At 50.4% G+C, this 60,948-nt stretch overlaps 8 protein-coding genes and 1 pseudogene across 17 annotated transcripts in view; 5 read left to right on the top strand and 4 right to left on the bottom strand.

The window, feature by feature from the left end:
* The window catches only part of TAF6L (TATA-box binding protein associated factor 6 like), an 11,019-nt gene extending 9,792 nt beyond the window's left edge, over positions 1-1,227 (bottom strand). Inside the window, exons 1-3 of one of the 3 annotated variants that reach the window (XM_045855254.1) lie at positions 1,093-1,192; positions 892-946; positions 311-373 (exon numbers count right to left, since the gene is read on the bottom strand). In XM_045855254.1, the coding sequence (XP_045711210.1) occupies positions 311-318 (8 nt within the window). In that variant the 5' untranslated portion in view covers positions 319-373; positions 892-946; positions 1,093-1,192. The other 2 variants (XM_045855255.1, XM_045855253.1) reach the window with 2 other exon arrangements.
* A 4,008-nt stretch (positions 1,228-5,235) lies between these two features.
* POLR2G (RNA polymerase II subunit G) lies at positions 5,236-8,454 on the bottom strand. The gene is made up of 8 exons (XM_045855222.1): positions 8,363-8,454; positions 8,122-8,231; positions 7,076-7,235; positions 6,258-6,308; positions 6,089-6,154; positions 5,912-5,983; positions 5,677-5,710; positions 5,236-5,459 (listed from the first exon to the last, which is right to left on the bottom strand). Exons 1-8 carry the CDS (start codon positions 8,372-8,374, stop codon positions 5,446-5,448), a joined length of 519 nt encoding a protein of 172 aa, XP_045711178.1. The 5' UTR covers positions 8,375-8,454; the 3' UTR covers positions 5,236-5,445.
* A 3,040-nt stretch (positions 8,455-11,494) lies between these two features.
* Positions 11,495-13,824, top strand: ZBTB3 (zinc finger and BTB domain containing 3). Of its 2 annotated transcripts, none has more exons than XM_045855136.1 (2): positions 11,495-11,511; positions 11,966-13,824. In XM_045855136.1, the coding sequence occupies exon 2, from the start codon at positions 12,015-12,017 to the stop codon at positions 13,560-13,562; it is 1,548 nt and encodes a 515-aa protein (XP_045711092.1). In that variant the 5' UTR covers positions 11,495-11,511; positions 11,966-12,014; the 3' UTR covers positions 13,563-13,824. The 2 variants fall into 2 exon arrangements, with proteins under 2 accessions (XP_045711092.1, XP_045711091.1); XM_045855135.1 differs by having other exon boundaries at positions 11,498-11,624.
* Positions 13,825-18,954: 5,130 nt separating this feature from the next.
* Positions 18,955-24,926, bottom strand: TTC9C (tetratricopeptide repeat domain 9C). The gene is made up of 3 exons (XM_045855438.1): positions 24,283-24,926; positions 20,778-20,960; positions 18,955-19,738 (listed from the first exon to the last, which is right to left on the bottom strand). The coding sequence occupies exons 1-3, from the start codon at positions 24,518-24,520 to the stop codon at positions 19,644-19,646; spliced, it is 516 nt and encodes a 171-aa protein (XP_045711394.1). The 5' UTR covers positions 24,521-24,926; the 3' UTR covers positions 18,955-19,643.
* A 999-nt stretch (positions 24,927-25,925) lies between these two features.
* Positions 25,926-36,006, top strand: HNRNPUL2 (heterogeneous nuclear ribonucleoprotein U like 2). 2 transcript variants are annotated; one of them, XM_045854964.1, is made up of 14 exons: positions 25,926-26,828; positions 28,679-28,814; positions 29,119-29,195; positions 29,396-29,535; positions 30,069-30,159; positions 30,257-30,369; positions 30,608-30,871; positions 31,046-31,168; positions 31,773-31,901; positions 32,446-32,614; positions 34,011-34,211; positions 35,241-35,314; positions 35,580-35,687; positions 35,804-36,006. In XM_045854964.1, exons 1-14 carry the CDS (start codon positions 26,246-26,248, stop codon positions 35,882-35,884), a joined length of 2,289 nt encoding a protein of 762 aa, XP_045710920.1. In that variant the 5' UTR covers positions 25,926-26,245; the 3' UTR covers positions 35,885-36,006. The 2 variants fall into 2 exon arrangements, with proteins under 2 accessions (XP_045710920.1, XP_045710921.1); XM_045854965.1 differs by having other exon boundaries at positions 25,927-26,789.
* A 5,127-nt stretch (positions 36,007-41,133) lies between these two features.
* BSCL2 (BSCL2 lipid droplet biogenesis associated, seipin) lies at positions 41,134-55,117 on the top strand. 6 transcript variants are annotated; one of them, XM_045855152.1, is made up of 13 exons: positions 41,169-41,259; positions 41,531-41,610; positions 43,347-43,562; positions 45,311-45,627; positions 47,491-47,572; positions 51,517-51,660; positions 52,753-52,887; positions 53,069-53,166; positions 54,013-54,154; positions 54,308-54,374; positions 54,476-54,547; positions 54,652-54,732; positions 54,874-55,117. In XM_045855152.1, exons 3-13 carry the CDS (start codon positions 43,488-43,490, stop codon positions 55,014-55,016), a joined length of 1,356 nt encoding a protein of 451 aa, XP_045711108.1. In that variant the 5' UTR covers positions 41,169-41,259; positions 41,531-41,610; positions 43,347-43,487; the 3' UTR covers positions 55,017-55,117. The 6 variants fall into 6 exon arrangements, with proteins under 6 accessions (XP_045711113.1, XP_045711108.1, XP_045711109.1 ...); XM_045855157.1 differs by lacking the exons at positions 41,169-41,259; positions 41,531-41,610 and adding an exon at positions 41,134-41,150; XM_045855153.1 differs by lacking the exon at positions 41,169-41,259 and having other exon boundaries at positions 41,277-41,610.
* GNG3 (G protein subunit gamma 3) lies at positions 41,556-43,017 on the bottom strand. Its single transcript, XM_045855159.1, has 3 exons — positions 42,746-43,017; positions 42,299-42,398; positions 41,556-42,048 (listed from the first exon to the last, which is right to left on the bottom strand). The coding sequence occupies exons 2-3, from the start codon at positions 42,395-42,397 to the stop codon at positions 41,920-41,922; spliced, it is 228 nt and encodes a 75-aa protein (XP_045711115.1). The 5' UTR covers position 42,398; positions 42,746-43,017; the 3' UTR covers positions 41,556-41,919.
* Positions 55,118-55,558: 441 nt separating the features above from the next.
* On the top strand, positions 55,559-59,349 carry LRRN4CL (LRRN4 C-terminal like). Its single transcript, XM_045855086.1, has 2 exons — positions 55,559-55,934; positions 56,434-59,349. The coding sequence occupies exon 2, from the start codon at positions 56,439-56,441 to the stop codon at positions 57,153-57,155; it is 717 nt and encodes a 238-aa protein (XP_045711042.1). The 5' UTR covers positions 55,559-55,934; positions 56,434-56,438; the 3' UTR covers positions 57,156-59,349.
* A 184-nt stretch (positions 59,350-59,533) lies between these two features.
* LOC123829235 lies at positions 59,534-60,126 on the top strand (annotated as a pseudogene).
* Positions 60,127-60,948: the final 822 nt, after the last annotated feature.

The raw sequence follows: 60,948 nt of genomic DNA on the forward strand, positions 1-60,948 counted from the left end.
GGCCATGACCCCCAGCAACCGCACATTGATGTTTCTCACTCTCTCTCTATCTCCCTACCTTCCCTCTCCAAAAATAAATAAATAAAATCTTAAAAAAAAAGAGAGGAAGGGAGAGAAAGAGGGGGGAAGAGAAACATAGATGTGCCAGAGAAACATCAATCAGTTGCCTCTCACGCCCCCTAGGGAATGGAACCTGCGACCTTTCCGTTTGCAGAATGACCCATTAGGGCAGTGTAACTTTCTGATTAGCGCCCACCTCCCCACTAGATTGTCAGCTCCAAGCCAGCAAGGATCAGGCCTGTTTGCTCACCTTTGCATCCCTAGCAGCGTCAGCCACAGTGTCAGCACATCATACGCCCTCAAGAAACACTTGCTGAAAAAAGGAATAAAGAAAAGCTATTTTTCCAAGCACATGCCATGCCTGAGGCACTGACCTAAGTGCGCATACCGCATTTTACCCTTGTTAACAAAGAGATGGGTATTATGTAAGCATTGTGTCTGTTTCACAGCCAAGAAAATTATATCTCCGAGAGAGAAAATGTTAAAAGGACTTGTCCAAGATCATCCAGCGATCAAATAAGGAGGAGGGACTCAAACCCTTGTTCTTAATCGTCAGGAGTGGCGGGCTGTGTGGGGAACAAGGCCTGAATTCCCAGTGCGAAATATCTGGCGCTGGGGGACCCGCCAGTACAGAACTGTTAAGTCTCTGTCTCCCCATCTGTGAAATGGGAGCACGGGTCCTGCGCCGCGAGGGCGTGGAGGGAGTTTCCCTATTTTGCACCCACATTAAGACCCACAAAGTCCGGCCTCGGACCAAGATCTCCCACCCCTCAACCTCTCCTCGGCATCCTCGGTCACTAGCGACATTGGTAAGGAAGCGTGGGAACTGACCTCTACCAGCCGCGGTGCTGCGCATCCTCCCACCCAGCTTCACTCATCCTAGATCCTGCGGTGGTGGGGTGCAGGAGGTCAAGGGTTACCGAACTTGGGTCACGTGGTCAGCGAAAGGGGCGGGCACCCGGCGCTGCGGGATCTAAGGCGGGTCGGAGTGCACAGTGCGCAGCAGGACGGGGAGTTCTTGGGCCTGCTCACCTGAAGGCTCCGGCAGCCGAAGGTGGCTACCGAGGCAGCGAGGCAGCGGCGACAGCGGCAGCAGCTGCTCCCCCACAGCCGGTTCACACTAATTCCCTCTCTCAGCCCTCAGGCGCCGCACTCCACAAGCACATCCAATCCGCTAGCACCTTGCGAAGTTCCCGCCCCCCAGGGGGCTCCCAGCCCTGCGATTGGTCACTGTGAAGGTGCCGTGAAAGATCTAGGCGCCTGGGGGGTCACGTGATCCTAAAGAGTCGTACTTCTTAAAGCAACAGTTCTTGGGAGTTCGGGGAGTAGATGTGTATGGTTTGGTGTACGTTTTAGTAACCGTGTCCTCAAGGAAGGCGTCCCCATTCCCATGGTCTTGTCTGCACCTGAGTTTCCGAGCACTTGCATTTATGCAACTGTAGCAAAACTTTAGACTTTGGTGTGTGGCTTAGTTTTTCCTGCCCGCTTAGTGGAGCTCAATTTACCTCTTCCATATCACCTGCTGCTTACCCTTCCCAAGGAATGGATGAGGCTCCTGGTAGGCGTTCTCTGGGGCAGAAGGGTCTTCAGACTTGACCAAACCCACGTGCAAGCTCCAGACTCCAGGGCTCTGCTCATCCGGATACCCCACCTTGTATCTCTGTCCAAGAAGCCATATATAAGCCCGCACCTACCTCGCAGACTTCTTTGGTGGTTTTACACGCACACGTTTCCCCAAATTTGGGCAATTCTCAATTGAGAAACAAGCGGTCTTATTAAGTAAAGGATGATATTTGGAGTCAGACCAAGCCGGGTTCAAATTCTAATACCGCTTTGGGGCAAATTACCTAACCACGTTTCCCTCCCCCATCTCCAAGCCGGGTAATAATGCCCATCACAGTTACTGCAGACTGAGATGTCTGTGAAAGCACTTTGCAGGGTTGGTGCTTGAACGTTCACTCATGCATCATGAGGCAGACAGTAAATTAATTCCTTTATGTCCATCCAAGGTGGGATAGTTCACACGGGCCATTCTTTATAGAACGGAGCTTTCTGCAGGGGAGTGGGCACGGATGCAATAACCTCACTCTTCCTCCTTCTCAGGGCAGATGCTGCTGCCTCTAGAAAACATCCTCGGAGACCAGAGTTGGAAAGCCAGATGGATACGATTGGAGTTGCCATGGTAACACAACCCAAGGAGCCTGTGACCCTGCTGAGTATTTTCCAATCACGTTCAGAATGGCGTTTGGTAGTTTTAGTATCGTGCTTGAACGCTGGGGTGTCCGTGCACCTCTGCACGAGGGGAAGGACTGAGGTCCTGGGTCTGAGATCAGCTCAGTGGAACCTGGGCTGCTGGTAGATCTCCTTGCTAAAATGTCATTGATATGGATGGCCTTTGGCAACCTTGGAGGCCTGAGACAATCAAAGGAGTAAGGCCGAGAGGCCTGTGGAATGTTGTGAAACTATCCAAACTGTCTGGGGCTCATTTGCCCCCAACCTGAGTGGAGGCAGGGGCCAGGGAAAAGCAGTAGTTACAGGAAGCACGCTACAAAGAGGAGAAAGGTGGCTCCCCCTCACTTCCCAGCCACTCAGTGTCTGACGGGAGCTATGATGGCTTTGGAGTGGGACAAGACAGGTAAGTAAATGAATAAATAACGATCAAAGCCCCACTACCCACTAGCTATGTGACCTTAGCCATGTTAGTTCACTTCCCTGACCTGTCTGCATCAACCACAAGATGGGATAACGAAACCTACTTCATGGCTTGCAAAAATTTGGTAATGTGTGCAAAGATGTATGAAGGATTCAGCATGCTGCCCGGCAGACACTCCTGTTACTGCTGACCTGTGATCTAACACCTGTTTAACTGCCCAGTATCCAACTGTAAAGGCGCAGAAGGGTCCTGGAGACCATCTCCAGGCCAGGCCCCACCCCAGGCCCTCCCCCACACAGGACCAGCCTTCTTGGTGGGGGCTGCACGCCATGTCCTTAGCAGCACCCTCCTGCTCCTGTGCCATGAGCTGCTTCTCTGTCCGTCGGCCTCTCACTTCTAGGCCTGACGTTACTTCCAGGTTAACCCTGATGCAAATTATGGGTGGGTGGACCCATTTGCAAACTTGGGAAGAATTTTATTCTCAGTGAGACATAGGGTATCTAGGGTCTAGAGAAAATCCCTGCAACCTGTGTAACCAACTCACAGTATGTGGCACCACAACTTTAACAGTTTCCACTAGCAAATTCATTCCAAATGCAGCACAGTAACTTTCCTGGCTCTTAACAAACTTGGAAAGCTGGCACAGTGCTGAGAGCTGGGGGTACAAAAATGAAAGGGAAGCATGTGAATCTATAATTATCTCAACAAAATAATTGAAATTTTTTAAAAATTTTACTTATTTATTTTTAGAGAGGGAAGGGAGGGAGAAAGAGAGAGAGAGAAACATCAATGAGCGGTTGCTGGGGGTCATGGCCTGCAACCCAGGCATATGCCCTGATTGGGAATCGAACCTGTGACACTTTGGTTCGCAGCCTGTGCTCAATCCACTGAGCTACGCCAGCCAGGGCTCTAAACTTTTTAAAAAAGATGTTATTTATTTATTTATTTTTATAGAGGGAAGGGAGGGAGAAAGAGAGAGAGAGAGAGACACCAATGTGCGGTTGCTGGGGGCCGTGGCCTGCAACCCAGGCAAGTGTCCTGACTGGGAATCGAACCTGCGATGCTTTGGTTCGCAGCCCGCACTCAATCCACTGAGCTACACCAGCCAGGGTGAAACTTTAATAATTAAAAAACAAAAAGGGAGACAGTAACAAAAGAATGTTTCCTGACCCACTCCAGAGGTATGACTGGAACAGCTTCTAGTGGGCCGGGAGTTGAGAAGGCAAGGTGAACAGAACCACATTCTCACCGTGTCCCGGGCCCTGTTCTAGATGCTTCCTATCAGGGTCTCTGGAACTTGGCACAACTCACATCAGAGGCCAAATAATTCTTTACTGTGGAGGACTGCACTATACACTATGCGATGTTCAGCAGCGTCCTTGGCCTAGACGCACTAGAAGGCAGTAACACCCCTACCCACTTGCTACATCCAAAAATGTCACCACCAAACATCCCCTGGGGGCCAAAATCACCTTGGATGATTGCCATTGCTTTACAGGCATTGTCTAATAGTAATTATGACCGAGTTGAATGCTCATCCTGGACCAGGCTCTGTGCCAGCCACTTGCATTATATTAAGTCCTCATTGAATGTGGTTGGTAGGTTCTTTAAGTAAAATGACATCTAAGGAAACCAATGTTAGGACAGACTGACATGAAAGTACGTTGCTAAGGAACCTCATCAATGTTATAGTGAAACAATGCTGAACAGAACAATGTTGAAAGAAACGACATGACTCAAGGACCTGCTGTATGATCTCTGCCGGGAGCGGCAACCACCCAAAGAAGGTGGTAAGCCCATTACACAATGAAAAAACTTAAGCCACCTGGCTGGGGCCAAAGCCAGGTGTTCTGTGTCAGTCCAAATACAGGGCTTCCCACTGCACAGCGCTGCTTCCCAAGCAAGTCAAGGAAAGCTGCAAATGAAAAGAAGGGACCGACCAAGATGTGCCAGATCAGGCAGTGAGCGGGCAGGCTGGGAAAAGGCACGCCAAGGTAGACGAACAGCATTGCAAAGGCAGAGTGTGAGGGAGGGTGGTGTTTAATATTTTGTAGTCATTTCACGTATTTTTCTAGTGTTCCCCGAAGGAGATTATGAGCCATTTCACACCTTTGGCTGAGTTTAGTACAGTGATTGCTCAGCACAGAAAGGCCTCTGGTGTTTATGTACCCATCCTAGGAAGGGCGGTGTTGGGACCCTGCAGCCTGTGTTATTACTATCCTCTCATTCACCTCTCTCCAGCTGTACTCTCGGTTATTTTTAAGGGCGAGGGAAGGGAAAATACTAGGAAACTGGACTGGCGCTCAGAGTGGCTCTAATGATAATATCACTTGCTGGAAGCCAGAGATGCAACATCAGTGCCTTCTTGTCAATGAGGTCGACTTTAGACCCTCGCATAAGGGTTAGTCATATCCTCTGCGGGGCCGAGGCATCAGACCAAGCAAAGAGGGTTTAGTGAGCAGCTGCACCCCCGCCTTTTGAAAAAGAGCCGTTCTTACCAAAGAAAGAAGATAACACTCCCATGAGAACCAAGAGCTTTTTATTGTTAGAATGCACAGTCAACATCTGCGAGTGGTGGCTAAACTATAAGAGCCAATGCCTTCTGGGACAAGGAACCTTCCTTGTCCCACCCCCTGCCCCAACAGCAGCCAGACCGGGCCTCTGGACAACGTGGGAAATGCGACAATCACACCTCCTAGACAAGGACCAAACAAGGTAGGAGGCCCTGGTGTTCAGCTCACGAGCCCTAGGAGAAGAGGAAATGCACATGAGTTACACACAGAGCTCAGAGCAGCCGAAACAGTGCACCTCCCACCCCAAAGGGCACGTGTCCTGGATCTGCCAGGCAGACGGCTCGACAGTTTCCTTCATCGGTGACTCAAGCATTAAATCCCATCTCCACCCCTGGACCCACACAGCCCTTCCCCAGGCAAACACCCTGGCGTGCACAGTCAGGCACTCACCCAAGTAATCATCCATCAGGGAGCCGATAGCAAACTGTAGGAGGGAAGGCAAAAAAGGGAATGAAGCCTAAGTGAGCACAGAGCTACCCCCTAACCTTCCCAGGCCCAGGCCCTCCGCCCACCCATCCCCTCTTCATGGCAGAGGAGCACAAAAACCTCATGATGTCTAGGTGGCAAGAAACCAATAGCTCCAGGCTCTGCCTAGTACTGGGAGGGAGGCAGGCAAAAGACTCACGATGTCATTCTTATCCACACGGGTCCCCACAATCTTCAAACGGATCTCATCATCCTGCTGGATCACAATGTCCTGGAGGAGAAGGGAACGGTATCTCAGGTGGCCCCCCAGCCAGTACTCCCCCTCAGAGTGGCTCATTCCCTGCTTTCTCGCACCGACTTCTCCCTACCCACTCACCTCATCCATTGTCTTGTAACACGGCGGGTTGGAGTTAGGGTCAAACTCCATCTCTGATGGGATGGACTGAAAAGGAAGCGGGATGGGGTCAGCACTTTAAATGGATGCTCCGCTAGGTGGTCATGAACCCATGTCTCTCCTTCGCCCCACTGAGCATGCCCAGACTTACATGCCGAGAGATAAAGCAGGACATAGGTCCGATCTCTGTGAAGAGTCCAACCTAGAAGGAAAACGAGTGATCCTGGCTTTTTCTCTTGTCGCCAAAGCCTTCTAAGCTTCCCATGTTTACCTAATTCCTAATCAATTCTCCATGTTTTGAAACCAATCAGAATTGTAGCATTTGTTCTCATCTTTTTTTCAAGGCTTCATTTTAAGTTAAGCAGATATAGTACAGTAGTGAAGAGCTGAGGCCTGGAACTTGTCTGTCCAGGGCCTGAACCCTTGTTGGTCACATGGCCTTGGCCACTAGACTTCAATTCTCTAAGCTTAAGCTTCTATAAAGAGATAAAAGAGCCCTGGCTGGTGTAGCTCAGTGGATTGAGGGCGGGCTGCAAACCAAAGCATCGCAGGTTTGATTCCCAGTCAAGGCATATGCCTGGGTTGCAGGCCACGGCCCCCAGCAACCGCACATTGATGTTTCTCTCTCTCTCTCTTTCTCCCTTGCTTCCCTCTCTAAAAATAAATAAATAAAATCTTAAAAAAAAAAAAAAGAGAAAAGCACCCACCTCCCAGAGTCACTGTGAGGCTTTTCACATTACCTGGCCCACAGTAACTACTCAATTGGTGGAGGCTACCATTATTATGAGTCTTCATACTAACATATATGCCCCCGAGTGAGGTAGGGTGAGGCCACACCATCTGACAGGTGAGAACTCTGAAGCACAGGGAGGTGGCTTGGCCAAGGACACACCATCAGCAAATGAAGCTGGGACCCATACCACATCTTCTGAGGGACCACCCCACTGCCTCCCCTACGTTTGGTCTCACCTTGTTGACCTGAGTGACAACAGCATCCACGACTTCCCCTTTAAAGGGCCGGAAAACAATGGCCTTGTACTTAACTGGATAAAGGACAAAGCCTCGGCCTGGCTGGATCACACCAGCACCAATATTGTCGATGGTGGTGACAGCAATTACAAAGCCATACCTGCGAGGAGGATGACAAAGAGAAAGGCACTGGGTGTGAAAAGAGCCTCTAGACTCTGCAGCAAGAGTCAGTGAGCCTGGGGGCAGGGGGACAGCACAAACAGGAGACGGTACCCCTGCTCCCAGAAAGCTTAATGACCAAGAAAGAAGACAGGACACTGATCAGCATCTGTCATGCCAAACACTGCTCTCATAATTTCACAATAAATGTCCAAGAACGCTGCAGTCCTTGAGCCAAGAGACCCTCAGAATCACGTGGGATGTATTAAAATGCAGATTCCCAGGCATGCTCCCAGAGAGTCAAGATTATGTAGTGATAGGACGAGGCTCAGGAACCTGCATGTTCAAGAAACACCCCAGGTTATCCTAATGATGGAGGGCAAGTACTCCACAGCCCTCTGCTCATCCCAGCTCATGGACGTCACCATGTGCGAGTCCGCTCCGTGCAGAGCCCAGAGATGGGCCACCGCAGGTCCCTGGGCATGGGGGATAGAGAAAACCAGCAGAATCACAGACGGAGAGCAGACACTCGCACAGTGATCAGACTGTGAGCCCCACAAGGGCTGGCCTCATTCTGTCTCTCACTGTATCGTTCCCAGCGACCGACACAGGAGCGGACGCACAACTGGAGCTTTAGAAACGTTTGCGGAGCAAATGATGACCAATCTCAGCTGATGGGACAGAGTCTTGTGATTCAGCTTTGCAGAGGGCGCCATGGGAACCCAAAGCAGGAAGCAACGGACTGCATGGGGCGCCTAGGAGTGTGTGAGAGGGTTCCCCAGAATAGGTGTCAGGACTTGGCATAATGAGTAGGAGTTGGGAAGGGGCTGTAACATAGGGTGCCGTATGCTTATTATTGATCAGGCGGCACAGAGTGCGGCACTCACTTGCCAGTGCAGGTCCCCTCCACCTCGGTGAACAGCTTCTGCTTCACCGTGTTGAGCAGGTTGGGGCCGAAGTAGCGCGGGTGCAGCAGGATCTCGTGCTCCAGGGAGATCTGCGGAGAAAGTGGGATGGAGACCAGGCGAGGCACAGCAGGAAGACGGGGCAAGAAGCGGCCCCTGGTCCAGGCACCCCACCTCTCTTCTCCTCTTGACCTAGCCCTCCGCCACCCGGTGCCCTGCTCACGTGGTAGAACATCTTCCCAAACGAGTTAGGAAAGCCGCTAAACCTACACCTCTCCAGGCAGGAACGCCTCCCGCGCGACCGGAAACACACGCGCCGCCCCAAACCAGTTTCCGGATGGAACGGCGTCGTAGGCGGAGACTCCGTGAAGCCCCGCCCATCCCCGCAGACCTGCTGTCCAACTGCCGGTTCTCTTAAATTAACCGTGCCCGGAATAGATGCTCAATTAGTACTTTTAAACGGAATTGATGAAAGGTGGCATAAATAACGCGCCTTAGCAGAGTGCATTCATGTAAACTCCCAGGTAGATAATATCAGAATTCAGTTAAATTGAAGGACCCCCAGATAGTGTATGAGAATTGTTTGGATGTGTGCGCGGGGGAGCGGGGAAAACATTATAATTGGAGTCAAAACCATTAGTGATAAATACTTGAAGCTAATCACTCCCTAATCATATAACTGTATGTGTAGGTATAAGCGTTCCATTGCTGTGATATCCTCTGCATCACTTGGTATTTTCAGCAGGGTTTTCTTGTTGGTTTTGTTTAGCCATTTTAATACCTGTGTAGTAGTATCTCATTATGGTTATAATAATTTTCATTTCCGCAATGACTAATGACGTTGAACACCTTTTCATGTGCATATTTGCCAAGAGTGATCTTTTCAAAACTCGTCACACCACGTCACTCCCTACTTTAGAATCCAATGGCTTCCCTAGGCACTAGAATGAAATCATCACCATGGCCCACCAGGCAGAGGCCAGATCCAGCCAACTCCATTTTCTGCCTCTCTCCCTCTGGCTTTCTCCACTCCGGTCACATTGGCCTCCTCTCTCACCTCAGGACCCATGCTGTTGCTATTTTCCCTGCTTCAAATGCTCTAAGCTCTGATCTTCAACTGGTAGGGCGGGGGCGGGTGGGAGAGGGTGCTTCTCAACCTTCAGGCATATAAATTCAATATCCTCGCTGTCAAGAGGGCTTCTATGACTGCCCTGGCTCAAGTAGCCCCATCCTAGTCATCCCTCTGTTGTTAATACCTCTATTTCCTAAATAAAAGCTTTTATACAAAAGAAAAAGATCTAACTGACTGAATGATACTCTAGAAAGATGTGCCTCCTGGCATCCTGTAGCTCTGGATGACCCAGCTTTGAGAGGCAAAGCCACCAAGTTGTGCCTTGCTGAATGGTGCTCCTGGGGGTGAGACAGGTCTAAACCAGGGCACACTTGTTTTATTAAGATGTGGTGGCCACTAGGGTGCATTGACCAGAGAGGGAATACCTTTCTCAGATTTGCACAGAGGTTAAAAGAACTGTAATTTTAAATATCTAGATCCAGCCCTGGCTGGTGTGGCTCAGTGGATAGAGTGCCGGCCTGTAAACCAAAGGGTCACAGTTCCTTCCCAGTCAGGGCACATACCTGGGTTGTAGGCCAGGTCCCCAGTAGGTGGTGCATGAGTGGCAACCACACATTGATGTTTCCCTCCCTCTCTTTCTCCCTCCCCCTCTCTCTAAATAAATAAAATCTTTAAAAAAAAATAAAAATAAAAGCGATCATATTAGAACACTTTCTTCCTTAAAACCCACTAATGACTTCCAATACACTAAGAATAAAATACAAACTCCTCACTGTGGCCAATAAATCCCATGCTTACCCACCAGTGTGAGGCCAGATTTTGCTTATGTAATCAAAACAGTATCTCATAATGGCTTGAAAACAGAAGCTCACTCTCTTCTATTAAGCCAGACATTAAAGAAATTTGGAAAAATATAAAACAATGTCATATTTTCACTACATTTAAAAAATAATTTTTCAAGCCCTGGCTGGCGTTGCTCAGTGTATTGAGCTCAGGCTGTGAACCAAAGTGTCGCAGGTTCGATTCCCAGTCAGGGTACATGCTTGGGTTGCAGGCCATGGCCCCCAGCAACCATACATTGATGTTTCTCTCTCTCTCCCTCCCTTCCCTCTCTAAAAATAAATAAAATCTTTAAAAAATAATTTTTCATAAAAATGTTACTTATATTAGTTTTAATTCCTACACAATAAATATTGTATGGCTTGGAAAAACATCTTGGAGAGCTGGGGTCTCAAGCCGAGGCCAGTGTATCCGGCATGTCTCTAGTACAAGGGTGGACGGTGGATGAACTGCCCCTGATTCTGGTTAGGTCTGATTGGAAGGTTTGGCTGCAGACAAAGTGGAGGTTGCTTAGTGCTTAGTGTGGTGGGTGAAGGGGTCAATAGCGGGTTATAGGCACTGAATCAAATCCCCTGGTAACCCTGTCAACACATTGCTCTGGTCAGAGAAGACGCAGGTTTCATTAACTCTCAATTTACAGCCCTTTTCTTCGATTGTCTAGGGACTCCCAAAGATTTCTTCGAAAGTATACATGCTCTTTATTCTCCCATCCTGGGGTATTTTAGGGCCTTGAGCCCGCTCTCTCCCTTCCTATCAGCTCCTGCTCAGTATGCTCCAAGACAGAGGAGGGTACTGGAATCTCTTTATTGTACGTTGACTATAGAGTTCAGGCTAGGGACTATGACAGCATTCACGCAGCTGCTAGTTCTCTGACACCACCATTACTGAGTCACGAGCCCGAACCGTCAGACTGAGGGGAACGAAGCAGTAACGAACATTAAAGAGGCAGTCACAGTTTGAGAGTGAGAGAGGGACAGAGAGAGACCATTACAGTTCAAAGAGGTGTTGCTATTGCTCCCGGTTACGGCAGAGCAGGGTCTAAAAATAGGGGACTCCTGAGTGCCACACGAGCTTGTTGGCTCTTTTGCTCCCCGCCACCCTGCAGCTGACGCAACACAATAGTCTGCAAAGTGGAGGTCCGGGCGCTGGCTCGAAAGCTCGCCGCGCCCTGGTCCCTAAAGCCGAGTCCCTGCTTCAGGTAGATGGACAAGCTCAGCCAATCCAGAGGCCTCTGAAGCAAAGAAGGAGGGACGAGGAATTAAAGTTTAAGACAGGAATGCCAACCAATCCAGAGCCTAGCTGCCTGAGCGACGGACACCAGCACCCACTTGGAAACGCCGCTCAAAGAGGGAGGATGGTTAGTGGACAGTGAACCAATCCGTGACAAGAGAAGGCAAACTTGCTCCTGTTACATCTAAGAAGGTGGGAAGGGGCGGAGTCCGCCCAGTGGCTGCTCGGTGGTGGGTGAAGGATCAGCTCTCTCTTCTAGTTTCCACCCTAGGACTCCTTAACCCCTGGAATGCGAGAGAGAGAGAGAGAGAGGCTCAGGGAGTTCCCGGAGTGGGGCGTAGAGGTACCACCCGGGAAGGCCTGGGAGCGAAAGAGATTCCTAGTTGGAGGAGCAGCTGGAAGCCACTGGGTGGGCTTCCAGGAAGCGGAGGCTGGCTAGGGGGCGGGACTTCCGGGGCGGGTTTATCGTTAACTGGGCGGGGCCTGCTGCTAAGGTTAAGTGTGGGGGCGGGGCTAAAGGAAACCACTGGTTGTGACCTGGGAGAAAACGATAGTAATTTAAGCGAGCGTCTTGGGGTCAGGGCAGTGTTTTCAGACATTTGGGGATGGCCCGTCAGAGCTCAGGGCTATCGTTAAGGTTTCTGGGGAGGTTATGTGCCCTAACCCACTGTCCTTTCTTCCCAGGGAACCACTGGTGGGGATCTTTGTGGGGGATTTCCCTCTGTGGGGTGCTATGGAGTTCCCAGAACACAGCCAGCAGCTGCTGCAGAGCCTTCGCGAACAGCGGTCCCAGGGTTTTCTTTGTGACTGCACCGTGATGGTGGGTAGCACCCAATTCTTGGCCCATCGGGCTGTGCTGGCCTCCTGCAGCCCGTTCTTCCAGCTTTTCTACAAAGAGCGGGAGCTGGACAAGAGAGATCTGGTGTGCATCCACAACGAGATTGTCACGGCCCCGGCCTTTGGGCTGCTTCTGGACTTTATGTACGCTGGCCAGCTGGTCCTGAGAGGGGATACCCCTGTGGAAGACGTGCTGGCAGCAGCCAGCTACTTGCACATGAATGATATCGTCAAGGTGTGTAAGCGGCGGCTGCAGGCGCGGGCCCTGGCAGAGGCAGACAGTACCAAGAAGGAGGAGGAAACCAGCTCACAGGCCCCTAGTGTGGAGTTTTTGTCCAACACTTCCCGGGGCCCTCAGCCTTCTGTGGCATCTGCTGAGACATCAGGCCACTGGGCCAAAGGGGAATGGAAAGGACCTGCGGCTCCCTCACCTACTGTATGTCCTCCAGATGAGCCACCAGTGCCTGGTGGGGCTGACACTACCCAGCCTGGAGTGGAGGTTGACTCACTGCACCTGCGGGCACCTCCTCCACCAGTGGCTGACATCTCCCTTGCCAGCCCCAGTAGCTCCACAGAGAACATTCCTGCAAACTACTTCTCTTCTGGCCTCCCAGCAGTTTCAGTGGAGCCACTGGCTCCCCTTGATGGGGGTTCTGAGAGTGTGAGGGTGACGGAGCCAAGGGGCACTGGAGCACCATCGCAAGGCTTTTATCCCCCAGCTTCGGCTGCAGCCCCAGTCCCAGTTCCGTCCCAGGCTCCAGCCCCAGCGGAAGCTGAACTGGTCCAGGTGAAAGTAGAAGCTATTGTGATTTCTGATGAGGAGCCGGATGTGTCAGAGGAACAGCCTCAGGGGCCTGAGGGACTGTTCCCACCTGGAGGGGCAATGTATGGCGGACAGCCCCCCCAGCAAGAGGCTTTTGAGGAGTCAAGGGCAGCAGGATTAGAGGAGGTGGGGCCAAGTGACCACTTTCTGCCCCCAGACTCTCACCTACCCTACCATTTGGTGCCAGGTGCAGCACAGTATCAGCGAGGAATGGTGACCCCACCCCTGCCTGCACCCACAACCCTGCATGAGCCACTTTACCTGCCTTCTGAGTATGAACCAGCCCCAGGAAGCTTCGGTGTTTTTACTGAGGATGTTCCCACTTGCAAGACATGTGGGAAGACCTTCTCTTGCTCTTACACACTACGGCGCCATGCCACAGTGCACACACGTGAGCGACCCTATGAGTGCCGGTACTGCCTGCGCAGCTACACGCAGTCAGGGGACCTGTACCGCCACATCCGCAAGGCTCACAATGAGGACCTGGCCAAACGCAGCAAACCGGATCCGGAGGCCGGCCCCCTCCTAGGAGTGCAGCCCCTCCCTGGCTCCCCTACAGCAGACAGACAGAACTCTGGCGGAGGGCCACCCAAAGATTTTGTACTTGGCCCCAAAAACTAACGTGAGCTGATGCTAGGCCGGCTCTTGCTATCGATGGGGCAGCAGCACAGAAGGTTGGAAGTATCTCATTTCCCCTACTTGATGACAGAATGGATCTGCCCAGGCTGAAGGTTCCTGCTGTCCTTTCGTTTACCCAGCCAACTAGCAGGACCTTGACGGGCAGAGCATCTCAGCCAGCTCCTCTCCAAGGGCACTGGGAGTTTTCCTGGGGTGTAATTGTTATCACTCCGAGTTCTGGACCATAAAGCTAGCAGTGAAAGTATCTCATTGCACTGGTGTTGGCTGGTTTCTTCTCCAGACCTGCATGACTCCTGACTCTTTCATACCTCTCCTCTAGATCTTATGAGAATTTGCCATCTGTACTTGAGTAGGGGTGGGGATCAGGTCGCTTATGAGGAAAGAAATGAGAGAGACAGAAGGCAATGTAGACTTTGCTTAGGAATATATGCAAATTAGAGGATCTTACACAATTATGGGTTATTGTTGTAGTGAGCTCCTGTGTACTGGGCTGTATTAGGGACTTCATATAAATACTCATTTAATCCTCAACAACTTGAAGAGGTGTTGGCTCCCCTCTTTTTTCCCTACCGACAAGAAAACTTGAAATTCGAAAATCAAAGTTCCCTTGTTCAAGGTCACAGAGCTAGGTAAGGGGCAAGCCAGAATTTGAACCATGGCTTGTGACTTAAAATACCATTGAAAATAGTTCATTGAGAACTACAAGTTGTTTTCTGTCTTTTCGGCTGTTTGGCTTTGAGTCCTCACCCCTTTCCCTCTGTTTTCCACGTAGAAAGACCTTGAAGCGGCTGGCTGTTCCCAAAACAGATCCTGTATTGACGACTTGAAATTTTTGCCTACCTGTCGTAAATGGGAACTGAGGTCTCGAAACATGAGAAACGGAGAGACAGAAAGCACTAAGTCCTGCCCTAAACCCGGCAGGTTCACGGGGGTGGGGGGGGGGGGGAGGCTGAGAGCCTTTTATGTGAAAACGATGGGTGCTTGGGACAACTAAAGCAAGGAATTCCAGATGAGAGACTCGTCCTTAGAAAGTGTGACGACAGCCACGAGAGGTGGGATTACTGACCTGCGGTCACACAGGCGACTGCTGACAGTAGAGGCCGCAGAGAAATGGGAGTTCGGGCGTTGAGGGGGGATGGGGAAGAGTTCCAGGAATGTAAGGGAAGGGCCGGCCGGCCCCAGTCTGAGGAAGACTGCTGCTGGAGGGGGCGGTCTAGAGGCGGCCTACAGACCCTTCTCTCTGGCATACGAGGAACTGAGTCTGAAAAAAGGGAGGAAAATTTAGAAAAAAGTGAAAATAGGAGTAACTTTCCTGAATTTTTCTCTTTTTTTAAATGATTTTATTTACTTACTTTTTAGAAAGAGGGTAAGGGAGGGAGAAAGGAGGAAGAGAGGGAGAAAAACATCGATTGGTTGCCTCTTAGACACTCCCAACTGGCCCACAACCCAGGCCTGTGCCCTGACTGGGAATTGAACTGGCAACCCTTTGGTTCGCAGGCCAGCATTCCATCCATTGAGCCACACCAGCCAGGGAAGGCTACATAAAACTTAAAAAAGACCTGTTCTGGCTGAGTGGCGCGTCATTTCCAGTCTTTCCTAGAGTAAATAAAAAATCAGAATGCCAGTGGTTTGAGCACAGGCTATGAACCAAAGTGTGGTCAGTTTGATCCCCTGTCAGGACACATGCCTGGGTTGCAGCCCAGGTCCCTAGTAGGGGGTGCGTGAGAGGCAACCACACATTTATATTTTTCTCCCTCTCTTCCTCCTTCACTTCCCCCCAATAAATAAATAAGTAAATAAATAAATAAATAAAATCTTTAAAAAATAAAAATAAACGTAAAAATTTTGTAAATAAAAAAATAAATTAAAAATCAGAATGCCTAAAAAAGAATCAGTGGCTTTCAAAAGGGTGAATTTTATGGTATGTGATACATACATACCATGTATTTATGGAAAAAGAAGAAACTGATTGCCTTAGAACATGAGTTCCTAAAAGCAAGACATAATGGGTCCACATGTGTACATAATGTACATAATTTCTCTGGACAGCCTGGGGAACTCCTGGCTTAACCGGAACCACTGTGACTGTCTCAGCCGCTCGTAATACCTAGCTCAGCAGGATCTGCTACTTGGTGAAATTCTCCTGAAAAGCAATCATTTGCTTTCAGTTCCCAGCATGAGATGCATTTTTTTTTAAGATTTTATGTATTTATTTTCAGAGAGGGAAGGGAGGGAGAAAGAGAAAGAGAAACATCAATGTGCAGTTGCTGGGGGTCACGGCCTGCAACCCAGGCATGTACCCTGATTGGGAATCAAACCTGCGACACTTTGATTCGCAGCCCGCGCTCAATCCACTGAGCTACGCCAGCCAGGGCTATAAGATGCATTCTTTTCTTTAATTTTTAAATTGTAGTCAGCGTACAATATTATATTAGTTTTAGATGTGAGATGCATTCTTTATTGGAGGTGGCCGTTAGGAACTTTCAAGATGTTTCAAGCAGCAGCCAACACAAATAAGGCCACAGTCGCCTCACTTTATCTATCTGCTGGGTGCTAGGAACATTTTGTTGTCTGTGAAAGTGTGGTCAAGAGAATTATCTAGAGCTTTCACTGCTTTTGATGGGCTGTCCCATCCACGGATTCAAGGAACCACAGGTCAGCTCACGTAACCTCTAGTCCAACACTGTTGTTATTCCTGTTTGAGACACTGTCCCCAAAGGAACTCTATTGCTGGAGAGTGCTAATCGTTGGATGATGCTTCCTTCTACTGAACCAGCCTCCTTTCACAGGAGGGGACAGGCCAGGCCCCAGCCTAGGAAGAGTTCCACGCAGAGGAGGAGTTACTTGCTTTGCTTTTGAGTTATACTCTGACTTAATTTTCAGACAACCACTCGTTTCCCTCCAGCATTAAAGACTTATTTCTAGTTTAGGATTTCATTTTTTTTTAAGATTTTATTTATTTTTAGAGAGGGAAAGGAGAGAGAGAGAAACATCAATGTGTGGTTGCTGGGGGTCATGGCCTGCAACCCAGGCATGTGCCCTGGCTGGGAATTGAACCTGTGATGCTTTGGTTCGCAGCCCGTGCTCAATCCACTGAGCTACGCCAGCCAGGGCTCATTTCTTTTTTTTTAACTGGCTACTTTGTAAGCATGCCTTCACTTAGTGCTAATGCCCCTTCAATCCCAGGCACTTGGCAAAGCTCAGCTTCACAAAACTCACCAGTTCAGCCCATTTCACGTTGGATTTGATTTTGATTTTTCCAAAGCCAATGTTGACAAAGATGTTTTACTTCCACATATACTTTTTATTGTAAAGTATTTTCTTTATTTATGACAAATGATATGATATGCTCTAAGGTCCCCTTCCCAGCTTTATTAGTAAGCAATTTCAGTATGCACTTCTAACAGAACTCTTGGAATACATTATCATACTCAACAAAATTGACAATAATTCTTGTTCAAATTTCCCTGATTGTCTCAAACTTTTTTTAAATCCTCACCCGAAGATACATTTATTAATTTGAGAAAGAGAGAGAGATGTAGGAGAAATGTCAACTGGTTGCCTCCCAAATGCATCCAGACCTAGGATCAAACTTGCAACCAAGGCATGTGCCCTGACTGGGAATTGAACCCATAACCCTTGGTGTACAGGATGATGCTCCAACCAACTGGGCCATCCAACCAGGGATGTCTCATAAACTTTTGTTTTTCCCAATCAGAATCCAAATTCCAAGGTTTTTAGGAACACTGTACTAGACACTGGGAAGATATATATTTTTTTCTCCTATTATTTCAGTCTCATAAGCTTTTAGTTGTTTGTTTGTTTTTCAAATCAGAACCCAAAGTAGAGTCCCATTTATTTGGCTGACATCTCTTATGCCTCTTTTACTCCATAGCTCCCCCTCTTTTTCCTTGCAATTTACTTGCTGAAGAAATTAAGTTACTCATGGCTTCATAGTGTGGAGTTTGCCATTTACATGCCCATGGTATCATCTAACATACTCCTTTGTGCAAAGGCTCCTTTAAAAATACATACTTAAATAACATTTAAATAGTAGTATAGGTAGTATGTGGTTTTGGCAAAATTGTGAAGGGGGTGGGTATGCGTTCAGAGAACACTGTTCTACACTGTCTCCTATGTGCCAAAGGGTAACCCTTCACACCTGCCATGAATGCCTTCTTTAAACTCCAATCCTGGAAACCTTTAGGGTCAGGGGAGGTGTGCAGCACCCCCCTCCACAAACCCCTCAGTACTGAGATTTTGGTACCTTTGGACGACTCCTTCAGGACGTGGGCCTGCCGGACCTCCTCCGGACCCAGTCGGACTGCCTTCCCTTGCCCACTCTCCTGCTCATCAACCTCTCCATCAGGAGCTGGCCTTGGGAAGAAGGACTACAACATGGGCCTGACCACTGGGGTCTCTTAGCAGCGCTAATAAAAGGACGAGTGCAATACATTTCTAAAATCCACTTTTAAATATCAGTTTTATTTTTTTTCCTCATTGATGTAGAAGATAGCTCACTGTAACAGTCTTGAAAACACACACACACACACACAGATAAAATGGAAAAGCAAAACAAGCCCTAAACAAACAACTGAATCACAACAAAATTTTGTCAACAATCTAGACTTAGAAATGTAAGAGGCTCGGAAGAGGAATAAAATATTCTACTTCTGTTAGTTCTGTCCTTGCACTTCTTCACGATTATTAGAAAACCCTTTCGTGGTGAGCTGGTGGTGGCTTCATTCAAGGGTACGGGGAGACGCAGAGGAGCCCAGTTCATCGGGAGACGAGGCATTACTGGTAAACGGAGCAGAACTCACGTACATTTGGCAACACTACGGCTTTTCTTTCTGAAAACCGTCTGTGGTTGTATGGTGGCTGATGACACATGCTTACCATCACCTCCACTCAGAGGCAGAGGCAGTGCTAGACGGTCCCGTCCCCTCCGAGGAAGTCACTCACTGTGGACAGTGTGCCTGGCAAGTGAGCGGAATGACCAAGGAGCTCCTCCCTGGTGGATGGAGCCTGCTGCCGAGGCACGGCCGCCTCTGATCGCAGCTTCCAGGCAGTTTTAAAATTTGCTTGAAAGGCACTAAGAAAGGAGAACCCTTCCTCATTGTCGGCCTCCTCTGTAAGAGAACTGAGCTCTGGCAACATGCAAGGAGACAGGCAAAGAACAGATCTGTGTTTTTACTCTGCTGTTTTATGGCATTCTTTCTAGAAGACTCAGCCGTCTGCCTTTCCTAAGCGTCTTAGACAAACAAGCATACTATATGCACTTATTAAAAATTGAAATGTTTACTTGGATGTTTTTGTAGCATGAAGACTAAGGGTTATTAAATAAATACTTAAATGCTTGACTCCAGAGATCTTAAAATAGAAGAGTTTAATGAAAAATTAAATAAGGCTACTATATTAACGAGCTAAATATAAATAGCAACGACTAGAAATTACCAAGAGAAACAAAGGCAATCAGATACTTTTGTAAGGGGGAAAAAAGCTGAATGTGTACAAAATATTAAGAAGAATAAGGAATTACTTTACTTGGTTAATTTCAAATCTTTCATTTTAACACATACGGGCCTGATTCACAATTGTTTAGTTTCACAAAAGATATACATCACCCAGTTTTGGCCCCTATAACTTCAGCTCAGGGCATCTGAGGAAACAGAGGAAGAAACTCCTTCCTGTCCATCATCATTTCCTTCTCTGCTAGCCCTCTCCTCTGCGTGCCAATACGTCTAATGACACCGATCAGTAAAATCTGTGCCGTAGATACGATTAATGCCACCCATGGCTGAGGAGTGTTTCCTGGTTGTCTTTCTCAGGGCCAATGTCCCCCAGGATACCACGCATTGAAAGCTCTACAAACATACAGAGGGGCAAACAAAAAGAGGCAGACTCAGTAAGCAGTTAGGGGTTTGGGCACAAGTAGAAACTAGCCAGAAATCCACCTGGGTCAGAGGGATGGGGTTCACTTCTCCCCGGAGGCTCAGGTTTCACTGGATGGGTCTTGATCGGTTCACCTAAGTTCAGGTGGAGAAGCGTCGCTCTTCTCTGCTAACCGAACATGCCCATGTAGAGCTGCTTCTCTTTGCGGTGGTAGCTGTTGAGTTCTGACTGTGTCAGCTGGAGGTACCGCCGGATGTTGGCGTCTTCGAAGGGGGCGAAGGAGGCAAGTCGAGAGCGTTAGAGCGTGACCTCACCGTGGGGCAGGAGAAGAGTGTTAACATACTTCCATTTTTTCTCTCATCCTTCTAAGATTCCCAATACATCACAACTCTTCCACGCAATAGTAAATCTCATTACCACCACTTTGGGTTTCTGAGAAATCTCTATACAGGTCTGGGCCGGTTGCTAATTTTATGATGAAAGGGAGTTTGACGAAACAGTTATTGTCCTCGCAGAGCCACCAAAGATACTATACCTGGGGGCCAGTTAATCTATGTGCTTGAAGGTAAGTAACATGGACAAGTGGCTCATATTTAATATCTTTATTAATTTATAGTGGCTTTCTCACTTAGTTAGTGAGATTTGACTGTGCTGTCATAAATGCGCGGGGACCCCCTACTTCTAGCCTCTAAGCCAGAATGCAAACAGGGAGACAGTGTTCAGTGCTGAGCCGTCAACACAGGCATGAGTCCGCCATCCCTGCCTGGGCCCATCTGCTTCACGATATCCTGTTCGCCTTGGAAACAAAGTGCCAAGGCTCAGATTCTGTCTCAGTAGGCCTTTTTCTAGGTCATATCGGGGGTTAGCTGAGAGATAAAGAATAAATTGATTAAGCAAAAGCCAGACCCCAGCTGGAGAGCTGGCAGAAATGAGGATTATCAAGTGTATTCACTGGATCCTATTTCAGTCTCCATCTAGGAAGTGAGACTTGAAAAACAAAGCTCTAAAACCTCTTTCACTGACGCAGAGCAGGGGGAGGAGAGATTACACGTGTGTGACCGTTTGAGAGTAAAGATTTCCGGAGGGGATACCGTATTGCTTTCCTGTGGTGACAAGCACATAAGAGTATAAGGCCTGTTCATTGTACACTTTTATACTTTTTAAATTTTGAGCCATGCGAAATGTAGGCAAAAAGCTCAATAAACTGCCAAAGTAAAATAAAACAAAAGCACCTTCCACAGCTCCCCCCCTGAACAGGACAATCTTCTTTGCCCTTCCCGCTCCAATCCCCTCCTTGCTCACCTTTTGGCTGCCTGTTGACAGCAGCCAGGAGGTACTGCCGAGCTTGGTCATAGTCCTGCAGGTGGAAAAAGGCCACTCCCGCCCGATACAAGGCTTTGGCATTATCGGGCTGCCGCTCCAGGACTTTCTGACTGTACTCTTTCACTCGCTGGTAGTTTACCGGCTCCATCTGAAGGAGACAGGCTAGTGGGGCCACAGGAAAGGAAGAGAGAAGAGGGAGGAGGGCCTTGTTACACCGAACCCCACTGGCCAACTCAAGGCAGCAGCGAACACAGAATGACATCAACGACAGTCACGTATCCAGCAAATCAACGTGAGTGTCTGCCCGTGCCAGACTGTCTTCTAAGCGTGGGATGCAGCGGCGAGTAAGAGCTTTACACACCTTCAGTCTACTTCAGTGTCTACCAAGTGCCTACCATGTACCTAGCGCTGGGTTAGGCCCAGCTATAAAACTGATAATATACTTTAAAGTTTATTTAAACCTCTTCTTCCTTGTGTCTCTTCTACCCGCAGGTCTGGGTCTTGAACATTCCACTTCACCACAATTCTTGTGCTGCAACGTTGTTAACAACTGCGGTTGCCAGGAATGGTATGAGGCAAAACAAACAAACGAAAATAATTATGCGAGGCAACAGCAAGCACTGTGCTATGTGCTTGTTCGATCTTCTCATGCACTCTGTGAGGTCAGTGTGTGTTACCACCTCCATTGAATGGATGGATGAAGAAATGAAGGCTCGGAATGGTAAGGTAACTTGTCCGAGATCACACACCTTCTGGATGGAATGAGGAAGACATTTGAACCAAAGACTCTGGACTCCAACATCATCATCGTTATTGACTATGTATTAGTTCACTAATCCCTTGGGTGATTTAATGGCACGTCAACATACAAATATGATAGAAGTAGTTTTTTTAAACTACTCCTAGTAATTTCTGTGGCTTCAGCCTGGACAGTTAGAATGTTTTAATATACTTCAAAAGGAGGCGATGGTCAGGTCAATGTTCTGCTTTTTTATAATTAGGACGGGAAACGTTTCCCTATTCCAGAAGTGTGGGATCACACAGGGCACTATTACAACACCGTGCTGGGCACAGGGAGTCCTGGCTGGTGAGATTGTTAAAGGGCTGATGTTTGCATCCCCTTTACAACATCACCACCAAGTGGTCACAGATTTGTCCTCAGATATTTCCCCAGATATGTGGTCAGCTAACCCATTACTATAGCTTCATTCACTCATTTGACAACTAGCTATGGGGCGCTGACCAAGGGCTAGGCAGAGCTAGGAACGGGATGAGAGGAACCAGACCTCCATCTTGAAGAGTAAATGGAGTTCGAATCCTAGTCCCCAAGTAGCAGGAACATATAATAAACAAACAAATTTTTTAAAGTACTTTGAGAAAACCAGCACTGCCTAAGAAAGAGTGAATGAGGTCAGAGTGCAGCTTGGGTACTGAAGACTTCTCTAGGAAAGTGACTTTTGAGCCACAATCTGAAGGACAAGGGTCCTTCAAGGGACAGAGCTTTCTAACCCAGGAGACGAGACCCTACAGAGCTGGAAGGCCGAAATGTACTTTACAAATTCAGTGTATGGAGGAGCCAGACAGTTTGGATTTTCTTCCTAAGTGCAATGAGATGCCATTGGAGGATTTTAAGCAGTGAAATGATCTGGCTCCCTTCTCTACAAAATGGGGATAATTGTAAAAACCTTGCAGGATTTTTGTGTAATGAGAGATATTGTAAATACACTGCTCAACATGTCATAAGCAGTCAATGGGTGAAAACTGGTAATTCAGTGAGTCTTTGTGGAGTACCGACCAAGCACCCACCAGCAGAGACTTTACAGATGGGTGGGCCACAGTTGCTGCCTTCGAGTCCACCTGGGGGTCGACATACGTACCCATCTCCCCAACATCCCATTTCCCTAATTTCTAGTCAGTTCCCCAATACATACCCTACTGTCTAATGGGACCTCAAAACACAAATCTGTTTAGGAGGCAATGTTAAGGCCTATCTTCTGCCTTTTCATAATGGAAAAGGGAAATGTGCAGTCTTCTGCAATAAGGACTTGGGGGTAGAGTTAAGAATTGCCTCAGTTTCACTTGAGCCCCACCACTTACTAGCTGTTTGACTGTTTCCTTAAATTCACCTCAAAGGGTTGTTGCGACACTGAAAACAGGTTAATTTGTGTAAGGGGCTCAAACAGTGTCTGCCTCCTGCATCTCATAAGCAGCCCCTCAGTGAACCCTCCCTGACCACTCTTTCAAAGTGCACACCCCCATGTCTGTGGCACTCACTGCACCCATTTTCTGCTTTCTTTCTTTTCCGCAGTACTGACCATTTTCAAAAAGCTTATACATGTTGCTTTTTTGTTAATTGTCCATCTCCCTCCCTTGAATATATGTTCCATAAGGGTGGGGAACCTCAGCGCCCAATAAAAATGATTGAATTTAAACATTAGCTACTATAACGGCTAGTTTTATTACTTGAGTCTAAGAGTAGCACTGGACACACACTGTAAAAAAGCTAGATTTTCACTGAAATACAGCTGATGAGTATTGGAGTAAAAAAAATATCAGTTTTAAACAACCATTACAAAGTGTAAAAACTACTCCTAATAACTTTTACGGCCTCAGCCTGGACTGTTAGAATGTTTTAATATACTTCAAAAATAAGTTAATTTCCTGGTTGGTGTAGCTCAGTGGATTGAGCGCGGGCTGCGAACCAAAGCATCACAGGTTCGATTCCCAGTCAGGGCATATGCCTGGGTTGCAGGCCATGGCCTCCAGCAACCGCACATTGATGTTTCTCTCTCTCCCTCCCTTCCCTCTCTAAAAATAAATAAATAAAATCTTTTAAACAATCTTTAAAAAATGTTAAAAAATAAGTTAATTTGTCCCATGGTTAGTTTGCTTGCCACAGAACAGACCTAAGAAGTCTCCCTTTAGCAGATTCATCCCAGTGATCCTAACTCTCGTCATTCATCTCCTCACCCAAAACTGTCTAGAAATGGCAGATAACTAGTTACCCAAATTATTAGCCAGCTGATTTACAGGTAAGAGGAAAACAAGGAAAGACTACCCAAAGCATCAGATAAGAATGACTTACACCAGCTGAAACAAGAGCATTCCTTCCGGTATTTTAAATATTAAAGAAACAATACTCTCAATATAAATTCAATATTCTCCATTGGGCGCAAAATTCCCTAAACCTATCAGCATCACCTGGGAGTCGGTTAGAAAATGCAAATAAATGGTAGGCACCACCTCAGATCTATTAAATCGGAATCTGGGGGTGGGGTTCAGGAGTTGTTTCATAAACTCCAGAAGTTTGAGAACTACCGTTCTATAGAAACTCAGCTAGAGCCCTGTAAATCGGAAACACATTTCAATTCATGGCAGAATAACCAGATGACAGCAGAAAAGCCCGTCAGTGTTTTTCCAAATGTTCACAGATTTTCGTGTACTTGCCTGGAGATTCTTACCCACCCTTCCTCCCTGTTCTTACCAGCTAAATTGTTGTAGCAGTCTGTCTGGGTGCTGTGCAGTATGTTTTCTTGTTCAGGTGTGAGAGCCGGGCCCTGAGGTCCTAGATTAGGTATCGGGGAGGGCAGACTTGGATCCAGACCCCGCAGCTGAAACAGAGCTCGATGGTACCTACTCACAGCATTTCGGTACTTTCCTTCCCGGTAACACTGGTTCCCTTTCTCCTTGTACAGCTGAGCCTCCTGCAGGCGCTTCTCCATAATTCTGTCGCCCAGTGCTCTTGCGGAATTAGGAAGCGAAAGAGCAACTGAAGCTCGGGGGGGGGGGGGGCGAGCAAAATTACTGGTTTTGGTAGTCGACCTAAGGTAGGCAATTACCCTTTTCCAGGAGGCCCTCCAGGGAATGAGGTTTGCTTGTTTCTACTACCGCCCCTTCCTTTCCTCTCTGTTATTTTTCAAACTCCAGTGGTGCAAGAAACTAATCAGTGAGTGTAGGAATGGGAAAGCCAGAGATTAAGTGAGTTTCTAAAGAGGCGATTCTGGAGTAAGGGAACCCGGAAGAAGCAAAGGTCGCAGTAATAAATCGAGGCAGGTGTGCGAATGCCGGCGGCATTTGCTTCCTTCTTTCTTTTGGACACACCTCCCTGACCTGGAAGTGGAAGAAAGTAGGCGGGGACAACTGCTAAGAGTTTAGACGGTTTCCCTCCATCCCAGCTTTTTATTTGCACATATTCAAGTAGCATTCTTTGACGTCTGTGCCGGGAGCTGGGAGACCGAGGTGAATGTGATCCGTGCCCAAAGGCCATGATTGGCCCGGACGATTGGCCTGGACGCAGAACAGTTCAGCTGCAAATTCTCCGAGGCCCGAGGCCAACCCTCATTCCCAAGCCCGGAAGTATCCCCCTGGCTTTTGGATTACGAATGGGACAATCCGGAAGACAGGGTCTGGTCTCTTGACAGTTCGTTGTCTAAAGGGTCGCGCGCATTGCACCATGCCGTCCAATCAGAAGCGGCCCCAGAAAAGTAATCCCGCAGAAAAGACCCAGGCTTTCCAACCTTCCCTGCGGACCAACACGAGGGGAGGGAGCAAAAACAAAAAAAATCCCCTGACAATTTCGCCAATTGGAAAAATCCGGATGATCACGGAAGACCAATCACAATTGCAGATAACAATTCAAGTTGGCCAATGATCTAGCTAAAAGGCGAGGCCCGAATATCTGTTGCTAGGTAGAAGTTGAGGAGTTGGGGGGGCGGGGCGAGGGGTTACTGTATTCCTTGGTTTTGAAGAGCCTTTTGGTTTATTAACAAGAAATGCAATTACTAGGAGGCTTTCACGTTGCAACAGATATTCCCTTCTGGTTTTTTAAAAAACCTCTCAAGAAGTTGCTGCATGCATAGAGAGTAGAAAGAGACTAGTGAGCAAGTCCCAAGACCAAAGTGCGATAGGAAGTCAGATGGGAGTGATGGTGGCGACCGGGTGGGAGGGGCTGTGGGAGCCTGGGCTGCTGCGCAACCACGGCTAAAGTACGGAAAGAAGGGCGCGCACACGCCTCCGTGCTACGAGGCACTTGATCCGCAGCCAGGCTTTCCCGTCTCCGGCTCCGGTGCGGCTGCGCAGTAAAACCACCGGCGGCGATTGGCCAGTACGTGAGAGGGGGGAGGGAGGTAAAGGGAGGGAAGTCCTTCGTCCTAGCCTCGAGCCCGCCCGCGGCAGGGGAACCGAGAGCGCAGAGAGAGAAATACTTTCCCGATACGTCGTTTTGGGCTTCGTAGGCTGAAAAGGGGAGCGAAACAGAAGGGAGAACCGTAGAAGAGGCTGCGCGCGGCCCGAGCCGCCTGCGTGCGTCCGTGCGCGCTCGCTCGCGCGGGCTCAGTGCTGGCGCGTGAAGCGGAGGCGGGCGGCGGCGGCGGCGCCTGCGCGGTCGGGCTCGGTCGTCGGTTCGCAGGGGAGGAGGCAAGCGGGAGGCGGAGGAGGCGGCGGCGGCGATGGAGGTGAAGCGGCTGAAAGTGACCGAGCTGCGGTCGGAGCTGCAGCGGCGGGGCCTGGACTCACGCGGCCTCAAGGTGGATCTGGCGCAGCGGCTGCAGGAGGCGCTGGACGCCGAGATGCTCGAGGACGAGGCTGGTGGTGGCGGGGCCGTGCCCGGCGGGGCCTGCAAGGCGGAGCCTCGGCCTGTGGACGCGTCGGGCGGCGGCCCGGGCGGGGACGAGGAGGAGGACGAAGAGGAGGAGGAGGACGAGGAGGCGCTGCTTGAGGACGAGGACGAAGAGCCACCCCCTACCCAGGCCTCGGACCAGGCCGCGCAGCCGCCGCCGGAGCCCCCGGAGGCGGCAGCCGTGGAGGCCGCGGCCGAGCCTGATGCTTCCGAGAGGCCGGCCGAGGAGGCCACGGCCGAGTCGGAGTCAGGTGGGGTAAATGGTGGCGAAGAGCAGGGCACCGACAAGGGGGAGGAAGAAGAGCCAGAGGAGCGGAGCGGGGACGAGACGCCGGGATCCGAGGCGCCGGGTGACAAGGCCGCAGAGGAACAGGGTGAGGAGCTGGCGGCGGAGACCGACTCCAACCTGCCGGGTGCGCCCTTTTCCCAAGCACTTAGCCCTGCACCTCGGGGTCTGATCCCTTGTTCTCCCTTACCTGAAAGGGCAAGATTCTCATCGCCACTTGGTGGGACTGCCCAGGGGAAGCGGTTTTTAGTCTCTTCGCACATTTCTAGGAGATTTGACCACCGTTGGTGGCCCCACTCTCTGCAGGAGGGAGGTTCTTGCTTAATTTGGTTCGTTGGTTGGTAGTGGATGGAAGTGAACAGTGTTGCATGCGAACTGCTGGTGAGCTACCTGTGGAGCAGCCTCCCACGCTGCTGGTTATCTTTTCCTAAACCGAGAATGTAGTGAGGAATTGGGGATTTCACGAATAGCTAGACCGAATGTTGGAGGCTTTTTGGCCCTTGGGCTGCCTGTTGAGTTTTTCGCCAAAAAATATTAAGCAGTAAACTAAATTCGTCAGGGTTCTCTGAATTAAAAGCACGGTGGTGTAGCTGGAGCCACACAGAATTTGGCAGTCCAACCTTGCTCTTGCTTTAGTAGCAGGGCAACTGCCTGTGGCGTGAAGGTGTCGAGTTTAATGGTTAACTAGTGAAGAGAAAGTCTTATCTAGTGCATTTAGAATGTCACGCAACTTGGCTAGGGGTTTTACTTTGCCTGTATTATGATTAAAAGGTAATCTTACCACAGAGTTGATGAATGGGCATTATTTGTACATTTGCTGTACACTTAGCCTTTTACATTCCAGGTTCCTGAGTAACTGAATTGAAATGATCGAGGTGTTGGTTGGTCCCTTGAGCAACCTTGTGTAAAGTTGCTCCCCCACCCCCGCCCCAGTTAGTGACCTGCCTTCCTTTGAAGTGATTGGATGGTTAGAGCCGCCCCATAACTATTTGTCAGAGTAAGGAGGGAAACTAAAGCTGCTTCTACTCTTACAATGGAGTGGGTTGCCTTAATTCTTTTTGTAATAGGCTGTTTAGGCTGCCACTTAGTATCATAGTATAATTGGAACCCATTCCATGGTAGTCATGTGCAACTTGAAGATTGTTTGTCCTATGTCCTGGAGCAAAAATCCCATTACATAACCTTTGCCTGAATGTGTATCTCACATAGCAGATAAAAAAGGTCAAGGAATGAAGAACTGTCTTAAATTATTATTAAAAAAACCTTTGTATTGAAAACTACAAAGGCCTAAGGAAAACACCTGTTTTTCTCCCCTTGTAAAGAATACTGTTAAATATACGACAGCACCTTTCTCCCCAAAAGTATGTGCAGTGAGGATGCAGTATTATTTATGGGTCTCTCGTGAATTAATGGTTTGCTCTTGCAACTTTCAGTAAAAACCCATGATAAAATTCTAGCTCTGTATCAGGCATCTGTGTCCACTTGCCATATAAGTAAACCTGTGGATGGCTGTGCATTTTAAAGCTGGAAAGGCACACTTTTACCCTTTTTAAAGTGAGTCTTCTGTATCACGAAGCTGTGGGAAAGTGTTAGAAAATATGTTTTATGTCTAGCTTAAATTCACATCTGACAATCAAGAGTCAAAATGAACCTATGAAGTTTTTTTTTTTTTTAATATGATATTGGTGGGGAAAGCTGCAAGTTTGACCTGATTTAAGCAGATAAATTTAGAATGCAGAAATCGTCCAATTTTAATCTATGGCTTGACTGTAGTTAGTATCCTTTCATAAAAATAAAATTCCAGCCAATGATAAGAGGAAGAGCTTTGTGAAATAAAACATTCTGTCGATGCAGTGGGGGCAACTTGGGTATCCCGATGGGGCAGATACTCAGATCGCCCTGTAGTTTCTGTTGGTTCTGAGCTGATTCTGTACTCCAGTATGAAAACTGCTGATTTTCTTTCCCTCCTTTTTGTAGGAGATGACCAAGATAGTGAAAAGTCAAAACCAGCAGGCTCAGATGGTGAGCGGCGGGGGGTAAAGAGACAGCGGGATGAGAAGGATGAACATGGCCGAGCTTACTATGAATTCCGAGAGGAGGCTTACCACAGCCGGTGAGGGAAACAGTCCCTTTCATGGAAGGGAGTGTCTGCTACGGTTTCGGTCTACCTGGTGTATCAGAGAATCTGGGAAGAGGGGCGGATTGAAAACGGAATAGGTTTCTTTATAGGAGTAAGTTCTAGATTGAATAAGTTCTGCCCCGAAAGCTCCCGTTGCCCTTTTCTCATTTACTGAAAGAAGCGGTCTGCTGGAATTTTATATTCACTGATAGTTTAAAGTCGACGTGATGCCATGCAGACACCCCTCAAAGAAGAGGGCTTTGGTTACATTGTATCTGCTTTTGTTTTGTGTGTATAGCTCCAAGTCTCCACCGCCCCCTGAAGAAGAGGCAAAAGATGAGGAGGAGGATCAGACACTTGTGAACCTGGACACGTGTATGTATAAGGCAGGCAGGTTGGGGTTTTAACCAATCAGAAGTGATTTTGGAGAATTAAAACGTCATGGCCTGCAACTTTTAAGAGATGTAGCATGTGGGAGACTTTGTATTCGTCCTTGACAAGTCAGTGTATTTGTATTCTGTGGATGGCTTTCAGGTGTTGGCATTAGCATAAACAGATTGCTTCTTTCCTAACAGATACCTCAGATCTCCATTTTCAAGTGAGCAAAGACCGATACGGAGGGCAGCCCCTCTTCTCGGAGAAGTTCCCCACGCTGTGGTCTGGGGCAAGGAGTACTTACGGAGTGACCAAGGGGAAAGTCTGCTTTGAAGCCAAGGTAGAATGTGTAGCTCATGAAAAGCATTCATTTATTAGCCCTGGCTGGTGTGGCACAGTGGATTAAGTGGCAGCCTGTGAACCAAAGGGTCGCCAGTTTGATTCCCAGTCAAGGCACATGTCTGGGTTGTGGGGCCAGGTGCCCGGTATGGGGCACAGAAGAGGCAACCACACATTGATGTTTCTCTTCCTCTCTCCCTCCCTCCCTTCCCCTCTCTCTAAAAATAAATAAAACTTAAGAAAACATTCATTTATTCAATTATTCCTTAAACTGTTGTGTATTGGACTCCTTCCCACAAATATTTTATTAGTGCAGAAAAAAGCACCACATATTAACAACCTTAGCTCCAATGATGAGCCCCCCCCGCCCTGGGTCTTTGGTTGAAGTGCATTGACAGTTACTGTTCTCGTGCTGAGTTGTGTAGTTGTCATGTTCAGTTTGCATAAAAATCTTGTCTCTTTAGCAAACTTTGTTTCTCGGTTGGTCAGAGTGTCTGAGGATTTTGTTTTGTTTTATTTTGTTTTTTGGTCTAGGTAACCCAGAATCTCCCAATGAAAGAAGGCTGCACAGAGGTCTCTCTCCTTCGAGTTGGGTGGTCTGTTGATTTTTCCCACCCACAGCTTGGTAAAGTCGCTTTAACTTCTTCATTCGTGTTTGCTACCGTGTGTGCTCACTCCGTGGGAAGTTTGAGTGTGGGTAACTAATTTTTTGACTATTTCAGGTGAGGATGAATTCTCTTATGGTTTCGATGGACGAGGACTGAAGGCAGAGAATGGGCAGTTTGAGGAATTTGGCCAGACTTTTGGGGAGAACGATGTCATTGGCTGCTTTGCTGTAAGTGCCCCCGAAAGCTGTGGGTTCGTAGCAAGGAGTGGGTAGAGGGCGCTGGGGGCTCAGCTGGCTTCCCATCAGTCGCTGTCTTTTGTGCATTCGGTGCAGTGCATGCTTCGTTGTGTTGTGCCACAGTCATTGAGTTTTGTTTTGTCTTTGTTTTTTGTTTTTAAGATTAAATCGTTGATTCTGTCAGCCTCAAACCCTGTAAGCCCATAAGTGCCCTTGTATTTTGTTGTAGAATTTTGAGACTGAAGAAGTAGAGCTTTCCTTTTCTAAGAATGGAGAAGACCTCGGTGTGGCATTCCGGATCAACAAGGAATCCCTGGCAGACCGGGCCCTCCTACCCCATGTCCTCTGCAAAAATTGTGTTGTAGAATTAAATTTTGGTCAGAAGGAGGAGCCCTTCTTCCCACCACCAGAAGAGTTTGTGTTCATCCACGCCGTGCCTGTGGAGGAGCGTGTGCGCACCGCGGTCCCTCCCAAGACCATGGAGGAGTGCGAGGTACGCCGCAGGGCGTGCCCATGCCCAGGACTCATGCTTTGGGGCCGTGGGGATGGGGAGGTTTTCTTCTCAAAACTCTACCTTCCTGGGTCAGGAGAAGATATCATTCAACCGGGCTCTTAAACATGACCCCCGCTGATTTTTTATAGCACTCCTGCTTCTGTGTGCTTGCAGGTGATTCTGATGGTGGGACTGCCTGGATCTGGGAAGACCCAGTGGGCACTGAAATACTCAAAAGAAAACCCTGAGAAAAGATACAATGTCCTGGGAGCCGAGACTGTCCTCAGTCAAATGAGGGTGAGTTGGCCCTGGTGGGCAGTCAGTTGGCTAGAGCGCTGTCCCGGTACGCCAGGGTCGTGGGCTTGATCCCCGGTCAGGGCACGTGCAAGAATCAACCAGTGACGGCTGCCTCCGCAGGTGGACAACAAGCCAGTGTTTCTCCCTCTCCCGCCTTCCCCCTTGTCCTTCTTCCTCTCTGTTTCTAAAGTCAATAAGTTTTTAAAAATGAGGATGAGGTACTGGGGGTTGTTAGTGAAATGGGAATTTGCCCTGGACGTTCCAAGAAACTCTCATCATCTTTTCCAGTGGAGTTAGTCTTTCAAGTGTCTGAGACCAAGGGCCCGACAGCCAGAAAAATGAGTTCTCAATGTATGTTAGAAGGAGGTTGCCCCCACCCCTACTGTGTTGTACTTCTGAAAGCTGATAAAATCTGGAATATCCAGATTAAGACTGGAAATGACTCCTGCGGGAAATGGACACCATTCATGACACTGAGGAATAGGGCCAGGCTGTTGTGGTAGCTTTGGTGGCAGTGAAGAGGTGACGTTTACCAATGACTCTAGGGCTTTGACTTGCTTCATACCTTCTTGTGTTTCTCTTCATTTTCTCTCACACTCACCAGATGAAGGGGCTTGAGGAGCCAGAAATGGACCCGAAAAGCCGAGACCTTTTAGTGCAGCAAGCCTCCCAGTGCCTTAGTAAACTGGTCCAGATTGCTTCCCGGACAAAGAGGAACTTCATTCTCGATCAGGTACTTTTCAGGCATTGAAAGGAACCTCACTTTACAGAAGATCCGAAGGTGACAAATCTGGCATCCGTTTCGTCTAATACAATTGCTCAGAGTCACCGTGGGTGCATTTGTAAAGAGAGACTGAATTAAGGAACGGAATCGGTTTACTTAACTAATTATGATCAGCTAGCTTTGTGCTATAGTTGTAGCGTCTTTGAACTCAGAGATACCTCTCACGAGTGTTTCTACCAGAGGGTGTACGGACCCAGACTGCAGAACCCTAACGAGAGGCAACGGGAGGAGCGTTGGAGCTCCTTCAGGTCCCTGGCTTCACCACGTGCTCGGGTCGTGGCCTTGGGCAAGTCCTGGCCTCTAGGAGTCTCCGTTTTCCTGGTGTGCAGAGCCCAGTGGCATCTGTCCAGTAGAGACGGAAGCATCAAAGGAGCCTGTGCCTGTAACGTCCCCGTTGGGTGCCTCATTTGTGAAGGATGCTCAGCGAGGGCCTGGGTTGCATTTGAGTGGTGATTGTTACTTCTAAGACACCCGTTGTTCCTTCTGCCCCTAGTGTAACGTGTACAACTCTGGCCAGCGGCGGAAACTGTTGCTGTTCAAGACCTTCTCTCGGAAAGTGGTGGTGGTGGTCCCCAAGGAGGAAGACTGGAAGAAGAGGCTGGAGTTGAGGAAGGAGGTGGAGGGAGACGATGTGCCTGAGTCCATCATGCTGGAGATGAAAGGTGGGCTAAAATGGTCCAGGTCAGGGGTCCTGTCCCTGGTCAGTGCGCACCTTACTAGGGCCTCTCCGTCCCTGGAGTGACTGTCCACGCCTCAGGGGCAAAGCCAAAGAGTACATGAGTGGCTGGGAGCACGTGTAGGCACATGAATAAGCAGAGGGAACGGAGAAGCACTAACTGCTTGGCTCGTTCCGGGTAAGAGGCAGCGGAACGCCGAATAATGACAACTCCCAGCAGAGGCTTCCTGGAGTCCGTTACTCATCTAGTAAATACTTAGAGTGTCTGCTGTCTGCCTGGGACTATTCTAGATGTAGGGCCATTGTGAATGAAAGGAAGCTCTGTTTTACTGAATTGTATTTTTGGAGGGTGGGAGATAACTATGATTCAAATTAAAATGTAGTGATCAGGCCCTGGCCAGGTAGCTCAGTTGGTTAGAGTGTTGTCCCAGTACGCCAAGGTTGTGGGTTTGATCCCTGGCCAGGGCGTGTGCGAGAAGCAACCAGTGAATGCATCAATAAGTAGAACAACAAATCCATGTTTTTTTCTCTCTTCTCTCTCTCTAAAAGTCAATAAAGAAATACACTGTTTGGATAGAATGATCTTATAATTATTTTGATTTCTGAGAACATATTAGGTTTGTGGTTTGTTTGTTTGTTTGCTTTGGTGTTTGATAGGCACCTGAAATCTCTAATGCAATACAAAGCCTAATAGTAAGGTCCCCCTTAAGGTGGGATTATCTGTCTGGATTGATCCTGCTTCCTGCTGTTTCCTTCAGAGGGTGATTTCTATCCCCCTTGCTGCCTTCAGCTCCTGGCATCCCCACCTGCCCTGTGACCACATGGCTCTTTGAATTCTGATAATGCCCAGGGACGGGAGCTGGTTACACAGCTGAGAGCCAGATTGCCAGAGTTCACGCAGAGTGAGCTGTGCCAGTCCATAACTGATACTCAGGAGCTTGGAGGAATTCAGTTCATGGAGGTTAACTGGATTCATCGAGGAATTAAGAGACCCCCTCCCCTTGCTCTGGATTCTGCTGGTACTCAGCCTCTGAACTTGTATTTCTCAGCGTCTTATCTAACCCGCACAAAAAACTTTCTCAGTTACTTTTAGCCTCTGGCTACCTGCTTCTGCCCTGATAAGAAACCTTAACCCAGTTTACTCTTAATTTATTATGGATCACTTGAGAACGTGTAAATCTACAGTTTGCAGGTAGCCCTGTGCCTGGGGCTGTTACAGCCTGGGGAAGACTGATGAAAGGACCAGCACCTCTTTGTGCCCTAGTGGAGGAAGCTTAGGAAATCTTAGCCTTCCTGTAGTACAAGTTCTTCCTGTAGTACAAGTGAGATCTTCCCCATCTGCGCACCTTTCAAGCCCACAAGCTTCTCTCTCACTCTTACAGCCAACTTCTCTCTGCCCGAGAAATGCGATTACATGGACGAGGTGACATACGGGGAGCTGGAGAAGGAAGAGGCTCAGCCGCTGGTCACCAAGTACAAGGAGGAGGCGAGGAAGCTCCTGCCCCCCTCTGAGAAACGGACAAACCGCCGCAACAATCGAAACAAGCGCAACCGGCAGAACCGGAGCCGAGGCCAAGGCTACGGTGAGTCCGGGGGGCCCCGCCGGCCCCCAGCCGCACGCAGTCGGTGCTTTGTGCTGAGTGGGACCCGCAAGGGAACCAAGTCGAGTCACTCACAAGGAATAAGGGAGGAACTTCTTTATGGAGCTTATTTCTTCCTGTGTCCTTTACCCCCAGCTTCTTGTGCTTTTTCCATAATCCTTCAAAAAAAAAAAGGTGGTTGTTTTTCCACAAAAGTAATTGTTTCTGAACCGTTGTTTCTGAAAAGCAGTGCGTGGGCCTCCTCGTTTGTCTGGTTGTCACTCGTGCACGCTGGTCTCCCGCGTCACGACTGCGGTGCACCTGGAGGGTTTGTGCGGCGACACCGGATCCTTCAGTTCTCTCTCTCCTTCGTCTAGTGGGTCAGCCCAGCTATATAGACCGCAAAGGGAATGCGTTATTCAGTAACTGGGGGGGTTATGAAGTAAATTGGGCTACCGGTGGGATTACTGTCCCTCCTGAATGTCTCATCTGTCAGCTAATCCTCCATTGTGCATTCACTGCCCTTTACAAGTGTGTGTGTACGTGTGTGTGTGTGTGTGTGAGAGTCAGCGCAGTGTGTGAGTGCCTGCTACATGCTAGGCACTGGGAATGCCAGTCCTGGAGGAGCTCTCTGTCTACACTTTGTTTCATGTGCATAAGGTGATGGGTCTGGGGTCTATGGCACCTGAGATCCTTTCCGGGGCTGAAAGTCAGTGATTCTGCGAATGGCAGTATTTACTCGTGTTTCTGACTGCCGAGTATTCTTCGCCATCTTAAATGTTTTGCAGGAATTGGGGGGCTTCCAAAGCAAGGTGGCTTGGTTTTCTTGTGTCGCCATTCCTCTGCCCTCCCCTCTCAGACTTTACCAAAAGTTCCTGGCTGGTGCTTTAATTAACATTGTGCGAGCCTGGCAGAAGCAGGCCTCCTATTCCCCCAGAATTGCCTTTGGCTCCAGCTTTTTGATTTCCACTCAGACACGGAGCCAGGACCCCACGCCAGCTGTCTGAGCGCGCTCTCCCATTTCTCTTCCAGTGGGCGGGCAGCGCCGAGGCTACGACAACCGGGCCTACGGGCAGCAGTACTGGGGGCAGTCTGGAAACAGAGGGGTGAGTGCAGCTCTCCTCCTGCTCCTCCTCTGGGCCGTGCTAGCCGTTCCTACTGGCTTGGGGGAGCAGGGGGGTCTGGGCTGTTTTCTCAGGGCTTAAGGTGTTGCCCATTGAATGTGTTTCTCTGGAAGAACTTAACCCTGGGAAGATTAAGTCTGTTACACAATCAAACCGAGATGTGTTTCACGTGAGAAGGGGGACAGAGCAGTGGATCGTGACGCCGGAAGCCCGTAAATCTTAACCCCTTCTCTTTCTCCTCTCTCAGGGCTACCGTAATTTCTACGATCGATACCGGGGAGACTACGACCGCTTCTACAGCCGAGACTACGAGTACAACAGATACAGAGACTATTACAGACAGTACAATCGGGATGTGAGTATCTCCTGGGCACAGAGAGGGGGACGGGAGGCAGGACCCGAGGAGTGGGTGTCGTGCCTCTGTCCTCGGCCAGCTGTGCCTCCCAGTGATGGGTTTCCCCTCTTTTCTAGTGGCAGAATTACTACTACCACCACCCCCAGGACAGAGACCGATACTACAGGAACTACTACGGTTACCAAGGGTATCGGTGAAGCCCCTGCCCTTGTCACCTGTCAGCCATGAAGCTGAATCTCTGGGGGTGCCAGGCACCCCCCTCCCAAAACACAACCAAGGAAAACAGGGGCTGTCGGGGTGGGGCTGAGCTGCCGGGGAGGGGCGGTGGGAGGGAGGGTGCGCAAGCAGGGGTGGGGGTGGGGGGGGAGGTGGAAACAAACGACAAAACTGTACATTTTTTTTAAAGTTTGTTGAAAAGAATATTGTCTTATTCTATAAAACATTTCAAACCTAGTTAGATATTTGTAATCAAAAAAACATTTGCTCGGAGAGCAGCACTTAGGGCTGCCTGTCCTGTACCCTGCAGCTGGACAGGGACAGCACTGAAAATGTCACCCCTCTGACATTGCACGGCAGCTGGCCTGGCGGCCACGCAGGGAGAGCAGAGCGCCGAGGCGCGTGGAGAGGGCGGGGGCGGGCGCGGGCACTCTCCACAGCAGGCAGGCAGGAGTGGGGCAGAGGGAGAGCTTGTGACTGGGGCAGTGAAAATAAACGATTGGCTCTTATCAATCACTTGCACCACTAACCGTTTGTACTTTTTTTTTTTTTACCGACCTTTCCCTCTTGGGATATCTGGTCTGGTGGGCTGGGAGGCCAGAGTGGCACTGTCTCCACTCTCCCGTGCCTTCGTGCTGTGTGGCTGAGGCCTGGAGACTGCCGAGCGGACGGTTCTGTTACGCAGGGTCCCCAGGCTGAGGAGGCAGGGCCGTGCCCGTCTGCAGCACAGGGCAGAGCAGCGTGCACGCCCCGTGTGCCCGTTCACGGGTTCCCGCCGAGGCCTAGGGGAGAGTGGGGCTGCAGGCCGAGGCCTGAAGATGGTGACCACCAGTCTGTCCTCTGTCTTCCAAGGTTGAGGGAGTGGAGTCTCTGAAATCATCTCTGTTTAAGAGTATCTGTCCTCTTCTAGTGCGAGAGAAGGAACGTTTCTCAGGGTTTCAGCTCACACGGAAAGGGAGCAGGATTCTTTCCATGGCAGCAGGATTGTGTACATAGGTGAATCCTGTGGTGTGGGCTCCCAGGCCCAGGTGCTGAGAATAGCAACTATTTTATACAGTGCGGAGGGCACGAGCCCTGCTGGTCTTTTTGATACACAGGTAGAAAGTGAATAGAAGGGGGGGTGGGGGGTGGGAGGCAGCTCACCGGGGCTGCTGCAACTTGGGAAGAGCGAGTGTGTGTCTAATGTGTGCATGAAAGGGGGCACCCCTTCCCGGCGTCTTGAAACAGGATTCCTCCGGGGGTGCTCGCCCTGCGCGTCCCCGAGAGGCCTCCAGCCAGGAGACTTCCGTCGGGATGGTCTTTGTAACTTTACCAACGCCCTCCCGGTTCTTGACCGGCAGCTTCAGGCGGCTGGATTCAAGGATAGAGGTGGGATACGGGAATGTTCTTTCCATACTTAGCTTCAGTTTTCACTCACCTTCCCGCTAAGCATTGAGTCAGCCAAGGGCTCACGCAGCAAATACCACATACCGCAGTGCTTCCTAGTGAGGGCCGGCCCTGGGTTGTGCTACTAGAATATGCTTCGCTTCCATTTCCCGGGCAGTTCTCTGTTGAAAAATTCTGTGCTGAGATTGGATCTTTCTCTCCCTCTCCCGCTGTGACCGCCACGCAGCCCTTCCCCGGGCCTGCGGGCTCTGGCTGTGGCTGTGGCCCTCCCTCTGTTTCCTCTGTTTGTGACACACCCGTGCCCCACAAGTGCCTCCCACTCCGAGGCCGGAGCGGGGGGCTGATAGGAAATACGTTTGCTTGCTCATAACGACATCTTTCCCCGGGCACCTGCGTTCCTGCGGTGCCGTCCAGTGGATTTGTGGGTGGCAGTGGGTGGCGTGATTGCATGAACTTTTCTGTAACCCACTAACTTTTTATTATTCTTAAGGGAGTTTTTTGAGAAGTTTCGCTGATAGTATCAGGGCGAGGAGATAAAAAAACTGGAGCCCAAAGAAATTCCCTTCGGGCAAGATCACGTGGTAATAGAAAATTGGATCTGAGGCCCGTTCAGGCGTTTCGTCCTCCGGCACACGGCGCCTCCTGCTGTGGCCTGTGACCCGGTCCGAGGGCGCTGGGCCCCTGAGCTGCTTTGCGTGTCTTGGGGGGAGGAGGGTTAGGGAAGGTACTTGCTGTTAAATTTGGGACACTAGAAAGTCATCTTTTTTCAACAACAACCAAAAAACTGTTTTTCTGGGTGGGTGGAAAGAAACTGCCACGACCTTGGTGGCGGAGTCCAAGAGATCCTCGCAACAACGCACATGTCTGGGCTTTTGTTTCTGTCTTTCTATTATTTAAAAAATAAAAAATAAAAACATGTTAAGGGGACAAATGTGGATTAACAGGAGGGATCCCTAGCCTTGTTTCCCTTAGGAGACGTGTTCCGTGTTTCATCAGACGTCTGTTGTCGTTGTTGTAGACGGAAACGTTTGTGAGAAGAACAGACATCACATGGAGCCTGTACATGTTTTCGCACAACCTGTAAAGCATTCTTGGAAGTGGCCAGTAAAAAAGGGTTTTACCATTTTAAAAAAAAATGTAACTGTGTCATTGTTTACATCTGTAACTTTTTCCTCCCATGTTCTCATGACAACATTCTGGCGACTATGTAGGCACAGTAGCTTCCAGTTTTAGAATAAATAACCATTTGGATTGAATTCACTCTTTTATCTCCTGTGGCTGCACTGACTGGGGTGGAGCGTGTCATCTGGGGGATTCATTCATTTACTTTTGGCGCCGCTTCGAGCTGCCCTGGGTCCAACCAAGGCTGGCTCTCCTCCTGCACGGCCGCCACTCCCTCCCTGTGTTCCACCATGATGGCATTTGGGGGTCGTGAGCCTGCTCGGTGCTTGCTTATGCTAAAAGCGTGAGCCATTGGAATGGAAGGGAATGCACTATGTCATGACCTCTGTGTCTTTGGCCTGTACTGAAACCAGCTGGGTGCTCGAAGTTAAGTGTAAGGTTCTATTTCCGGGCCAAATTCATGCGCAGTTACCATTCAGAGGAAAAGCCTGCTCATTCAACAGAAAATGTTTGGTGGGGGTTATTTCCTAGTGAATTTGGAGAATGAGAAGGTAACTAATTATTAAAAGCACTGTTGCATTGCTAGCACTAACGGATTCTAATTGTAATTTCTAACAAGTGGTCAAGCACTTACCGAGGCCGGGGCACCACAGGCTGGTGGCAGTGCGGTGTTCTGAAGGAGCAGTGATGTGGGTCGAGGTGCTGCTCCAGTGTCTCTCTGCATGACACAGGTTCAGACCCCAGGGGCTTGTACCCCAAAGGGTACCCTTGCTTGCGGTTTCTGCCCACTCTAGGATATTTTAAAGTTATTCAGTGTTACAGCTAATTAATCATTTTTAAAAATATCTATAGCTCATGCCTTGTTTCTTAAGCCCCCCTTTTCCCCAGCTATGGTTGCAGCAGTATGAAATTTGAGTATGCAGAAAAATTGCCCTGGCTGGTGTAGCTCAGTGGATTGAGCTTGGGCCTGCGAACGAAAGAGTTGCTAGTTCGATTCCCAGTCAGGGTACATGCCTGGGTTGTGGGTCAGGTCCCCAGCTTGAGGCATGTGAGAGGCAACCACACATTGATGTTTCTCTCCTCCCCTTTCTCCTTCCCTTCCCTTTTCTCTAAAAATCCTACAAAAGAGTTCCCGTAAGACTATCAGCTGGTTTCTCAAAACAAAACTGATTTCTCAAAACAAAACATTGAGCCCTGGCTGGTGTGGCTCAGTGGACTGAGCGCCGGTCGGCAGGCCAAAAGGTCACTGGTTCGATGCCCAGTCAGGGCACATGCCTGGGTTGTGGGCCAGCTCCCTGGTGGGGGGCGCATGAGAGGCAGCCAGTCAATATCTCTTGCACTGATGTTTTTCTCATCTTTCTCCCTTCCCCTCAAATAAATAAAATCCTTTAAAGCAAATGAGCGGAGGCTTTAATCTATCTTAAGATTACATTTATTAAGCACTTCTGGCTTTTTACCAAGTCTGAGCTGACATGGAAATTTTCACTCAGGACAAACACTGTCATCTATTAGGAACAGAGGGAGGTTCTCCGGGTCGGGTCTGCCCTGCTTGCCATTTGAGCAGGTGTAGCACACCCCAGTGTTAGGAATTTGAGGGCTAGCTGTGTGCCAGACGCTGTCAGAATGCAGGGGTTTTCGCGAAGCACCCAAAGGGAACTAGGCCAGCTCCTGAACAGACAAGGGTTAGGTTCCCACTTCAGGAAGGCAGCCTGGTTCCTTTCCCAGCTCCCTCCCGTCTTCCTGTGTGAAGGTGTGGGGAACCCCGGGGGGTGATGGGCTATCTATATAATACAGGTCATCCTCCTACTTCTAAAGGCATCCCCTTGCCCCCCAACCCCCTGCCAAAAGTATCCAGGCACAAAACATCAGCTGGCCTAGGCTTCCGCCCGGGGAAGGATGTATCCCTGAGTTTGGGGGGTCTTGACAATCCATAGGAGCAGACATCATGGGACTGTTAACCTTCTCTGCCTCGACCCTGGTCCCACCTCAGTATGTTCACCCTTGGGAGGAAAAGGCTTCTAGAAAGGCATTCTGAGGCATATAAGCCTGCCAGGTTTGAGCCCTGAGGCGCTCGTGAGACGTGAAGTCTTAGGTCTGGCCTCTGGCCAGGCAGCATGTTGCACCACTACACGGGTCGTAAGCACACTGGGGGCGGGAAATCTCTTCTTGAAAATGCTCCTGAGCGGGGGGTGGAAACAGCGTGAACACCAGTTCCCCGAAAAAATCCTGGGGCTTATCCAACTCCTAGGGACAGAAGGTAACGAGGAAAGGCACCCCGAAATGAACGGCGCCAATGTTGACGGCACACTTCCGTTGACGCTCCGAAGGGTGCCTCTATTCTGCAATCCAGAAACCTAGGCTGCCTCCTCGCAAGATCTGCACGACCAGAGCCTGCTACGCAGTGCTTGGTGCGGTCGCCCCTCCCATGATCCTAGGCTGTAACCTCCCGTGTGCCTTCATCCGGATCTTGGGGACATGGTCTTCCAGACTCTGGGAGGAGGTGTGGGAATGGGTATCATGTTGGCGAGGGCGGGGCAGCCATTTTGAGGCAGATCAGACGAGCACGGAAGGGACCATATTGAGAACTCTTAGCTGCCTGGGGCCGCCATTTTAAGTTTGGGGTTGGCGGAAAAGCCCTGAACGGTGAAACGCAGTGACGCAGGGCTGCCATATTGGCGCTGGTCCCGTGGCGGCGGCCATCTTGGAAAAGGGCCCTCTGTGGGCGCGGCCATCTTATAAGTAAGACCGGCCCCTTTGCAGGAACTAGAACCGAGCTCCTCCCCTCCGTGCTGGGTTCCTCTTGTCTGCGGCTGCCTTCCCGAATACCTCTTTAAGTCCACCCCGTTCGGTCTGTTTTTAGTTTCACTTGCCTTCATTGTTCACTACCCTCGTGTGTGTGTGTGTGTGTGTGTTTTCTCTGTAGCCTCTGAATGTCTAATGTAACTTAATCCTTTTACTTGAGATGCTCTCTCGCGGCTGCTGTCCCCCCAACCCCACCGATCTCCGATCCTAGACACTGTCTAACCTGCTTTGACTGGCCCTATTCTCTGTGGCAACCTTTCAACTGCCACACCCACACCCACACCCACGTCTAATGACTGATGATCCTCTCCCCCAAGAACTGTAACACAGGAGCTGTACCTCTGAGACTATGGATGATTTTATTCTTCAAATGGCTTTACCCTTCCAATAGCTCCAGGTGAGACTGGGAGCAAGCACCCAGCCCATCCCTCTCTCCATTGTGTGAGTGGGTCACAGAAGGAAGCGGGCAGGAATCTGGCAAGAGTCTGGTGGCCCTGTTGTGGGAGGGGCAAAGGGTGCCCCCGGTGGGCGTGGAAGTGGGGGTCGACAGATAGGTGAGGGGAGGGCCTTGTGCTTCAGATAACCTCACAGGTTTAGGCAAGGGCCAGGAAGAGTATGCAAGGGACCCTCAAGGGCTGATGACAGTTACCGACCTAAGGAAGGGCTCACGAGAGGATAAGGTGAGTTGTGAGCGGGACCTGGCAGCTCAGAGGAGGGCACAGAAGAACTTCTTCTCCCGGAAGGGGTTCTCCGAAGTGGGCACAGGGGTGATGAGGGGATCCTCACAGGCGTGGGCATCACAGTAAGTCATCAGGTCTGCTGCTGCCTTGGACACCTGGGGCACAGCCAGGAGGGAACTATTAGCCAACCAGAACCCCTGAGAGGGACTGCAGTTTCCCTTCCCTTAAGACAGTCTTCCAGTCCCTCATCCCCCACAGAGGCCTGGGGACACCTCTTCTAACAGAGCCTGGGACTCCTTCCCTGATCTCAGGGAGTCAAGTGGTGTGGGGAAGCATCTTTTATTCTGAGGTTTGGGAACATACAGCACAGCCAGGCCAACTAAGGGGACTCAGGGTCCCACCCACCTTTATCCTGCACAAGCTGGCCTCAATCTTAAGCTGTTCCACCATCTTGCGGGCTTGCCCAATACTCATAGTGCTGTTCACAGGCGTCTCCCCTTTCATCCTGGAGAAAAGAGAGGGACAGCTCAGAGCAATCTCAACCGCAGGCCCCCTCCATGCACACTCGTCCAGCCTTTATAAGGTTGGGGCCATGTGCCCCGATATTTTGTTTTCTTATTCCCATCCTCCAGTGGACTTTCCCATCCCGGTCTTCCTCAGCTGAGGAAATGAGCCCAGGCCACAGATCATTAGACATACAAATGATTTAAGGCTGTTCAGCTGTCAAGCCATGTGTTCGCAGCTCTTTTGGAAGCCTCACCCAGAAGGAGCCCCGCCCTGATGGGGAGGGTACATAATCCCCACCTGCCCCCTTGAGCCCCAACAGGGAAAAGCAAGATGTTCCTGACTCACCTGAGGCCACAGGCAGCCGAAGCCCTGGGGAGCAGAGTCAGTGGGGTACACGAAGACCTTCTGCCTGAGATGGGTGCCCACCTTGCAGGGAGTTGCAGCTGAAAGTGCCTGATGCAGCAGCAGAAGCTGCTAATACAGAGAAGGCCACTGGGTGGGTCCGGTCAGTGGTCTGCGGAGGGCTGGTCCCAGTTTCTGCAGCTCAAGCACTGCCCAGACAGCTGGTACCTGCAGATGAAGGATGCTAGAAGGAGCTGTTCAGATCCTGGAGCATACCAACTGCCTGGCCAGTGGGGGAGCCTGGCTGCTGCCTGCAGCCCCTGTGCACACTCCCACTGTTACTGTCTCAATATCTGCCCCTCCTCCATTGTACGCGTTCCGAGTCGCCTAGAGCCCTCCCCAGAGGAGCTGAAGCGCAGGCAGACTTCCCCCTCAAATGGGGTGGTCTGGACCTGTGACAGCCCCTGCAGTGGAGTCTGTACTGGCTGTGGGGTACCCTGCTCATTTGAAAATCTGACATCAGCTGGGCAGTGGCCCCCATCATCCCCCTCCTCCCTCTACTCTGACACAGCAGTTATCACATGAATCTTCGTTTCTCTCCCAGGGACCCTCCGTTCCCCATATCCAGGAAAATGTGACGAGCTACAGGTATCAGCTTCTGGATCTCCACTTCGTGTTCTAGCTACAAGTGATTCGAGCGCAAGATCCAGGGGCAGCGAGGTACGTCAGGAAAATATCTAAAGAAATGGCAGACCAAAGAGAAGAATCTGGGGGGAAAGAGGTGCTCAGAGACCAGATCAAAGAATCGGACAAAGAAGAGGTAGGGTGCATTGTGGGGAGAGTCCATGGATGTTTCTGGAAATAGATGGGCTTTTGGGGTGGGGGGTGTGGGAGTACTGGTCTAAGAGCATCGTTGTGCTTGTTGCTTTGGGGGTGTAAAGATGCCCACCACACTGACCTTACCCCCTGAGAGCTCTTTAAGTAATTTTAAATATTTTTTAAAAATTATTGATTTCAGAGAGAATGGTGGGCGGGGGAGAAGCATTGTTGTGAGATAGGAAGAGAGAGAGGGAGGAGAGAAGCATGGACGTAAAACATCGGTCAGTTGCCTCCATATGAGCCCCCCACCGGGAATGGAACCCACAACCTTTTTTGTGAACGGGAAGATGCTCCAGCCAACTGAGCCAGCTGGCCAGGGCACTCTGAGCGCTCATATCTGGAGTGAATATAGACATACAAAAATAAAAGGCACAGCCTTCCAAGACCTTGTCTAGATAATGGGCTGTGCGGACTCTGAAGGAGTCTAGTTAGGGTCGGAGGAAGTTGATCACGCATCGCTAAAGCTAGAGGAAAAAAACACCAGGCTGAAATGCTTGTGAACACGGCACAGCCAGAGCGTCGGCGCTACGCGCAGGATGCACAGGTTCCTGCAGACTGCAGTGCTCTCTGGGCGAATACTGTCTATCTTGGATGCCTACAGGCCCAAAGAGCTGTGGGCGAAAAGGTCAGCGCCAGCTGGGTGCCCTTCTCTCTCTCCCTTTTTGGGGGTTAAATGGCCGGTGGTGCAGGTGTGGGCGGCTGTGATTGCGGCCTCGAGAGGCAGGCCGAGGTGGGTGCTGCTGACTCATAGCATGTCCCGGGAATGTCTTGGGTCTTGGAGGGAGGTGCCCATCTCCTTTGGTCGTGGTAACAGGAGGATGGACGGACAGGGACCGCGGAGGAGGAAGAGCGAGGAGTGCGCGGAGGTGGGAGCTCCGCAGTCTGAACAGCCGGGCCCCTGGGCCTAGCTCCGCCCACTTTTGGACCCCTCCCCTGGGCTAGGCCCCGCCCCGGGGCTACATTGGCTGTCTACGGAAGGGGGTGGGGCGTGCCCGGGAGGCGGAAGTCCCTCTCGCCGTTGCCCCAGGCAGCGCGAGATGCTGGTAAGTGCAGAACCCTGGCAGCTGGCGAATTGGCTTTTTCTACAGCGGAGTAATTAAGCGGGGGCTCCAGGTGCCGCGTCCACCCGCGAGCCGTAGGGGGTTGGTGCGGAGCAGCCGTAGTCTGCAGAACGCCCTGCCTGTGGTGAGGCGCAGGCGGGTCAGGGAGCGAGTGCGGCTCCAGAACCAGAGGAAAAACTTGGGAGGCAGCTGTGACTGCGCTTCCGCTGCTTGCTTTGAGTCTGGCTGTGCAACTTTAGGCACAAGTCACTTCACGCTTTCTCTCAGTGCAGTACTTCGCAGTGTGGATTCAGTGTCACCGTGTGTGTGAAAACTCCTTAAGAATTTTAAGGCGCTCGTTCTCTGTATGTTTTGTGTTGCTGTGATTGAGTAGCAAGGCGGCCTGTCCCACAATCAGGTGGCAAGAGGACCAGTTCAACTAAGGAGCTCTGGCACTGGGGGTGAACAGAGCACAGTGGAGGAAAGGGAAGGGATAATTGGCTGAGACACACAGTCATATGGAGAAAGGCCGTATGAAACAAAGACTCTGCTGTCTCTAGTTCCTCAAAGTCAGCCCAGTAACCTATCCTTTTGTCCCCACCAACCCCCAGAAAAAAGCTATTCTTTCCTCCTCTCTATTTTTTTCCAGGAACCACCATCTGCCTCATCTCATGGCCAGGGATGGCGTCCAGGTGGCAAAACAGCTAGGAACTCGAAGCCCGAACCTGGGGCCAGACCCGCCACACCTGCTGCCGTGGTCAATGACCCGCCAGTACCTGCCTTGCTGTGGGTCCAGGAGGTGGGCCATGTCTTGGCGGGCCGTGCCCGCAAGCTGCTACTGCAGTTTGGGGTGCTCTTCTGTACCATCCTCCTCTTGCTCTGGGTGTCCGTTTTCCTCTATGGCTCCTTCTACTACTCCTACATGCCGACAGTCAGCCACCTCAGCCCCGTGCATTTCTACTACAGGTGAGAGGGGTCCTCCATCTTAGTAGAGGAATCTGTGGGAGAATTGCTGCAAGGCCCCTTAGGGCTTATTCAGTTCAACCCCCTCGTTTGCAGAGGAGGAAACTTGGGCCCTGTGTGCTTTTGTAACTTCTTACCTTTCACAGCCCCAGGTTAAAAAGCAGGTTTCGGGGAGAGGGTGGGCTGGGATGGGGGTAAAAGGCAGAAAACTACTTGAACAACAATTTAAATAAAATAAAATAAAATAAAAATCAGGTTTCAGGTGATAGGGGTCTAGTATCCTATTTCTACTTCTGGTTAAAAGAATTTAAAAAAAAATTGCAGAGTTCTTTTTTTTTAAGATTTTATTTATTTATTTATTTTTAGAGAGGGAAGGGAGGGAGACAGAGAGAGAGAGAGAAACATCAGTGTGCTGTTGCTGGGGGTCATGGCCTGCAACCCAGGCATGTACCCTGACTGGGAATCGAACCTGAGACACTTTGGTTCGCAGCCCATGCTCAATCCACTGAGCCATGCCAGCCAGGGCCCAGAGTTCTTTTTTTTTTTTAAGACTTTATTTATTTTAGAGAGAAGGGAAGGGAGAGAGAAAGAGGGAGAGAAACATCAATGTGTGGTTGCCTCTCACATGCTCCCTACTGGGGACCTGGCCTGCAACCCAGGCATGTGCTCTGACTGGGAACTGAACCGGTGACCCTTTGTTTCTCAGGCTGGCACTCAGTCCACTGTGCCACACCAGCCAGGGCTAAAAGAATTTTTTTTTTAATTCCCCTTCTAGGCATTGTAAGTGTCAGTTCTATTGAGGTTGGATCAGACCTCTCTCGGGGCCACAGCAGACTAATGAAACTAACCTGGCTTTTGCTAGAGGAGCTGTCAGGAAAGCAGCACTTTTCCTTTTACATTACTTCCATTCCCCATAGTCTGCTGCACAGCAGAGATTATGGAAACACAAGGTGCAAGGTATGTGAACTCCCCGAGTTTACCGACCCTGCCACATCCTCTCCCTGTGTCTTAACAATGGCTATAGGACCAATCAAGAGATGCCAGCCCTGGCTGGCGTAGCTCAGTGGATTGAGTGCGGGCTGCAAACCAAAGTGTCATAAGTTCGATTCCCAGTCAGGGTACATGCCTGGGTTGCAGGCCATGACCCCCAGCAACCACACATTGATGTTTCTCTCTCTCTCTCTATCTCCCTCCCTTTCCTCTCTAAAAATAAATAAATAAAATCTTTTTTAAAAAAGGAAAAAAAAAGAGATGCCAATAACGGCATTATCAGTGGTCCAGAATATTTTTTCCCTGTTTCGAGTCCCCCGTCATGAGCTGTAATTTCTAAAGCAGAGCTACTTAAACTTTTAGGAGGTATGGATCTCACAGAAGCTACAGCTCTTCCTGCCATAAAAGTGTAGCTCCATGCCCATGCATATCCTGCTACAAGTTTGCCTATAACTTGAGGGGGTTCCTGAGCCTCTTAAAGACCACCCGTGGATCCCTCTGGAGGAGTTGTTTGCAGCTAGGCCCCAGACCAGACCTACTGAATCAGAATCTGGAGGTGGGACTCAGGAATCTGCATTTTTATCAAGTTCCCCAAGTGAGAACCACTTAAGTCTGAAACTTACCAACTCAGTGTCTATAGATTCCGGTTTAAGAACGCCTGCTCTGTGAGAGGAGATACATTGAAGTAGCCAGGAGAGAATGAAATAATCAGTTGAATCTGCTGGCTGGGTTTCTGCTCCCTGTCTATAACAGAGGAGGGTACCTGTTCTGGGGAAAGAGATGGGGGACAGGAAGGAGTGCTAGGGGGCCAAGGTGGGGCACGGACAGGTGCAGCAGACTCCGTAACTTAGCAGTGTTATCCTCCTCCTCGCTTAGGACGGACTGTGACCCCTCTGCCTCCTTACTCTGCTCCTTCCCTGTTGCCAACGTGTCCCTCGCTAAGGGCGGACGTGATCGGGTGAGTATGGGAGCTAAACAGAGGTCGCATTAGCGCTTTGATGACTTGGAATCAAAAGGAAAACTTGAGAAAGACCTGGAGAGCAGGATTGAGGAACAGAGACTAAGGAGGGGAGGCTCTCAGGAAAAGGGGAGTTGTGAACCAATGCCATCTGGACGAATTCAACCAAAACAAAAACAAAAACAAGACAAAACAAAACAAAACAAAAAAACAACCCAGAAAGAAGGAAGCAAAGAAAGGGAATCTAAAGAAAAAATTAGAGTCTAAATAAATTGTATGGATTGTTCTTTCCTGCCAGTGTTAGCAATGTTCTCCTTCTCAAATTGTTTCAGCCAGTCCGTATCGACGGCATGAGGTGTGTTTTAGACCCGAATGAACCTAAATTAACAAACCAGCTATTCCACTGGACTAGGATGGAATCTACCCAAGAGTTTTGAAAGCTTGGATGTAAAGTTATGAAACTTGTGACAAATGTTCGTAACCTACCATTCCAAAGGGCACTGTGTCACAGGACGAGCCAGATGCCAGTGTGACTTCAACAGACCTGGAAACCCCAACAAACACAGAATAGGAACTCATCCTTCTTTATTAGACTCCGAGAAAGGGTGCAGTCCCCGCATACCTCAGAAGGCCGGTGGAGGACTGGAGGGGCGACATCATGTCTGGTCGCCAGAGTTTTCTGAGTTGTCTGTCAGCCACGTCATCAGTGGGCAGACTTACTTGAAGAGTTTCAAAATCATTTGGAAATTATTTTTCTTTTTTTAAAAGATTTTATTTATTTATTTTTAGAGAGGGAAGGGAGGGAGAGAGAGAGAAACATCAATGTGCGGTTGCTGGGGGTTATGGCCTGCAACCCACGCATGTGCCCTGACTGGGAATTGAACCTGCAACACTTTGGTTCTCAGCCCGCACTCAATCCACTGAGCTACGCCAGCCAGGGCCGGAAATTATTTTTCAAAAATGATACTTGGGACCACACTGACTCAAAGACAGAAAACACAGGATACAAATAAACAGTCACTGTGACCGGGAGAGTGTAAGCTGCAGAGTTTGGGGTTCCCCGGGGTGGGGGTGCAGACCGGCCTCATTTGGCAACACAGATAACCTGACAAACTGTGTCTCCTGGGATGTCTGTCGTTTGCCAGGTAGCAGTTCATTATCAAAAACATACCGGGTCCCACGAGTGGGCCCCAAGCGGAAGAGTTCCAAGTAGCGCAGCGGCGCCACGCTGGGCACGGTGAGGCAGAGGTTTATCACTGTCGTGCTGCTACTCCGGAAGGGAACTCGGAGGTTCTGGTAGAATGTTCTGTGAGGACATTGATTCAGAGGGCTTCGGGGCAGCGGTAATACTGATCACAGACGGAATATGCAGAGCGGAACAGAAACAAAGCCGCGGCGCATCCGTGCCTGCAAGAGTGCGTGCGGTTGTGTGACTGCCCGTGGCACGCACCCCAGTGGGCTGCAGGGAGCCTCAGGCAGTCGGGCATGAGGCTGCTGGGTGAAGAAGGAAGAGGAGGTTGAAGGGCGGAAGGGCGAGGGGCGACGTCCGGCCCAAGTCCCTGATAGCTGAAGCAGGTCGATCATTTTGTTCATCTACAGTGGGCAGTTTTGAATGGACGGGTGGATGGATGGATGAAGTAACACGTCTGCTGAGCTAACGCCTCGCTAAACACAGGAGACGCAATCCTGCTTTCAGGGAGCTCGCAGGATTGATCAACTTCTGAACGTTGTATGAAGTAGCGAAGTGTAAGATGCAGATTCTGCACTTCAGAAGAGTTTGTGAAGAATTGGAGAGATCAGTGTGAGACTGGAGATGGCGAGGCTCACTGCAGACCTTCAGAGAAGAGGGAGTACTGTGTGGGAGTCGGGGAGAGAAGGGGAGACTCTGCCCACTGGGCAGGTACACAGGAACAAGGGCGTGGAGTCCTTCGCAAGGTTCTGATACTAGACTCCACAGGTCTCTCTCGAGATGACATTCATTTAGACAGAATTGCTTTTGTATATATGTATATATATGAAAAATATATATACACACATCTTTATTGAGATAAAATTCACATTACATACAATCCACTCATTTAAAGCATGCATTCACATAGCTGGGCAGACGTCACCATGATCCATTCTGGAGCTCTCCCCGCCCCAAGGAGAAACCCGTACCGTGAGTGAGCAGTCAGTCACTCCTACTTCCCTCCAAATCTGCCCGGAGGACTGTGGGGTTGGCCAAAAAGTTTGCTTAGTTTTTTCCACATGATGGCTGTAGTAGTGCTTGGTTGTCCTTAACTTCAGTCAAAACAATCTTGTTAGATTGTATTATTGTATTACGATGGTTGTCATATCCATGTGCGTTTTTCAAGAAACATCAAAATTGGTGAATTTTTGTGCAGTCATTTGAATATTGAAGATGGAAGAAAATACACAACATTTTGAGCTTAGTATGCTTTATTGTTTCAAGAAAGGTAAAAAACTCAACAGAAATGCGAAAACATGATCTGTGCAGTGTGTGGAGAAGGCGCTGTGACTGATTGAACGTGTCAGAAGTGGTTTGCAAAGTTCCTTGGTACTACTGACATTTGTGGCCAAATAATTCTCTGCCGTGGGGCCGTCTTATGCACTGGAGGATGTTTTAGCAGCACCCCTGGCCTCCGCCCACTACAAGCCAATAGCAGGAGACAGCCGACACACTAAAAATATTCAAATCAATAAAGTTACTGGTGAAAATGAAAAACGTGTCTTTAATTTTACAGAAAAAAAACTAAACAGACTTTTTGGCCAACCCAGTATTTTAATGCTGCAAAGAATTCAGTGAAGCAACTGCTTTAGTCTCATCTGACCTAGACAGGGGGTTAGGAATCTCGTGGAACCCATTCTTCAACAGATAATTCAGACTGAAAATAAGAATCCGTATAAAGACTGGGATCAGCACATTCCACCTTTTACCCCAGTGACAAAATTCTCAGAGGACCCTCATAGCCATATGCAGCTTTTAGAGCTGGTTCGCTGTGGGCTGGGGCAATGTTTTTCAACGTTTAATAAAACCCCATTCTCTCTTTGGTTAAAAACAAACATATGAGTGATCCCTGGGCATGGACAATGGTGTGGGGATTGACTGTGGGGGGGGGGGGCGGTGGCTGGGTGGAGGAGGGCAAAAGGGGAAAAATTGGGACAACTGTAATAGAATAAACAAGAATATTTTTAAAAATCTGTCGCAATAGCAAAAAAAAAAAAAGTCTTACCACCGCCCCTGGGATTCTTATATGCCACCCCAAGGGGGTCGTGACATTGGAAACAGTTGATACAGGGTCAGAGGAGCATAGGAATGAATGGTCAGGAGAAGCCAGGGTGTGTCGGTGGCCAGTCGGTGACATTCCGAGACTAATCCCAGGGAAGCAGTCTCCCCACTGGGGGTTTCAGGGTTCTAACAACAGGACCAAGACGAGGGACCCACAGTGACCGAAAGTGGGCCTGGAGCACCAGGGATGGTGCCCGAGCTGGCTAGGGAGGTGGTGCGCACTCCGGCACTGGGTTAATTAATAATGTAAGTGCAGGCAGGCCGGGCCGGCGGGGTGGCCTCCCGGGGACGGGCCTGAGTCACAGATGGCCCAGTTGGCAGCGGGATGGTTCACTTTTGGAAAAGAAACCCGACACACCCTTTCTTAGAATAGAGCAGCTCCAGTCTGCTTCGGGTCTCAGAATCTCCGAAGTGGGAAGGATCCAGCCACCAGAAGGGGGCAGCACCTTCCTGGGCTGAGAGGTGGAGAGGCCTGTTGAGGCCAACCCAGGGGGTTGTGGCCAAGTATTTAGAGGGTTAGAGGGGAGGTGGAAGAGGGACAGTATAATTTTAAAAAATACGTGTTTTTGCTGTCAGGCCCCTTCAGACAAGTACAAAAAAAATAAGGTAAAATAAAAGCAGTTTTGACAAGCGCTGTGGCTGCCTCGGGCAGGTGCTGATGTATGGACAGCCGTACCGTGTCACCTTGGAGCTAGAGCTGCCAGAGTCCCCCGTGAATCAAGGCTTGGGCATGTTCTTGGTCACCATTTCGTGCTACACCCGAGGCGGACGCATCATCTCCACTTCCTCCCGCTCCGTAAGTGCGCAAGGCCCGTAAGGTCTTCCGCCCGTGAGGGCGTGCAGAACGGCGACGGGAGCTAGGAAGCTGGGGTGGGCCCTCGGAAAGAAACACCCCCCGCCGTGAGGTCACAGATGCATCAGTACAGGGGAGAGGAGTGGGGTTAGTGAGCGAGACAAGCACCCCCCAGAGAGCTGGTGGCATGGTCCAGCCTCGGGGTCGAGTCTGCAGTGGAACTGCTCTGACGATGGGCTCCTTGGGAGCCGGACAAACCTGGGCTCACACCCCGACTCAGAAACACACAGGCTGGGGGACAGCTGACCTAACCCTACCGGAGGTAAAGTGTTACAAGCGGCATAATAGTAACTCCGCATAGCAAGACTAGTCCGGGTTCAGTGAAGAAATGTAAAGTGCTTATTAGCACATAGTGGGTGTTCAGTCATTGTTAAGGCTCCATTCTTTTTTTTTTTTTTTTAAGATTTTATTTATTTCTAGAGAGGGAGAGGGGGAGAGAGAGAGAGAGAGAGAGAGAGAGAGAGAGAGAGAGAGAGAGAGAGAGAGAGAGAAACATCAATGTGCGGTTGCTGGGGGCCGTGGTCTGCAACCCAGGCATGTGCCCTGACTGGGAATCGAACCTGTGATGCTTTGGTTCGCAGCCTGCTCTCAATCCACTGAGCTACTCCAGCCAGGAAGGCTCCATTCTTAATTGTCAGCAGAACCACATCATGAAGCAAATCCCCGAATGTCCATGCAGGGAACAAAGCTTCAGGTGGTACCCTGGGCCTTGATCTGTTCCGGATTTTAGAACTCTCTGGGGGAAAGGCAGATCCGAGACAGTGTTAGGCTTAACCTGGGAAGGTTTCTAGGAAGAGCGGCCTTCCTTGTTCTGGGACAGAAACATGTGGTTGGGAAGGGCAGGGCTGTCCCTCAAGCATTTGGAACGACTGGGCCGAGACTTGGACGGGGCGTGGCAGAAGGTGTGAGCGAGGGAGCAGGGGACCCGAGGAAGAAGCAGCCTTCACGGGACTGCTCCGGGGCGACTGCGGGCCGGGTCGGCCCGTGAGAACCTGGGGGTGCCTGACCCCGGTGTCTCCCTCCCGGCCCTGGCAGGTGATGCTGCACTACCGCTCAGACCTGCTCCAGATGCTCGACACGCTGGTCTTCTCGAGCCTGCTGCTGTTCGGGTTTGCAGAGCAGAAGCAGCTCCTGGAGGTGGAGCTGTACCCAGAATACAGAGAAAACTCGGTAAGTGGGTGAAGGGAGACGAGGACATGGCCTTCCCCACAAGCCCAGGGTTCTCCCTGAGGAGCCTCTGGGCGCAGTGAAGTGGGGAGCAGCAACAGAGAGCCTGGAAGCGGGCCTCGCGTTGACAGCAGCAGGGTCCTGGCCTGATGCGGCTGCCACCCCTCCGCCCCCAACCCTGCAGTATGTGCCCACCACCGGAGCGATTATCGAAGTACACAGCAAGCGCATCCAGCTGTACGGAGCCTACCTCCGCATCCACGCCCACTTCTCTGGGCTCAGGTGAGGAACCACCAAAGCACACCTTGGGGGCTCTCCCGGGGCTGCCCTTAAGCAAAGGGGGTCCTAAGCAAAGGTAACAGGTTTTACATGGGCCACAGGGTCTCAACCCAGGCTGCACAAATCAGCTTCCTGAGGAGCCCTCCCTCCCTCCCTTCCTTCCTTCTTTCCTTCCTTCCTTCTTTCCTTCCTTTTGCAGCACTGGTTTCTAACATTTCGAGTATACAACATTGTAATTCACCACTCTCCGTGCTACAGCATCCTCACCGCCCAGCCCCTTTCTACCCGTCACCGTACCACCGAGCCCCTTGAGCCATTTTGCCCTCCCTCCGGCCCCCTTCCCCTTGGTAACCACCCATCTTTTGTCTGCCTCCGGGAGTTTACTTTGGTTTTGTTTGTTCGTTCATTCCCTGGGGAACTTTTTAGAAACACTGATGCCTGGGCCGCCACACCGGACCAACCGAACTGGAATCTGTTGGGCTGACCTCTGGCCATCAGACCTTTTTTTTTTTTTAATCCTCACCCAAGGGTGTGCTCACTGGTTTTTAGAGAGAGAAGGGGAGAGAAGCGTCAGTCGATTGCCTCTCACGTGCCCCCTGACCGGGGCGGGGGGGGGGGGACTGAACCTGCAAGCCAGGCATGTGCCCTGACAGGGAACGCAGCCCGCAGCCGTCTGGTGTGTGGGGCGACGCTCCCACCACCTGAGCCGCAGCGGCCAGGACGCCGTGAGCCTTTCCGAAAGCCGCCCAGGGAATGCTGGTGTGCAGCCAGAGTTGAGAGCCGCCGTCTCCGGAGAAGGCTGGCTGGTGCCCGGAACCGCTACCTTTTTGTCCCTCCCTCCTGCCTCAGGTACCTGCTGTACAACTTCCCCATGACCTGCGCCTTCATAGGTGTTGCCAGCAACTTCACCTTCCTCAGCGTCATCGTGCTGTTCAGCTACATGCAGTGGATGTGGGGTGGCATCTGGCCCCGCCACCGCCTCGCCCTGCAGGTCGCCGCGGGCCCCTTTCCCCGGCCCTTTGTGATTCTTCTGTGACTGGGAGTGGGCCTGGGCCAGGGCGCACTGGGGCCCCCCCCAGGTGTGAGGGCCCCCGATCCCTGGCGAGGGAAGTCAGGCCTGGCTACTGAGTAGTGTCCTCCACAGGTGAACATCCGGAAAAGGGACGTGCCCCGGAAGGAAACCCAGGGAAGGACCGCAGCCCGTCGGCTAGGTAACGGTGGGGCTTGGGGGTTGGGTGACAGGGGGATCCTGCTCCATCCGGTGTGAGTCCAGGCGCAGCCATCCTGGCCCTGTCCTGCCCTCTGTCCCAAGACCAGGAGGAGCCAACCCAGCTGCCGGACGTCACAGAGGACGGTGAGAGCCCCGAAGACCCCTCAGGGACAGGTATGGTGCTGCGGCCATCCTCCGTCCATCCCTTCCTCCTGCCTCCCCCTAGCCTGCCCCTTTAGCCTCTTGCCTGACCTCTGCATCGCCCCCTGTGGCTGCAGAGACCCAGCTGTCTGAGGAGGAAAAACCAGATCAGCAGCCCCAGAGCGGAGAGGAAGAGCTGGAGCCGGAGGCCAGTGACGGTGAGGGACCCCTTGCATAGGGAGCAGGGTGGGCTGGGCGGTGGCATGAGGGTGGAGAGGAAGCTGCACCAGGTGGGGGCGAGGGGCCCCTGGTTGTCTCATTTGCCATTTGGAATGTCATTTCTCCCTCCCCTGGCCCAGGTTCAGGCTCCTGGGAAGACGCAGCTCTGCTGACCGAGGCCAACCTGCCTGCTTCCGCCCCTGCCCTGGCCCCGGAGACCCTGGGCAGCTCTGACCCCTCTGGGGGCTCTCACCAGCGGCACCCCACCTGCTCCAGCTCCTGAAGAGAACAGGGCAGAGACCCACACTCCAGCCCTTTACACTGGGCTCTCTCCCTTCCGCCTTCGTCTGCGGCTTTCCCAATAAACTATATTCTTGCCAGTGACTTCCCTGACTCTTCGCTGACTCCTTGAACTTGACTCAGGGTCATTTGAAAACCTTGTATTCCCCAGGCACCAGCCACCCCCGATGGGCAGAGACTGTCTTCTCGGGCCAGATAGGGAGGGGCCTCCAAACCCCGATTAAATACAGTTGTTTTCATTCACAAGCCTCAGGAGTGCAAGGAGAGAGGACCTCTCTGGCCTTTTCCATCCACGTGACTCCTATTTCCCTCTGGGGAGGGGGATAGTGTAGGGCGGGTCTGGAGAGTTGGGCTACATCATTCAGGCCTCTGCACCCCTCCTTTTATGTCCGTGGGGAGGCAGAAGGCAGGAAATGACAGCCAGGGAAGTGTTAGGATTTTTACCAAAACAGCATTTTGTGGCCCAAGCCACATGCTGTCCACAGCTGTTTTCCTCTCCAATACCAGCCAGGTGGCCCCCTCCCTTGTGTCCCTTTTCATCCCTTCACATGCTCTAGCCTCTGGTTTCTCAGCTCCTGGCTGCTTTCCACATTCCAGTCCCCTTGCAGAACCCAGGCATCCTGGCCTCCAGCTGAAACCGAAGCGTGTGGCTTCCCCCACGCCTGGCCCTGTGACTCAGACCCTCTGAAGGGACCAGCCCTCTTCTTGGCACTCCCCAGGAGAGGGGGGCAGGGGGAGGGGGGCGAGGTAGTGACATCACAGCTGAAGGGTATAAAAGTTTCGAGGCAAAACAGAATTGAAGTGGAAGACGCAAGACCTGACGGCGCAGCCTGTGCTCCTGGGGACCGCTGGGCCTGAAACCCACGGAGGTCTGGTGGCGAATTCCAAGGCCCCCACACTGGTGAGAGGCTGCTGGCGGGTGGCCCGGGAGGATGAGGGGCAGGTGGGGAACTGGCAAGGATCAGGCCTCCAGTGACAAGTGGGCTGTGAGATCCCTATTGCCTGCTTCTGTTCTCTCTGCCCCTTCTCTCTGAGATCTTTTCTCTGCGTAGCAGCTGGGGATTACTCCACTTTTCTTCTCTCAGCTGAGTAAATATTTTCCTCCTCTTCTTCCCCCAGCACTTGCTTTATTCATTAACTGTTTCCACCGCTTCCTACCTTGCCGGTCACACAGCTGCCTCCCGTGCGGCCACAGTTTATTCTTTTTCGCCTGAAATCTAGCACATAGGCTGCTCAGAAATCGGTTGACAAATGAGTGTGTCGGTCTCATTCCCTCCTCTTTCCTGTTCTCTCAGTCCCCAGTAGTGTCCCCTGGTCCCCAGGGGTCTTGTTGAGCCAGGGGGCCTGGGAAGGTGGGGCCTGAGCAGCCTTTCCTAACTCAGCATCCCCTCCCCTTCCAGACTCCATGCTGGGCGTTCCCTGCTTTCTGTGGCTCCTGGCCGTCGCCTTCTCCCTGGTTCTCAGAGCGCAGCGCTTGGCCCCTCAAGACTCAGAAGAAGAGGGAGATGAGATAACGCGGTCACCATTGCCTGCTGTCCTCTGTGACTATGACCGCTGCCGCCACCTGCAGGTCCCGTGCAAAGAGCTGCAGAGGGCGGGCCCGACGGCCTGCCTGTGCCCGGGGCTCTCCAGCCCTGCGCAGCCGCCCGCCCCACCGCGCCTGGGAGAAGTGCACGTGGTGGCAGAGGACGGCAGCGCGGTGGTGCACTGGTGTGCCCCCTCCTCCCCGGTCCACCAGTACTGGCTGCTGCTTTGGGAAGGCAGCGGGCCTCCCCAGAAGGGCCCCCTCCTCAACTCTACCTTCCGCCGAGCAGAACTAAAGGGGCTGAAGCCCGGGGGCGTGTATGTGGTTTGCGTGGTGGCCGCTAACGCGGCGGGTGTAAGCAGCGTGCCCGGGAAGGGTGGCGAGGGCCCTGAGGGTGCGGACCTCCCTGCCTTCGGGCCGTGCGGCCGGGTGGCCGTACCCCTCCGGCCCCGCAGCCTGGTCCACGCGGCCGTAGGCGTGGGCGCAGCGCTGGCCCTGCTGAGCTGCGGCGCCCTGGTCTGGCACTTCTGCCTGCGCCAGCGCTGCGGCTGCCCTCGCCGCGCCCGCCCCGCCACCCCGCCCGCAGCGGGGCTCTGAAGCAGCCGGGGTGCCTCTGGGCCGCGCGGAGCTCCCACCCAGGAGCTCAGCTCGAGCTCCGGGAGGAGGTGCGGGCCGCGGCTGCCCGGCGCTCCGGGCGAGAGTTCACACGGGTCCCAGGCTGTCACTTGTGCTCCCTTGGCTGAAGTTGGGAAGGAGTAGAGAAACAGGGTCGGCAAAGCTTTTCTCAAAGGACAAGATAGTGACCAATTTCGGTTTTGCGGTTCCAGAGGATAGACTCGAAGACATATAGGTACTTATATGACCAGGTAGCCATTTATAAAAATGTAAAAACCATTCTTAGCCCAGGGACCTGACAGATGAGGGCCGGGCCACATTTGGCCGGTTGGCTGTAGTTAGCAACCCCCGCCGGACGCCCTAGAAGGGCTCTGCCGCGGGGGGTGGCTTCAGCGGGGTTTCGAGGATGAGCTGCTGGGGGAGCGGAGTTTGGGGCCAGACACCACTCCCCCTGCCTTTTGTCTAGACACTGAGATTGCGCACACCTGTGTCGGATGCCCGTGGGCATAAACGACCGGCATGGGGTGGAGAAGAGAGGACACCCCAAGCTGCTGTCTGGGTCAAGCTTGCCAGTTAAAAAAAATGATAATAATAAAACCAGGGGATTTCCTCTTCCCCCACAATTGGTGTTTACTGTATACCCCTGTAGCAGTATTAGATCGGAAACAAGAGGGAAACATTTAACTTTTCACAATCCTTTTCAACTCTCTGCCCACACACCCATTTTTCAGAGTGGTACACGTAATTTAGATTTTTTTTAAAAAGATTTTTATTTATTTTCAGAGAGGATGGGAGAGAGAAAGAGGGAGAGAAACATCCATGTGTGCTTGAGAAACATCAGCTGGCTGCCTCTCTCACTTCCCCAGCTGGAACCTAGATCCTGCCCCCAACCCAGGCGTGTGCCCTGACTGGGAATCAACCAGCGACCCCCTGGTTCACAGGCCTCTGCTCAGCCCGCTCAGCCACACCAGCCAGGGCTGAATTTATTTTTTTAAGTGAATCGGTTGCTAAAGAGTATAATCCTTACTTTTATTGGTCTTATAACTCTTTTTTCCAAAAGTGAGATTCAAAGTTCTTACAATACTTTTTAAACTATAAAAGTAGCACAAATTTCACATAATACTGAATCATAGAAAGTGAATGTTCTCCTCCCCAAGATGTTTCTGTCTTGCAGCAGAGTGGATCTCTATGCGATACAAATATTTTCTTTTTTCACGTTGTTTCTTATGCAGAATTTTCCTTCTTGGTAAATCATAGCCTCCTTAGTTATGTTAAAGAATGCATAACTTTCTTTTTTTTTAAAGAAGATTTTATTTCTTTTTAGAGAGAGGGGAAGGGAGGGAGAGAAGCATCCATGTGACTTGAAGACACATCCATCTGGCTCTCACAAGCAACCCAGGCATGTGCCCTGACTGGGCATCGAACCGGCAACCTTTTGGCCGGCACTCAATCCACTGAGTCACACCAGCCAGGGCAGGATGCATAACTTTCCCCAGGAAGATACTCCTTAACTGACAGTAGCCATCACTCTGTTGGAACATTTAAGCTGTCTTCAGTGTTTGCTATGGACATGCTTGTCTGTGTATCCTCACGTGTTCATGTTTCTATACGGTACTTGCTTGGAAGTAGGTCAAAGAGGCAGTCCTACACAAGTTAATCATTCTTTTATTATTGGACTTCTAGAATAAATTTAGAACGCAGTTGTTATATAGAATATGCTCATCACACTCCAGTGAATACTTTGTCCCTTTTTACTTTGCTTCCTGTATGCTCATCATTTATCCATTTGCAAATAACGAGGGCTAACTACCTCACTATCAAAGACATACTTAACACAATACATTGTACAGCTATGTTGTGGAATTGTGCACCTGGAACCTGTATGATTCTGTTAACCAGTGTCATCCCAATAAACTCCATTGAAAAAGACACGCTTTCCATGTGTTATCAATCTTTACAATCATTTCAACAGATGGTATGACCTTTGCACAGATGAGAAATTTGAGGTCCTAAATGGTTGGAAGCTGCATGTAGGACGTCGAGATAGGATTTGGGCCCAAGTCTCCCAGTTTCAAGGCTGACGCGCTGCACTCCACCTTGGAGAGGCAACCCAGCATAGTGGTGTATCGTGAACACACACTTCCATTCACTAAAGTCACTAGGGGTTGAATCCTAGCTCCGCCGGGTACCAGCTTTGTGACCTTAGGTAAATTATCTCATCTTCCTGTGTCGGTTTCCTGTGACTGATCATGGTACCTGTATCATATGGATTGTAGTGATGATTAAATATGCATTAATCATCTAAAAGTCTCTAGTGTATAGACTGCTGCGGGCGGCCCGAGGGAGGTGGGGGGGCTTGGATGACGGGGCCGGAAATGGTGTGCTCGGCCTTTCCTTTTCCTTCGCAGCAAAAGCCAGTTTGAGCTGTGCGCTCCGCTCCGCGGGTTCGAGGCCAACGGCTTCTTCTCTGGCCCCCTCAGCGGCCGACCCCTCACCGCGGTCGAGAAAAGGTGGTGGGCCGGAGCAGCGCCATCACTGCCGGCGTGTGCGGGGCCCTCTTCTCAGGTACTGCATCGACTTGGACCGCAAGACACCGAGTGATCCCAACTTCAAGAACAGGCTGCGAAAACGAAGAAAGAAACTTGCCAAAAAGCTTGCCAAAGAGAGAGCTGGCCTTTCCAAGTTACCTGACCTTAAAGATGCTGAAGCTGTTTGGAAGTTCTTCCTTGAAGAGATACAGCTTGGGGAAGAGTTCCTAGCCCGAGGTGAACATGAAAAGGGTGTAGACCAGCTGACCAACGCGATGGTGGTGTGCGGACGGCCACGGCAGTTCCTGCAAGTGCTGCAGCAAACTTGCGCACCGCCGGTGTCCCAGATGCTTCTGGCTAAGCTTCAAACAATTAGCCAGGGAATTGTAAGTGCTCAGAGCTTGGCTGAGGATGATGTGGAATGAGAAACAAATGTCAACATAATAATCACCATTAAAAATGTTCTTAAAATCTTCAAAAAATAAAAGCCTCTAGTGTATACATTATCAGTATCAGTGACTTATTTTTACTATGCCTCCTAGTAAACGCCTATGTCCTGGGCTAAGTAATCAACAAGGACTACACAGCAGGAGTATAAATGCTTAATGAGGTCATTACTGGGGCTGGGGGGTGAGGTGGGGATCGACAAAGCAGGCTTCCCTTAGAAAGGAAACTTACGGAGTGTTTGAAGTCTTGCTCCATGCCATCAGTTTGGCCCAAATAAAGTTATAAAAAAATTTTTAAATGTTTAAAAATTTTATTGATTATGCTATTACAGTTGTCCCATTCCCTCCCCTTCACTCCCTTCCACCCTGTACACCCCCTGCCACCCACATTCCCCCCTTTAGTTCATGTCCATGTGTCATACTTATAAGTTCTTTAGCTTCTACATTTCCCATACTATTCTTACCCTCCCCCTGTCTATTTTCTACCTACAATCTATGCTACTTATTCTCTGTACCTTTTCTCCCTCTCTTCCTCCCACTCCGCTGTTGCTAACCTTCCATGTGATCTCCATTTCTGTGGTTCTGTTCCTGTTCTAGTTGTTTGCTTAGTTTCTTTTGGTTTTGTTTTAGGTGTGATTGTTAATAATTATGAGTTTGCTGTCATTTTACTATACATGTTTTTTATCTTCTTTTTCTCAGATAAGTCTCTTTTTAAAATTTCATATAATAAGGGCTTGGTGATAATGAACTCCTTCAACTTGACCTTATCTGAGAAACACTTTATCTGCCCTTCCATTCTAA

The sequence above is a fragment of the Phyllostomus hastatus genome, unplaced genomic scaffold (genome assembly GCF_019186645.2).
Source record: "Phyllostomus hastatus isolate PE091 unplaced genomic scaffold, TTU_PhHast_1.1 phas_scaffold_11, whole genome shotgun sequence".
In the NCBI taxonomy this organism is placed as follows: Eukaryota; Metazoa; Chordata; class Mammalia; order Chiroptera; family Phyllostomidae; genus Phyllostomus; species Phyllostomus hastatus.

Excerpts from the sequence above, each read along its gene's own strand:
- POLR2G (XM_045855222.1), bottom strand. Across the intron at positions 7,236-8,121 it reads GAGGGGACCTGCACTGGCAA|GTATGGCTTTGTAATTGCTG; the intron begins GTGAGTGCCGCA and ends TCCTCCTCGCAG. Across the intron at positions 5,984-6,088 it reads GTTACAAGACAATGGATGAG|GACATTGTGATCCAGCAGGA; the intron begins GTGAGTGGGTAG and ends CTTCTCCTCCAG.
- BSCL2 (XM_045855157.1), top strand. The coding sequence starts at position 43,488 with ATGGCAGACCAAAGAGAAGAATCTGGGGGGAAAGAGGTGCTCAGAGAC. Across the intron at positions 43,563-45,310 it reads AAGAATCGGACAAAGAAGAG|GAACCACCATCTGCCTCATC; the intron begins GTAGGGTGCATT and ends ATTTTTTTCCAG. Across the intron at positions 45,628-47,490 it reads CCCGTGCATTTCTACTACAG|GACGGACTGTGACCCCTCTG; the intron begins GTGAGAGGGGTC and ends CTCCTCGCTTAG.
- GNG3 (XM_045855159.1), bottom strand. The coding sequence starts at position 42,397 with ATGAAAGGGGAGACGCCTGTGAACAGCACTATGAGTATTGGGCAAGCC. Across the intron at positions 42,049-42,298 it reads CCAGCTTGTGCAGGATAAAG|GTGTCCAAGGCAGCAGCAGA; the intron begins GTGGGTGGGACC and ends GCTGTGCCCCAG.
- HNRNPUL2 (XM_045854964.1), top strand. The coding sequence starts at position 26,246 with ATGGAGGTGAAGCGGCTGAAAGTGACCGAGCTGCGGTCGGAGCTGCAG. Across the intron at positions 31,169-31,772 it reads CTGTCCTCAGTCAAATGAGG|ATGAAGGGGCTTGAGGAGCC; the intron begins GTGAGTTGGCCC and ends CACACTCACCAG. Across the intron at positions 34,212-35,240 it reads GAGCCGAGGCCAAGGCTACG|TGGGCGGGCAGCGCCGAGGC; the intron begins GTGAGTCCGGGG and ends TTTCTCTTCCAG.
- LRRN4CL (XM_045855086.1), top strand. The coding sequence starts at position 56,439 with ATGCTGGGCGTTCCCTGCTTTCTGTGGCTCCTGGCCGTCGCCTTCTCC.
- ZBTB3 (XM_045855136.1), top strand. The coding sequence starts at position 12,015 with ATGGAGTTCCCAGAACACAGCCAGCAGCTGCTGCAGAGCCTTCGCGAA.
- TTC9C (XM_045855438.1), bottom strand. The coding sequence starts at position 24,520 with ATGGAGAAGCGCCTGCAGGAGGCTCAGCTGTACAAGGAGAAAGGGAAC. Across the intron at positions 20,961-24,282 it reads CTGCTACAACAATTTAGCTG|CCTGTCTCCTTCAGATGGAG; the intron begins GTAAGAACAGGG and ends TGGCCCCACTAG. Across the intron at positions 19,739-20,777 it reads TGTCAACAGGCAGCCAAAAG|ACGCCAACATCCGGCGGTAC; the intron begins GTGAGCAAGGAG and ends CCCCCTTCGAAG.